The following is a 72,089-nucleotide window of genomic DNA, read 5'->3' on the forward strand; positions in this document are numbered from 1 at the left end:
GAGAGTTTGTACCTTGCCATCTGCAAGTCTTGGGACTTGTCATAATCATTTGAGCCAATTCTTGTGACTTGTCATAATCATATGAGCCAATCACAAATGTTTATTCTCCTACTATTTTTTTTTCTCTTCAGAAACCTAAAACAGTAGGATATTATCTGATGAGGAGATTCTTTTATAAAGAGCTGCTGTAGGTTTTTTCTTAGGAATGATGTTCCCTTCTCTTCAATATGCAAAATATGGTCTCTTTACATACTCCTCACCTTAAGACATCTGATTCAGGAAAGCAATACATAGACAATTGATTGACTGATTGACAGATTTATTGATTCAGGAAACCTCTGTGTTTCTAACTGTATATCACACATACAATAGACCTCACCTACAAAAGCAATTATTCACTTTAAATGCTGTATAATATTGTATTTTGATATCTGCACTCTGGATTTTTTAACCCCTAGTATCTAAGCAATATTTCTCCAGGATTCACACTGTTTTATTTTATCAGTCTCAGCCTGGGCTATGTTCCAACAGTTTTCCTTCAGGGTAGGTCTTTGTCGTTCTGAAAAAGCACATTTGTTTTACTTTCCCTGAAACCTAGGGATGTATGCTGTCATATTTTGTTCTTCACTTTGATCATTGTGTTCTCTGGTACTTTTTTAGAAACATCTGAAGCCTTCACATTTATTATGGCATTTCAGATTGTTCTAGATCTTTTGGAGGGCAAGTTTTTGTCTGTCATTCCTGAGTCTTCTTATCTCTCAGACTTTCTGTTTATTGTTTCTCTCCTTATCTGCTGCTGTGTAGCAGGCAGCCCAAATCTAAAGTCATGGAATGCTTTAGCCACACCAGCTACTCTCAGAAGCTCTTTCGAGATTTAAGAACCTCTCATGTATCTTCAGTGTAAGGATTCTGACTGTGGAAATATACAGGGGAGCATTCCTCTGGTGAGCAAACTCTTGGGGGGTAACTGGCACTCTGTTTCCCACCCTTAGAATGCCCTGCATTTTCTCTTAGGAATGTGTAAGATAACTAATACATGTGCTTTGTCTAGCTGCTGTGGCAATGCCACTAGAGTCTTATCCGCCTCAAACTTGATCTTAGGCACACAGCTCCTGGGAATAAAGGAACTCTCTTGTTAGACACCACAATGTTCCACTAAGCCTAAACCTGTCCACATAACAGAACTTAATACAATGGAATTTTTTGAGAGCTACACAAATCTCCTAACATCTCACATTGCAACTTAGTAATGTAACTGAGGGATCAGCTGCATAATGTTGCTGAGACTGATCCTGCCTAGTAATACAGTGAACAATATGTACTAATGATGCCAATGACCTAAATAGTGATTGATATAAGTAAAGCTTGGCAGCTTGGCCTCTCTGCCATCTTTCCTGCCTCTGCAACTTGTCTCAGTGTCTCCTTTTTATTTTCCTTAGGCTTCGGGGAATGTGTCACCCATTAATTACCTCTTTGTGCTAACTTATTTTGTCTTTTTGGTACTTATTATAGGATCTAGAGAAATTTTTAAAATTGCTATACTCATGACTTTTGTAGCTTAGATTTAATTTTAATCTTAATTTGTAATATTAAAATTATATATCTCTTTATCTCTTCTAAAAATCTAGTTTTTTAAATGTGTGTTTGTAAGAGGAAAAATTCATATTAATGAATTACATCATATAATAGTTGTACATTCTGTGTTATTTAATGCATAATATGCATCATTCATTATATATTTAACATACTACTAGATTAAATAGTCTTCAATAATTTCCAACAAAAATGTATAAAATTTATTTTTACTTTAATGACGTTTTTTAAATTTTCTTATTAGTTATAGATGGAATTTTTTTTTAATGTGGTGCTGAGAATCGAACCTGATGCCTCACACATGGGAGGCAAGCGCCCTATTACTGAGCCACAACCCCAGCCCCTAATGCATATTTAATTAGTTGAATATTCTCCCTCATTAGACCATAAGGCAATTAATTTGAAGTAATATTTAATTTATTTTTATAATACAAGTGACTAAAAATAATAACATATAAATCAGTAAACAAAATATAATTCAAAACAATGTTATAGTTCAAGCATAAAGCATCTACTATTTAAACTTCAGCATTATCAAAAATTAACTGAAGCAAAGGGACTTAGCCATAAAATCTAGAAAGATGAATTGGAAAAAGAGTCAAAATTATAGGTAAAATGAACCATACCATGTTGCTGAGGAATTAATATTCAAAATTTATGTGTAAATCCCACAACTGAAAAATTTTTTTGGTATATCCAGGATGTTTTAATCATTCCTGAACATGCATGAAAGTTTTCTCTATAATTTCTAAAAAATAGCATGTGAGAACAAAATGTTTTAAGTTATTATAAATTTATAGTTGACATGGAAATTTTACTTGGTAAAGCACAATAGCATAACAACTTTAACCTTATTGCTCTCCTCAAAACTTCTCTTTTAAAATATATTGCAGAAGAGTGATGGAAAGTAAATATTTGATTTAGATATTGAAAAATTTTCCATCCTGGTGTCATCTCACACCCAGTGAAACTTACTTAATCATGTGTAGCTTTAAGATAATATTTTTGCAGAAAAAGTAGTGTTGTATTTTATACAAATTTCTATTTTCTTTTTAATTATTATCAATATCTTTTTTTCTGCAATGCAGAAATAAACACAAGCTATTACTAAATGCCCAAAGACAATTTTTAAATCATGTGTGAATGTGTTTTTTTCCATCTTTGAAAGCTCATCTCAGATTTAAATTTCCATATGTATAGTTCCTCTGCCATTCTGTTGCTGTTTCTCTCAATATCTAACCACATTATTCTACTACAGAATGTTTGTGAAAAGCATTTGTAAATAGGAATTTCTTGAAAGATTTTATAATTTTTAGTATAAGCACCTTTGAAGTTTATAAACAAAAAAGACATGGTCTTCCTATTCTTGGAGGACAAACTCTAGCACATTTTAGCAATTTATTTGACTTTCACTGTTCATTTCTTCCAAGAAATCAATGTATCTTTTTCTGTGAAACCTCTGAATAGGACTCCATTGCCAAATGACTGGTGGCAGGGATTTCCCTGGCTAGCTGCCCTTTTGCTCTTTTTCCACTGCTGTCACTGGAGAGAAATGACCCTCCACTTGGGTATTGAAAACATGCTCTGACAAATAGTGCCATCCTTGTTCAAAGATAATTCACATGCATGTGACGTGGTATTCATATGTATTTTCAGGTTTGCATGCATGCCTAAATTTTCCAACATATGGATGTTACCCTCTAATATAGTAGCTATATTATATATATATATATATATATATATATATATATATATATATATATATATATATATATCCATGATTCTATAGCAGATTTTTAATATTGATTTATATGATTTATTTAATATTTTTTATTAATATATATTAATATTTATTTTCTATGATTTATTTAATGGGAAGAAATAGCCTCTGCAATTGTTCATTCAACTTCCTTCTTCCTAATAGAGATTATGGTTGGTACGGTTGCACAATATATGCTAGTATGCATAAAAAATTTGAAAAATAAAGATCTCATAGGCATTGAAATAATTACCATTAGTTACATGAGAAGTTTTGTAGACCAAGTTCCTCTTTCATATTTTACATTCTTTACATTTTTGTAGAATGATTTTTAAGAAAATATTAAAAATCCATATTAGTCTTACACATGAATGTCTAAGTAATACTGATTGTTTTTTCTAACGAGAGAGGAGTATATAGGTGTTCCCTCTCTTAGTGTGAACATAAGGTTCTATATAATATGTACTGGTGTTGCTCTAGTTCAAATATAATTATAAATGATCAATGAATATATATTACTAATTAAGACATAAAGAACAGTGAATATAAAGTGAAATATTTGAAAAACAACATGCTCTTAATTCTTTCAATCCACTGAGAAAATCTGTTAATATAGACAACCCCCTAGAGAAATCAGATTTCTTGCTACTAAGCATTGTCTTTGAGTTAGCCTTTTCAGTAGAGTCTCATGAATTGGTTTTTATATTTGTATCTTCTATTCCTCACTAGTATAAGAAAGAAAATATTTATGTTTAAAGATTGTACTCCTTTCTTTAGTTTAATTCCTCTCAGTTTTCCATTTCTAATATTAAAATGTTTAGATTTTCCCCATGTCATAAAGGGGTTACATGGTTTATATCAATGCTTCTTAAATACACACACATTCACACACAAAAGCATTTGCAATAAATTCCTCTGATATTGTGATTTTATTATTGTACCTACCACTATCAAAAATAAGAAATGTGTATGAATCTATAACATTTAATATATCTTTTCATCTTTTGTATTTGTTTTGTTGCACTTTAGGAGATCATAAAATGCATTGAAACAAGGGTAGAATTTTTTGTTTCCCACTAAGATTGGGTGATTATTGTCAAAACAAACTTTATGTAAAAAATGACCTTGAGAATGGCAAAAACTTAACAAAGTTTATGTTTCTATATTCAGGGTACTCCAGGGTAATCAACTCCTTTCTCAAAGTAATATCACTATTGACTAGCTAACAAATAGGCTGAAACACCCCCAAAGCTCTCCTTGTACATCATTTGGTGGCATTCATTTGAGGGATTCCAAAGTTTGCTTTTATGATATTTTAGTCAAATAGTCTTTTCTTCTTGCTATTAAAAAAGAGTAGAATTAATAGAAGTCCTCCAAGTCCTATAGTGGTAAATTTGGATTTCAAATAACATTGTTTTACTAGTTAAAAAACAAATCTATACTCAATGTCTGTTGACCTAAAAATATCATTTAAGTGACTGTACATAGACATGTAAAAGCACAGTTACCCCAGGAATGTTCTTGGACCAATGTGGCACAGTCCCTGCATGTTTTTTGGTTAGTTTGCCTTGGTTTAAATTTTGGCTTCATTTTTTATTGCATGTCACCTGGGAAAAGTTACATAATTTCCTAAAATATTAGCTTCTTTAAATATAAAAGGAGGTAAAGCTAGTATTCTTATATTTTTGTGAAGGTTCACATGATAAAATGCATAAACCTATTGGATGAATTCTGTGTACATTGACAGCACACAATGTGTGAAAGTCAACTTGTGATCTAGATATGCATTTTCTTCTAGGATCAAGATAATCAAATAATAGCACTTAAAGCTTTAACAAAGATTTCTGAGAGCTCAAAATAAAAAACATATAAGTTGGGCCTTGCAGAAGAGAAAGCAGCAGAATTTTCATTTCACCATTTTGCCATCACTTCTTTGGCACACAAAATTGATTTTTTCCTATCATTCAGCTAACATATCTTGTTTGCCTTTTGAAAATTTATGCTGCTATTAGACATCAAAAAGTGTGTCACATGGAAATGCCCTTCCTGGCAGGTTATGCTGTTACTGTTGAATCGTCTGTTTGTGCTATCATTAAATACAAAAGCTTTGAAGTAAGACCTAAAGCCAAAAATTTTCACAGATGTTGCATGGAAATAAACTTCAAAAAGAATGCACAGTGTTCATGCACAGACAGGTAAACATCTGTGAGTGAGAAAGAAAGGAAAGCAAAAGAGACAGGGAGCAAGTCTCACTCACAGGCTCAGCTTTGAACATGCAGGCCCTAGGCCTTCTCTTTCAAATTGATGACTCTATATGGCTTCCTCCTCTCTGCTGGGAGACTACTGAAGTCTCATTTTTTGGAACTAATTTACATTGGCCACTTCCCAAGCTCCCAATAGTTCCTCCTACAGTGAACTTTGTTTTGTCTAATGAGGCTCAGCAGTGAATAGGGATGACAAAAAGAAATTTCCTATTTACAAGCCCTGTCTGCCTGGGTTGAGATCCCAGAAGAGGCAAGACCAAGTATGAATAGGAGATCTCCTTCAGTCTGTAGGTTTGAAACTGGACATCTTATGAACACAATATATTCAGATAACCAAATATTTTTATGAAAACATATTTTATATCCTTATGCTAAAGTATATGGAAGAACAATACTATCAAGACAAGTTTTGCTCTTGATAACCCTTACACCATGAAATAAATTTTCTCTATTTTGAATAAGTTGACAGGATTCAGATCAAATTTTTACTTTGACATAATTTTTTGTTGTTGTTCTTTTTCTCCGTCCATTTTATGAGCCAGAGCCTTGGAGATACTGATGCCATAACAAAATGAAAAAAAAAAAACAAAAACAAAAACAGAAACTAAAAATTATAGCAGGTTGATCTATCAGCATTGTAGCTTGATATCTCAAAGCCTAAAGCTTATTAAAAAACCCCAAATAATTTCTTCAAACAATGTTATAACTGGAGATAAACATCCCAGTTCCCTTTTAGTTTTCAGGACCATTGTCTTCTATTATTAATTTATCATATGATTTATTTTTCGTAAACACAAGGATCTGTCAAATTCATGGCACTAAGTCTCTTACTGCTTTGATCTTCACTTATGCTTTAAGGCAAAACAGTCCAACTGAAGTTCGGCTTTTGAAATGTAGATTCTTTGCCCTTCATGTACCAGTCAAACTTTCCTCACCTCCAAGCATTCTGGAATTGATCGGTGGATGGCAAGCTCTGCCTCCAAACGCCTTTTCTCTTCTTATCCTCAGTAAGAATTTATCAATAAGTAGAAAGAGAGGATTCTGCTACTGAAGCCTGGGAGCACAGTTTCTCAATTTATCAACTCTGCTGCTGTTACCCCTGGCTCAGAGTTCCCATTATGTCCCTGCCTCTATGGCCTGTGTAGGGATTGTTTTTGACACAAGCCCCAAAGGCTTAAGGCAGAGAGCATGTGCTATTTAAGTCTACATTTGCTGAGTGATCAGTTAAGTGTAGTAGCAACTCTGATAATAACTAGCAACTAGAGAATGCTGCCCTAAATTCTGAGTTAACAAAAAGCTATTAAGGTAAATCACATGACTCTGGGGATAAGAGAAAAAATATGGCATTCTGGTTTATACTGATTGTCTTTATTATGTAATTATTTATTATTAATTTTCTTAAATGCGACGTTTGGTTCAGGAAATGTGGTCAGAGTTCTGACTATAGTATTTATGAGCCTTTGATCAGGGATATTAATGTAACCCTATACCCGTTTTGAAAGTCATCTGTTTATTTCAACTCAGTTATAAATTAATTTGAAAATCATATATGCTACTCAAAGTACTCAAAGTTTTATGAGGTTTAAATCAAATATGTATTTTCATGTTTAGGAAAGACTGGAATAATCACTTAGTGTGGATTGCTTTTTCTCTAAATAAATCCTAAAAAATAAAAAAAGAACCCTAACCATGCTTCCCTTTGATAGGTTAAATATAAGTATTTCAAGAGTAAGGGGTTTCATGAATTCTTTACTCTTTAATGTCTGGTGTTTTGCTTTTGTAAATCATTTCCCCACAAAAGATCTGTTCATGCCATAATGTCCAGAATTCGTCAATGTTACATTTCATGTTAAAAGATGAGACAAAGTTAATTTTGTTAATTTCCAGATGGGTGTAATCCAGCTGAATTAGGTTATCCATGTGGGCTCTCAATACAGTCACATTTATTCTCAGGAGAGAAAAGCAAAAGAAGAATTTTAGGTTGAACCAAAGAACAGAAACACAATCAAGAAAAAAGGAAAGTTATGTGTCTCAGAGAAATTAGAGTGACACAGGCCTCAGAAATAATCAGAGCCTCTAGAAATAGGAAGAAGCAAGAATATTCTCTTCTTCAGCCATGACAGAGTGCATATCCCTAAGAAAACGTTGATTTATATTGGTCTACCTGGTTTTGAGAAAATAAAATTCTCTGGTTTTACGCTACTTAATTTATAGTAATTTTTTGCAATAGGTACATGAAATCAATATATTGACATTTTTGCCAATTGGCATATCCTTTGTGTGTTCTGGCTAACTTAAGATCACAGACTCATAAGATTGAAAGTAGGAACTGCATCTTATTCTTCTTTAGACTCAGTAAGTAGTGCAAATGGCAGTTCAGAAGAAAATTGCCTAATAGAGAGTTGAACACAAATTTAATGAGAAAATTATCCTGGATACAGAACTTATGCAATAATTAAGAATGCATTTATGATTAGGTTAAAATAAACCTCATTATTATATATATAAATTCCAATAACTAATAAAACAATGAGGAAGGATACATTAGTAAAAAAGTAGCAAAATTGACCAACTAAGTACTTATATTTGATTAAAAGAGGATACAATGATATATAGATTTTTTTTACATTGAATCATTTAAAAAGTGACAGATATCTACAATTGAAAAAAATGTGAGTTGAACTGACAACAAAGACATTAATAACGGTTTTATACATTATGTTGACTGTTTTTCTGGTTTATAGTCCAACTCATAAAGAACTAGGATATTGTCACCTTCCTCAGAAGAATTTTTTAAAAAGGTAATCAAACAGAAAATTAGTTAACTCTTCTTATCGTCACTGTGCACTTGAAGCCACAGGACAAATTGCTGCCTCTATAACTACAGAGATATATGTAGGAGAATATAGACTACCACAGCTCCTTAAGAGAAGAAAACCCCAAGCAGAAAGGTTTCAATCCTAGCAGGAACACCTAATTTTAATTGACAACCTGGTAGAGTTCCGCTGGACTAGCTTGACAGTTTACATGTTCTGTGGAAATAGAAACTTCCCACACTGAAATGTATGAAGGGAAAAAGAATGAAAAGTAAAATGGAAAATAGTAACCTAATACTATAGGGGAAAAAATAGGCAGAAGGAGAAGGAAAAGAAAAACTACCAGAAGGAATATTTGGAGTAATAATGGCAGAGAATTCTCCATAACTAATGCCAGACTAGAAACCAAGATCCAATAATCTCAGGGACACCGAGCAATGCAAATAATTTTAAAAATGAAAAAGAAAAAGAAAGAAAATATATAAATAAGAAAAACACCACCTGGGCAGGTAATATTAAAATTGATGAAAACCAAAGACAAAGAGTTGAATAAAGCCAAGAATGGGTAGGAAACAGTTCACTTACAGAAGAAGAAGGATAGAATTACAATAGATATATTTTTTTTTAGAAACTACAAAAGCAAGAATAAAGTGACTTAAAACATTTAAGTTTTGAAAGAAGCTATGAACTCAAACTTCTGTTTCCAGAAAAGTTATACTTCAAAGAGGAAAGAGGAAACAAAATAAAACAAAAAAGACTTTCTCAGATAAACAGATATAGAGGAAATTTGTCACCAATTACATGCCTCACAAGTAGTGTTTAAAGAAGTTCTCTAGAGAGATGGAAAATGATATAGGTGAGAAAATTGAACTTAAATATGAACTGGAATAATAATAGAGCTGGAATAAATGAAAGCAAAACAAAGCATTTTATATTGAATTACAGGACTCTCAATTTTGTGAAAATAAACTGTTAGAATTTGTCAAAAAGTAAAAGGATGTCTCATGTAGCTTATTATTTCAAAATCCAGAAAATTTTATTAATACAAAACTATAACTGTAGAGATCATAAATTTATTTAACTGAACAATTGTTTCTTTTCAAAACAATAAGAAGAGTTTATATCAATAAAAGTTATTGATGAGGTACAAGAAGAGCACAACTAAAAGCACATTAAAGAGAAGACAAAAAGAACAAGAAAATGGCAGCAGACCTCAATGGACCACCAGTGTTTTATTCAGCACCAGAGGGGCACATAATTGGGGGGAAAATGGTGGCAGGCCACCAGGAGGCTCTGGATTTTATAGTGTCTTAGCAGAGCCAGATCACAAGAGGAATTAGTTACTTTTGGCAGGCGTTTTTGGTGGGCAGGGCCAGATCATTGTAGGAATTTTCTTGGTGAGGTTAATTTAGAGTGGGCAGGAGGGCAGGTAGGGGAACAGTAAGGGAAGTTCTCTCCCTGAGACTTATTGTTAATATCCTTCAATAACCAACTGACATGGGATGTTTATATTTCTTCTCACAGGACCCCCAGTAAATGATAATAAATAAATTTATATAGTATTTTCCCAAAAGGTCTGACAATAAAAAAGAAGAAAATAATATATTACATATTTGCACCTGGCTATAATTAAGTCATTATATCAAGTCAGAATCCATGAAAGTTTTGAGTTAAGAACTCAAAAGACAATTATTAATATACATACTCCAGAAAAAATTCCTACATTAATGAGATATAAATGAGCATGGAGAACAAAAAACAAGATGAGGAAATAAACATGGAGATGAGGAAATAAAGATGGAGATGAGGGAGGAGACAGCACAGTGGAGTAAGTCCCATGTTTAGGATGAATGGAAGACCAAAGAAGAAGAGAGAAGGACTAGGAAGCTGGAAGTCCAAATTGGAACTGTGCATTCTTCAAACAACAACAACAACAATAGAAATCAGGGAAAGTTCTGTAGATCTAAAAGAACATTTAAAAAAACTAAAAATAGTTAAGGAACATAAGGCAAAAGACATGCTGAAGCAATTATCATGTCCTGGAAGCCATAGTAGTGTACTGGAAGATATTAGAATGAACATTGGAATGAGAATTGTGAACACAATTGCAAGTTGTATTTCAATCAACAAACAAACTTTGCAAAATGACATAAAATCAGGTCTACATGAACTGAGATATTTAATGAGCTCTTGACAAAGAATGTTCAATAATGTTAATATATTTTTTCTCTCTGAGAATACATAAAATTTAATGAAAATCTCAATGGGTGCTTTCAAGCTTGAGTGAATATTTTAGAAGTAAGTCTGGAAAAGGACTGTAAGGTCATTTTCCATGCTTCTACTTGCTTCCTGAGTCCTGCCATACCTGTCGTTCACTGGGATTTCCAATCCAGTGACATTTCTGTTTATTTTCACTAAGGAAGCTTTTCTTTTTCTCATTTTCTATTGTCTCTTTCAAATTGCTTGGCTGCTGATTTCAATCACTGTCTTGCTAGTGGTTGAAAATATTTTGCTAGGTTCTCTGTCACATCTTGACACAGCTAACCTCACTCCAGTCATATTCTTCAAACACTTAGATGGTTTCAGTGACTGAGTACATGCTTTTTTCCCAGATTTATTTTTGCTCCTAGAATCAAGTCCACACTAAAAAACCAGAGTGGTGATATTTAAAAATTCAATTCTGGTGAGTCTGTTCTTATAATCCTCATCTTTCTTGTTATGGGTACTGACACAATATTAATAAGTCTATAATGTGGAAGAAATACATACTTCCAGCATGGCCTATAAGGGTAAACACAAAACCCCTGCACTTGCACTCTGTTTCTCCTCTCTAACTCTAGTTCATGCTACTTCAATGCTGTTACTTTCTTAATGTCTCAGATTTAATCTTCCTTACTTCAACAGACCTTCTCATATTGTTTTCTGCCTGGTTGAAAGAATTTCTCACTACTATGCACTTGCAGATGTAGGCAGAAGGCTTTTCTTCATTTACTTCTCATTTTAAATATGCTTTGAGGGTCTTTTTTTCTTAACCTCACTTTTGTTAATCATATTATCACAAGTTTCTAGTACATCAAGTGTCTTCCTCAGATTGCTCTGCAGAGGAATATATTATGCAGCCTGATAAGATGGACACATATGCATCATACATTAAGTTTTCCATAAAATATTCTTAATTGATTTTTTAATTAATTTAGAAAACTCTGCATGAAATTTATATACTTGGAAATCAATATATTTTTATTATAAATATTTGTCCTTTAAAAATACAAATACTGCAACCAAAAAATATACCTAGGGTACTCATGCCAACTTCATCAGAGATATCAATAAAAATATTAGGAAGTATACAAAAATACCTCTATATTTAATTTTTGCTAAGGTTAAATTTCAGTTATATATATATATATATATATATATATATATATATATATATATATATATATATATATATTATAAAAGGCAATAAGACTTGATTTATAAGATAAAGTTAATTCCCACCTGACAGCTTATACCAATATAAGCTATTTTAATAATTAAAATTAAAACAAAACTATTTTTAAATATGACTTTTCTAAGTATAAATGTTATTCCATCTACCTCTAATGATAACAACTAGGTTTTATTCCATGTTTTCCAGAAAATAATTTAAAAATATTTATTTATCTATTTGAATTGCATATGAAGAAAGCTTGTATTGAGACAAATAAAATGTTTTAAGATTTAGGGGTAAAAATGAAAGCAAGATATATGACCAAGAGTCAATTTAATACATATAACACTATGAATATTTTTAAAATGGGTAAAATACAAGCAGGTTCAAATGCTAAAAATTATGAAAGTGCTTGTCATAATATCAATACTTGTAGTATAAAAGCAAGAAGAAAGGATAAGAATACATTGGATAAAAATAGGACTGAAAATTATAGCATTTGCTTTACTTCAGCTGAAACCTTCCCTCATTTAACTTATGTTCATTTTAAAAACTGTGCTTGCTTTTTAAAGCAAAATATACACATTTATGATATCCCTGCTTTTGCACAGACAATCCTTTCTAGTTGACTTTTTAGTCCACTCTGACCATCTTTCCTTAAGTTTCAGAGTAAAAAGGCAGAAAAATATATCTCCCACAACCCCACTACTGAATAATTTGCACATTTGGTTTTCACACCTTTGACACACCTTTTTACACTTACTTTTGAGAGATGCTTATCTTCCTATTTAACTATTATTTCATATAGACTTGAGTTTGCATGATTTATTTCTTATGAGCTTTTTATGGCTAAGATCCATGCTTGGCAATAATATTTGCTCTTTTGAACTCCAGGACACTGAAATACTGTTTAACCATCTTACTTTTTTACTTTTTTTATTTTTTTAAGTCATAGGTGGACACAATACTTTTTATTTTATTTATTTATATGTGGTGCTGACAATTGAACCCAGTGCCGCACACATGCCAAGCAAGCACTCGACTGCTGAGCCACAGCCCCCTAACCATCTTCTTTGAGTGAGATATGGGGACCCAAGGAGAGAGAGAGAGAGAAAAAAAAATTTATAGCTTTGGTTTTTTTTTTTTTTTTTTTTTTGAGAGAGAGAGAGAGAGAGAATGTTTTTAATATTTATTTTTTAGTTTTTGGTGTACACAACATTTTTGTTTGTATGTGGTGCTGAGGATTGAACCTGGGCCGCACCGCACGCATGCCAGGCGAGTGCGCTACCGCTTGAGCCACATCCCCAGCCCAAGAAATTTATAGTTTTATAGGATCATAGTTCTCTGGAAGAGAAAGCAGCTCATCATGCAATGCTTGAAGCACCAAGGTTGCTAACAGCATAGACACATAGTAGGGACGATTGGAAGGCACCATCATTATCTTCAGATGAAAGGAATAGAAGAGCCAGGGAAAAAAAGTTTAGGATTGGCACAGTGGAAGAATTTAAGCTGCTTGGGGAATAGGGGTTATTCCTAGGTGAATGGCCTCTGGTCCAGAACAAGTAGGGTAGAGATATCATAACCCAGTGTATGAGAACATAATAAGGGGAGTGTTTGGAGGTATATGGCTTTGATTGACACCTTAAGAAAGGGAACTGACTGGTTTCTAGCTAGGTCATCAAATTTGGCCAAGATGGGTCAACACAATATATTACAATACAATATTACAAATATGTGTGAAAAGTGAGCCATAATAACACTTCTAAACATCCACTGAAATATCTATAAGTAAATTATGTAAAAACATTTTACCATACAGCAAAAACAAGGCTTAAAATGTTCACTATTGGATATGTCAGCCAATTATGATATTCAATATGTAATAATTACCTTATTATTTTAGCACAATATTTTAAGGTATTCAATAGGGAATTATTATCAAATGATACTGCTTAAATAGAAAATTCTAAAGTGAGAACAGCATGTAAAACATAAAGTTACACATCATTATGTTTTGTTTTAGCCATGTAACTCATTATTTATCATCAATAATACTTCAAACTCCTCCTAAATAGGAGATAAAGAACTTGGATTTCTTGCATGGAAATGCAGGCAAGAATAAATGTCATACTCTGAAACAGTTAAAACTAGTTTGGAATTAATTTAAGATTAAGTAACAGTGGACATTCTGCAATATTTTTTTTTTCAATTGTAGCAAAAAAAAAATAAAAGTGTATTTTCTGCAAAGTAACTTGGGAAAGTGATATGCCTTCACCAAAAATTTAATTTAAAAATATCATTAGAATAAGTGGAAGGGCTAGTCCCTATCTTCCTTTCTGAAACCTCTAAACTGTGTTTCAATTATATAATTTTTTTTAAAAAAATGAGAAATGTATAAAGAGAAGTAACTAAACATAATTTTTTAATAATATGACACCTGTGAAGTGAAGGGAATTCTATGAGTTATAAACTCATTATCTTTTACAGGGAATTTTGCCCTTGGGAGATGTCTTCTGGAAAACGCCAAATGACTAAGTAGAAATAGAAAGGGGTGAAGAGAGGAAATACTGTTGAGTGAAGTGGAGCAAATTATATCTCATTCATACAAGATTGTGTCAAAATGAACCCCAATGTTATGCATAAATATAATGCACTAATAAAAACAAAAAATAAAATTAAAAAAATAAACTGAATAATTTCCAAATCATACTTGTTCAAATAATCTGAAGGAAAATTGGACATATCTGAGCTGGTTAAAACTGGACTATATATTTCCTGATTGACATATGAAACAAGAACAAAATGGCTATAAAAATAAACTCTTTGAAATATTATCATAAAAAATGACAAATCCTTGAATAAAGGTCATTTCCTGTAAAGTTAAGTTTTTCACAGAAAGAAAAATATTTGAAAACTTACTTCACATAATAATTGAGCTATGGACTGATGACTGAGGTTATTAAATACAGTTTGATCAAAAAATTAGAATTGTTAGTAACTTTAATTTTGTAAGACTTGATTTTTTGATTTTTGGAAAAATATACCTGTAATTTAGACTTTCTTCAAATTTTGGTGTCCCACAATGTAACACTCTATAATGCTTCTTGTTATTTAACATTCAAAGTTACATCTCTGTCGTTAGTGATGTAGATTTTAGGCTTATAAAAGTGGTAGTGAATGAAAGGAAATCAATGACATACCTCTTTCCAGCTAAGAGCCTTGGTGCCAGTGGAGCTGAACTGCATTCTGGTGCCAGATCTCTAGGGAGCTTCCTCCCAGTATTTCAAACAGCCTATGGGGAAGTACAGAAGAAGATATTGTATTTGGATAAAAGGCAGAGACAACATTAACAGAACAGCACTAGTCCAATGAAAATTTTATTTCTTGTATGTTCTGTTTGTTTTCACTCTCATTTTTCTAATCTTTGGGAGTCCCAAAGTGGCTAAAAGTGTTATTTTTTCTTTGTAATTCTCATTGATAAGTTGATAGATAGTATGATCCTCAGAAATGATATTATGTTTTACTTTAATGTTTATTTTATTGTATGTTTTGGAAACTAACAACATTACAATAAAAGAACCTAGATGTTATATAACATGTCATATATTTAACTATAGCAGCTCAGCTTCTTACATGTTTCTGGTGAAATATTTTTGAAGTAACATCTTTTTATGATCTTACTTCTAAAAGTGTAAATTTATAACTCAGAAAATATTTTTTTCCAATTTAGAGTTTAGATATAAGAAGGTATTCTTACAAAAGTTTAGACATAAAGAGGATTCTTAATTTCAGAATAACTGGGATTGTTATACATGACAATAAAAGGACACAGTATAAGGTATTTTCTTTAGAGAAAATCATAGAGTTAGGAAAGTGAGAACTCCTACAGATTAGTGTTCTCAGTTTTCACTAATGCTCATAATATTTATTAACTAAGCAGGACTACAGTTTATTTTCTTTCCTTTAATTCACCATCAGTACTCATCAGCACTTCACATCTCTTAATGACATCCAGAGGGTATACTGTTTAAAAGTTTAACTAGTACCTAACAATATATTTATTATAGAATTGCACAAAATTTTCATCACTACAATATAAATTGCTTAGTTTGATTTTATGGAACTAATTTTCTGTTCAAAGTTGAAAACACCTCTGCAAACAGAAAACATCTTCATATACATATTAAACACCAAGATTTCTGTAGAATATTTTATGTTGTCTCTTGATTTAAATGTATATGTGTAACCAAATAGAAGTATGCTTTGTTTCAATTTACATAAATATAGCATAATAATAATAAAATATAACCAATTTTTAAAATAAGAATTCATTAATTCATGATGCCAATTTGTGTGCACTTTTCTGTATACTAGAAACCAACTTTATCTGCCTATTACTATGATGTGCAACAAAGAGCTGGTAACCTCTGCTTTTGTATCATGCCAAAAGTGTATAGACAGAATCAAGCATCAGACTACAACAGATAAACCAAATTAAGAGATAATATGAGAAAACAAATATATTTTCAAAAACTCTCTGTTTGATTTGTATAATGGCTAGAAACTGTGTTGTAGTTGTAATGTATCTGTTTATATTTTTCTTTTCTCTAAATTATCTTTCTTGGTTTCAAGGGATTTACCATTTGAATTTTTTGTTAAATAGCTGCTAATACAAGATGATCACTAAGAAGGATTTTGGAACTCAGTTCTTGCATACTTCAATCCATTTGTTTAACTTTCTTTGCAAATTTTGATGATGTTTTTCCTTAAATTTCTATCTTCATTGTTTAAAATCACCACCACTGTATGACTGTATAGATGAGTACCTTCTACTACTATGCAAAATAGTCTCCTTTTCATCCCTTAATTTTTCTGTTATTGAGAGTTAGTGTCTATTTCTATGGAGAGGTATTCTATGAATTAAATACCAACCATAGTTTCTATCTATTTTTCCTCATTAATATAGTTAGATTTTTTCTTTAGTCCCAATAATTTTGAAATAATTTACTCATTTTAATTAGGTATATATGACAGCAAAATGCATTTTGATTCATTGTACACAACTGCAACACAACTTTTCATTTCTCTGTTTGTACATGATATAGTGTAGCACCATATGTACAGTCATAATGTACCTAGAGTAATGATGTCCATCACATTCCACCATCTTTCCTGATCCTATCCCACCCCCACACCTCCCTCCCTTTGCCCAATCAAAGTTCCTTAATTTTCCCTATGCTGCCTTCCCCCCTAAAATTGTGGATCAGTATCCACTTATCAGGGAGAACATTCAGCTTTTCGTTTTGGGGGATTGGGTTAATTCACTTAGCATGATATCCTCCAACTCCATTTATTTACTTGCAAATGTTATCACTTTATTATTTTTTAATATGGATTTAAAATTCCATTGTGTATATATATATATATATATATATATATATATATATATATATATATATATATACATACCACAGTTTCTTTATCCATTCATCTCTTGAAGGACATCTAGGTTGCTTCCATAGTTTAGTTATTGTGAACTGAGCTGCTATAAACATTAATGTGGCTATGTTATTATAGTATGCTGATTTTAAATCCTTTGGATATAGATCGAAGTGTGGGATAGGTGGCTCACATGATGGTTTTATTCCAAGTTTTCTAAGGAATCTCTATACTGTTTTCCATAGTGGCTGCAGCAATTTGCTTTCCTTCCAGCAATGTATGAGTGTGCCTTTTCCCTCACATCCTCACCCACGTTTATTGTTGTCTGTATTGTTGATAACTGACATTCTGACTAGCATGAGATGAAATCTTAGAGTAATTTTAATTTGCAATTCTCTAATTTCTAGAGATGTTGAACATTTTTTCATATATTTATTGAACTAATGTACATCTTCTGAGAAGTGTCTGTTCAGCTCCTTAGCGTATTTATCGATTGGATTGATTATTTGTTTGTTTTTGGTGTTAAGTTTTTAAGTTTCTTTACATATCTGGAGATTAATGTTCTATCTCATGTGTGTGTGCCAAAAATTTGCTCCCTCAGTATAGGCTTTCTCTTAGCCTCACTCTTGTACTGATAAGAAGCTTTTTAGTTTGAGTCCATTCCATTTTTAATTCTTGATTTTATTTCTTGCACTTTAGGAGTCTTGTTAAGGAAGTTGGGGCCTAATCTGAAGTGGTGAAGATTTGGGCCTACTTTTTCCTCTATTAGGCTAAGGGTCTCTGGAATAACTCATAGGTCTTTGATCCACTTAGAGTTGAGTTTTGTGCATGGTGAGAGATAAGGGTTTATTTTCATTTTTCTGCAATTGGATTTCCAGTTTTCTCACTACCATTTGTTGAAGAGGCTATCTTTTCTTCAATGTATGTTTTTGGCACATTTGTCTAATATCAGATAATAGTATTTATGTGGTTTTGTCTCTTTGTCTTCTATTATGTACCATTGGTCTACATATCTATTTTAGTGTAAATACCATGTCATTTTTGTTACTATAGCTTTGTCGTATTGTTTAAGTTCTGGTATTATGATGCCACCTGCTTTACTTTTCTTGCTAAGAGTTGCTTTGTCTATTCTGAGTCTCCTATTTTTCCGAATGAATTTCGTGATTGCTTTTCTATTTCTATAAGGCATGATTATGCTATTTTAATTGAGACTACATTGTATCTGTATAGCACTTTGCATAGTATGACCATTTTGACAATATTAATTTTGCCTATCCAAGAGCAAGGAAGATATTTCCATCTTCTATGGTATCCATCAACTTTTTCTTCAGTGTTCTGTAAATTTCATTGTAGAGGTCTTTCACGTCTTTTGTTGATTCCCAAGTTGATTCCCAAGTATTTAATTAATTAATTTCTTTATTGAGACTATTGTAAATGAGGTAGTTCTCCTATGTTCTCTTTCAGAGGATTCATCACTGATATATAGAAATGCATTTGATTTATGGGTATTGATTTTATATCCTGCTACTTTGCTGAATTCATTTCTTATTTCTAGAACTTTTCTAGTAGAATTTTTGGATCTTCTAAGTATATAATCATGTCATCAGCAAATAATGATAGTTTGAGTTCTTCTTATTCACATCACTTTAATTTCTTTTATCTGTGTAATTGGTCTGGCTAGAGTTTCAAGGACTATGTTGAATAGAAGTGATAAAAGAGGGTATCCCTGTCTTGTTCCAGGTTTTAGAGGGAATGTTTCAATATTTTTCTCCATTTAGAATAATTTTGGCCTTGGGTTTAGCATAGACAGCATTTACAATGTGAAGGTGTGGTTCCTACTATCCCTAGTTTTTCTAGTGTTTTGACCATTAATGACTTTTAAAATAGTATATATCTGGATTTAATGCCTTGTGCCAAACTTCTTACTTATGACATAAAATATTTTAAGTATTCAGACTTAATGTTTTCTTTCATTGCTTTTTTTGTCCTTTTCCTTCTCTCTTTTTACCAAGTTTAATTATGATCATCCTAAGTGGAATATTTTCCATATTACATGGCTTCTGTAGATATCACAGCTGTTAATAGGAAATTGAACTGAAAAGATGCAATTGGTTTTTGCTATAATGCTATGAATTGTTAACTCAAAAGGAAAACTGAACATAAATAAAACATACTCATCTTCTTTATTTTGTCAGTTGTTCCTGAAGCTACCCATAGCACAGATTCCTTTCTTCTTATCAAAATGGACTTATGCACCTGTTGAGAGTAAATATTAGGGTAAATTTGCATCACTTTAACACAAAGAAATCACTTTTTTGAAGTTTCTATATATTTTTAAAAATGCATAATATGAATGTATTGCATAATATATATGACAACTAATAACAATCCATTGTCAGGTACAGTTGCACAGAAGGGTTTCACTGTAAGCAAGTTCATCACAATACCCAGGATTTTTAATTTTTTCGTTTTTATGGAAATATTACTGTGGAAACCTACCAAGATATTGTTGTACCCAGTACTTTCGGTTAAGAAATAACTGAGATCATTCCTTTATTCTCAGATATTTTTTTGTGAAGATTCAATTTTACTTTCCACTTTCATGGTGGCATATTAATTTGCATACTAATTGGCATATTAATAATATAGGTTAAGTTTGTATCCTGTTTCCATCTCCATGAAGCTTTATGTATTATAACATAAGTTTGCTTCTTGCTTTAATTTCAATTATTAAGAAACTGTATTAGTTTATTTGTGTTTCTACATTTTCCACAATGAATGTATATTAACTGAGTAATAAGAAAAAGGCATACCTTTCATTTCATAAAAATATTCTTCAAAATATTTTTAAAACATGGTATCTCTCAAGTCTTTTTCCATGTTGCAGTATGAGAATGGTTTTCATTTGTAAAAGCCTTGGACAAATGTGCTCTCTAGTGTTTCAAGATCTTCACCCTTGGCCACTTTTCTTTGTGGCCATGTTCTTTACATTACTAGTTCCTGTGTTTCTCAACATTTGTAGTATTTGTAAATAAGCAATTATTAATAATCATGTTTAAGGCAATGGATGTTAAAAGAAAATTATCTTTTCAATAATTGTTAATACCACCAATTACACATTCAGTTTATTCTGTGACATCCAGTCTTTTTGAAAAAATAAAATGTCAATAAATACAAAATTTAATATATATGCATAATATGTCAATGTTCTGGAAACTGTGAAGTCTATTTGTTTGCAATTTAATATTAGAGTTATCTAATATTAGATAACTATATCTTTTATAAGAAATTTTAGTTTGGAATCTATCCTTTGAAAAATAAATTCAATAAAAATGCAAGATTTTTGAATGAGTGAAATTAGACAATGGTTACAGATTTCTCATTAATACAGTGTTGGGAAAAACTGCAATTTTAACCAAAAAAAAATTGAAAATCTGAATTTTTGATCTCTAAGATCTAGTAGTTTTATTTACTAAACTACTGATTACGTGTGTGTGCTTTGTGAAACTGATGTTTTGTAATCTAGTGAGGAAGGGAGAGTTATAAAAATGCTTTAACAAAGCCAGAACTTTCATAAAAGCTTTTAAATGCTTTGCAAGGAAAAACTTATTGAACTGAGGAGAACAACAATTGAATTATAATTATGTGCCTTTGCAAGCCAAGATAAATTCACTCTCTGTATAAATGTGGGAATAAAAAGTACAGTTGAGTCTTTTCTTTGATTTTAGAGAATAAGTCCTACAAGTAGAAAGCTAGCTACCAGGTATATTTTACAAATAAAGTAGAAAAATAAGTAAAAATTATTAAAAACAAATTAGAAATTTATATCCATTAATTTAAAAAATCTGAAAGAAAGAAAGACAACTAGAAAAGAAGGCTGAAAGTCAAGGCTAAAGATTTAATTTTATTTGAACTCCATTGTTTCTATCTTCTTCATTAGATTTACTCAAGTTTTTTCAAATTTTCAAATTGTTCATGAGTATCAATCTCTTTAGGAACATTTTAAATTTTCCTCATTTTTCTGCCTCTGGACAAAATATATCATTGTTAACATTATCATTATCACAAATAACACTAATATCACTAATATCATTATCATTAATATCACTAATATTATTTGGATAATAAAAACCCAAAATGTTAAAAATATACTTTAATATATAATCATTATTTTTTCTAAAATACATTCCTCAATAAGGATAGAGTGAAAGATCTATTTATTCACTTGCTTATTTATTTATCTGTATGTTAAACTTTGCACAATCTCTACATTCTTTAACTTGAGTCCTATCTCTGTTTAATGTATTATCTGTTCTATGTGTCTGTGTATCTATTTTATGCTTATTTCTATCTCAACACATAAATTTATTTTAAACTTGCATATGATTATATCAGTACATTTATATAATCTATATCATCTATATTTCAATTAACATAAGAAGAACAAGTTTTATATTGTGGTTTTTCAAATGTTTGCATTTGAATATGTTTGACAATTCTGGCTTCTTTTGTAATTTATTTTTAGAATTCACTTCTTAAATTTTATTCATAGTAATTTACTTTTTCTTTTTTATAAAAATGTGCCTCATAAAAATTTCTTATGGTCATTATTTTCTTTGTATTTGAATATATTTTCTGTCATGTGCTTAATCTTTAAAAATCATTCATCTCATTAAAGAAAATCTGCTTGTCTTTCAATATGTCTTTTTGGTTAAGCGTTGTATAATTCATCCTTACATGAAGAAAACCACATAACTATTTTATATTTGTAATTTAAAGCCTTCTTTTTCACTTTTAAGTCTTTAACTTGTGTGTGTATACAATTGCTTCTTTTAAATATTAAGCCCAACATGTAAAATATAATGAATAATATCAATTCTCCCTGTATATATGTTGGAATAAAGCTACACAAATTATTGCATACATATTGAAAATTGTTTACTCTTTTCTTTTTTCATGGCAGTTTTCATATTTGTCTTTTATCATTTTTTTAAATTACATTGCTAACAAGTATAAACAGATATTTTATGTTTATCTGACTTTAGCCAAACTGAAAATCTCAGTTTGGGTACTTCTTCTAGGATTTACTGTTGACAGCTTTATCATCTATAAAGCACTGAAAGTTTTCATAATTTACCTTCTACTTCTATAGCCTTTTGTTTGTTTTCCTTCTCTTATGGCATTATTTTTTAAAAAAACCTTATTAAATTTAATCATGGCTCCCACTAAAATATGAGAGATAGAGGAATTTGAATATTAGCAGTGTCTCATAAGGTCTTAACTTTCTCCTTCACAGGGCTGTATTTATATTTATGTACAATCATTCTCCTTGCATTTTCTTGTTGGTTGCCCCAGTATGCTATGTGCATTCTGCTCATTGTTATTACAAATCATATGGGTAAATCCCCACATTTTCCTCAATGATTGTCTGTTTATCCTTCAAATCATTTTTTCACCAAAGTCCTATTTTCATCATGTTTTAAGCTTCTGCATTTAGTTATATCTTCTTTGTTTCAAGTCAATATTTACTGACCAAAACAACAAACTTAACAATTTATTTGTTAAGCGTTGCATTATGAATTTTACCTCTTTTTTTCTGTTTGTTATCCTTTAACTAAAAACATCCTTAATCTTTCTCCAAGGCTCAAATTTATGTGTTTCTTAAGAGGAAGTGTGTGTGATTGTATTCATATCACCTGTTGTATACTTCAGAAAAGAAAGATAAGAATGTTCAAGTACACAGAAGTCTTCACTAACTTATCAATATTGAACTTAAGGGCAATCTTTTGCCTAGGGCATTTTATATCTATAATTCTAAGTGGCTAAGCAATTCCCTTTATATAACTTTTAACTGGGATGAAATACTTATACAACATGCAATTTACCAGTCAATAATTTTAAAGGGTACATTAAGTACATTCACATTGCTGCACTGCCACTACCATTATCCAATTCCAGAACTCTGCCTTATGCAAAATTATAGCTGTATTTCTTAAACAACGGCTATGTATTTTTCTCTCTTCCAGCCTCTAGAAACCGCCATTCTATTTTCTCATCCTAAGAGTGTGTTACTACTGTAGGTACTTCATAAGCAGAATAATGAGAGCTTTGTCCTCTTGTGACTGGCTTATTTCACTTAGCATGATGTCCGCAAATTTCATCCACATTGTAATAATATGTGTTAGAATTTCTTTCCCCTTTAAGTCTGAGTAATATGTCCAATATGTGTATGCACCACATTTTATGTGCTCATCTGTTGATAGACACTTTGGTTACTTCCACCATTTCACTCTTGTGAATAATACTGCTATTAACATTAATAAATTTATTTGGAACCTGATTTTAATTATTTTGGATATATTTCCAAATATGGAATTTCTGATAACATAGTAGTGCTATTTTTAACTTTTTAAGGAATTTCCTTTTTCTGTAGTGGCTTTATGATTTTACATTCCCACCAAGAGTCCAGTGGTATTCCAGATTCTCTACATCTTCAACACTTGCTATTTTCAGGGCTTTGTTATTGTTGTTATTTATGTGTTTGTGTTTGTATATGTGTTTTCACAGTAATCATTCTAATGAGTCTTCAGAAATCTCTCTCCATGGTCTTCTTTTGCATTACCTAATGATTAATTATGTTGGACTATTAACCATTGTCTATCTGTGTGTGTGTGTGTGTGTGTGTGTGTGTGTGTGTGTGTGTGTTACTGGGGTTTGAACCCAGGGGTGATGTAGCACTTAGTTATATCCCAGTCCTTACTAAATTGCCTTGGCTGACTTTGAATTTACAATCTCCTGCTCAGCCTTACAAGTTCCTAGGATTATAAACCATTGTAAATCTCTTTATAAAAATCTTGTCAAGTCCTTTCACCATTTATATATCAAAATGCTTGTTTTTCAGGTTTGAGTTGTAAAGGAATCTTGGTTTTCATTTAAGAATAAAAGTGTGTGTTTGTGTAACATGAACACAAATACAATTACATTGATGGCATTTTAACATGGTGATAGAATATAGTAAATTTACAAGTTGTACAAATATGTCATTTAATCCAATGGAATATTAAATTTCCCAAAGAAAATAATAAATATTCACGAGGATGATATATTAAAATTTTTTCTGCATCTCTGATTTACTATTATGTTTTTTTAAAGAAATACCTAACTTATCTGTAATGAAAATAAAAAAGTTAGCCAAAAGAAAAAATCAGAGAGGACCTTTAGGAAATCAAAAATGTTAAATTTTTTTATCTTGTTTTGTCCCTGTAATATAATATGATTATAGAAAACATTGTAAATAAGAACAATAACAAAATATGGCAAATTTGAATGTTAGAGAATGATTCTAAAATAGAGTGGGATGCAAAACATTTATAGAAAGGTAAGATTATTAGTATTTTGAGACTTACTAATAAAATCAAAGTACAAATCTATAAATTTTAAAGAAAAATTGCATCAATCCTCTCACCAAAGATTTGTTTCTTTTCTTATGTCACTATGGAAAACTGAATCTTGAAAAGGCAATAAAATAACTACAAAATAATTCTTTTAAAACGGTTAAGGATGTAAAGGATAAATACATGCACATATGAAATGTAAAATATTACATTTAATTAAATATATTATTTTCTAAAATCTCCAATAGCTTTTTTTCTCAAGAAAATAAACATGTAAATAAATTGAGTGAAGGAAAAAAAAGCATTAATAAAAATCACAGAGAATCATAATTATAAACCCCCCAAAAAAAAAACGATATTAGTCAGGCCTCACAACGATGGTGTCCTCGGAGCGGGCAGAGCGGCTGAGCCAGCCAAGCTCTACTCCAGGAAGTGAATAGGTGGTGCCTTTGATGGCCACAGCAGTGACGTTTCTACAGAATTCCCGGGTTTGCTAGAGTCCACTTGCGACCAGGAAAGCATTCCTTAAGAAGAAAGGGCTGACCTATGAGGAGATTGATCTGGCTTTCCAGCAGTCAGGCACTGCTGCGGATGAGCCCTCGTCCCTGGGCCCAGCCGCACAGGTGGTCCCTGTCCAGCCCCCTCACCTCATTTCGCAGCCTTACATCCCTGTAGGTTCCGGGTGGCGAGATTATGGTGCGTTTGCCATCATCATGGTGGGAATTGGTACATTTATGTACTTGCCAGCAAGTGTACCCCAAGCACATTGTAATTTTTTTTAAAGCTTAGAATAATTAAGCAAGAAAACTATCAGATGTCTTTTATTATTACCATCATCCATCTGTGAGCCCCATCAACATTTATGCTTAATTTGAGGTTATATTTTCTAAATGATTCTCCTAATGTAGTAAATTTTGTATTTCTGACTATGCAAGTATTATCTACAATACGGAAATTTGTATGGTTGAGTAATTAAGAATGTAGGATTCCAACCCAAAATGCCTGATAGATTACTTCTCTGCCAATGATTCTCCTTGTGAATTGAAAACAGTTTCTTAAATTTCTTGATCTGAATATTTTTGCAATCAATAATAATGATAGATCGTATTTATCACTGATGAGAGCAAATGACTGACTTGTTGTCTCACCATCTACCAGTTATTAATTACTAATAGTGCTATTGTCCTATTGATTTATGTACTTATATATTTTAAATATGTGTGTTATTATTTTATTTTCCAAAGATTGTTTCCATGAGGATTTAGTGATTTAATACATATGTCAGATTTTATTTAATGACTATAAAGAAACACAAGTTAAGGCTAGCCACAGGATTTTTTTTAAAATAAATGATAACCATCAAAATAATGTTTTAGCTTTAAACTGTAAAGTACATGATGCACTGTTTTCTTTCAATTACTTTTTTATTTGTGAATGTGTTGCCTCATTATCTTCCTTGTACAAAACTTTCACAGCCCTCTAAACCAAATCCATGCCCTAATCTCTGTGACTTCAAGCTGTATATATGAATGATTATTTGAAGAGTGACTTTGGAGGAAAATCATTTGTTTTTGCTAGTTTGTTTAGTGTAAGAGAGAAGGTGTGTATGTAAAAATATTTACTGTGTACAAATTATGGAAAATATTCACCTAATAATATTTGAGTTCTTTCTGATCTGTCTCATAGTAAATATCATGGTATGATACTCTATTTAAATTGTGACTGTGTATTACTATGTATCTATTCTTATACCAGTATGAAGAAGTATTCTTATGGTATGTCAGTTTGATAGATCATGTACATTACTAAAATTGTTGCTTATTTTATATTCTCTAGTTATTTTGCCAATTCTTCTATTATTTCAAAACACATTAAATATTTAGAAGAGATTTATAGGCAAAGCAATATTTTTGTAAACAGCATTCAAGACTTCTAAAATAATTTGCTCTCTTCTCTAACAACATCTGTCATTTGACAGTATGTTGTTTTATATTAATTTATGTAGAGTAAGAAAAATGCTACATAAAATTAGATACATTTTGACATAATAAATCATAAAACTATGATTTAATTTAACTGAGTAAGCATTTTTAAGGCTCCAAACAAGTTTAGGAAGATAAATGTTATTTTTTAATGAAGTATTTTCTATTTTTATATTTCTATCCAAAAACTATTTTATATTTCTATTTTGTATTTCTATCAGAAAACTAAATTCTACGTGAACATGTTAGAACTTTTCAAAATACCTTTTTTTTTCAGAAAATAAATATAGTAGGAGGAAAAGAAAGACTGAAAAAGAACCATAAAATTTATTATGCAATAATTCAAATAAATTTAAATACACTATTATTCTTAATATGCTTGTTTAACCAAATATTGTCCCAGTATATAGCTGTCCCTTAATTTTCTTATACACATTTATTTTAAAAACTAGTATATGCATTGAAATTTTCATTTGAATTTACAGAGAAATTGAAAATATTTTACATGCTTCACTCAGATTGACAAATTAGCATTTTACCATATTTATTTTGTCTCCATCTTATATGTCTTTATCATCTATCAATTATTTGTCCATCTATCTGAGTTATGAATTATAGAGTTTAGTTGCTGAGTGCGGTGATGTATTCTTGTAATCCTTGCTACTTAGAAAGGTTGAGTCAGTATGGAGATGAAGGTTCTTATTCTAATAAATGTATTATGATAATTATAATTTTATACTATATTTATTTTGATTATAAAATTGGCTGAGATTTGGAGTATAGAGATCTTTCATACCTGTCTTCTCTGTTCCTTTGCTATTTCTCTATCATTTTTTAAAACTTTCATTTCTTTCTTTTTCACAAGATACTCAAGATCCATCTTATATCTGAGCTTTAGTCCAGGAATTACCTGTAAGTCCTTGCCATGTTGGAGCTTTTTGGGATTTTGTTTGTTTGTTTGCTTTTATACTTTGTTTTTATTTTTATGATGGTAATGGTATGTGGAAATCAAGTTCTGAGTTCTAGACATGCCAAGTTACCTTCAGCCCTGTGTTTGTAGGGCCCTCTTCTCTACTTCTATCACCCACCAAATAAATTATCTCTCATATATTATTCATCTTACACTCATATTTTTTTGCCATTTATCAGTCATTATCCAAGTATAATTTATTCATTTGTATCATGAAGCATCTATTATTAGCAAGGGTCTACAGTAAAATTATGAGTACGTTGTAATGATTCCAATTTCATGAAATAATAAATCTCTTCCATGTCCTCTCTCATTTGATTTTTACATCTTCCGTTTTCCAACATTAGGAAATATATTATGCAGTTTCTTCAATATATTTCTCACTTGTACAATCATACAATAAAATAGGAAATGGCCTCAGAATTGGTCATTTCAATCACTGGAAAAAAATTGCATAGAATTCCTTATTTACTTATTTTTTTTCTTTCATCTGAATAAAAATAGAAAAAAATAATTCTATATCAGTGATAGGACAGACATTACCTGAATTTGTTTTCTCTTCAATGTTATTACCTTAATCAAATATAAAAACATTGAATATTATTTCTGGAATTTCAATTCTGTTATCTTGTTGGTACAATATTCTTAATATACTCTTTTTTATTAGCTACACATGAACTTAATGTACTCTTAATTATTATTGTTTTATACTATATATTTTATTCTGATTGTGTAAATTTCATTATTTTACTGATGTTAAGCTTGCCTAACCAGTTTTAGGCAGTTTACATTTGAAAGTAAACTTTAGGATCACCATTCAAATATGGAATTCCAGATAAAACTCCTGAAATTTTTGTGCTTATTTTGGACTTCTGAATTATTTGGTCAGAATGAATATCTTAATATTGAAAGATCTTACAGCCTTCAAACTTTGAACATTTACCCACTTACTTAGGTAAGTAATAACAAAAAAGATAAAATTTTAAATATTGTTTCTTGTTCTTAAATGTATGAATCAAGTGAAGAAATCCGTTAATAGATTTAAATGGCTAAACAAATGAGGAACTAGTATATAATTACTAAATTCCTAGGGCATTAATGCTGAGAGACATATTCTAATAAATAGATTTTTAGAATACTTTTCTTCCTGTAATGTAATGACTTGGATGTGTTTTTCACCATAGCCCTAATTACACAAGGAATGATTTATTATTATTTTTATGCAAGGAATAATTTTCTTCTGAGATTTCATCATAGGTGCAGTATGCTGCTGTAAAGGAATCTCCAATATAGACACACATAGCCACCTGATAGCAAAGGAAAGAATTGATTGGGTGACTTTGGCTTCTCACTGCCAAGTTACAACAACACAGATAAGAGACCATCATGTTGTATTGCTTCACTGTTGTATGGTAAAGCCTTGCCATAAACCACCCAAGAATTCAGTGGTTTGAAACAACAAACAGTTGTTTTTCTCTTTCACATGTCTGTGTCTCAGTAAGATGGCTTTCCTAAAGGCTGTAGGCCAAGTGGGCTTGTCATTCTGTAGTAAGTTTCAGATCCATTTTGTGTCTTCACAGTCTTTTTGATCCACTCCAGTCCAAGAATGCTTTACTCATGGCACATCAAGGAAGCACAAGTAACTGACTGGAAACAAAAATGTTTCTTTAAGCCTTGGCTCAAAACTGGCCTGTTAATAAATTCTATCCAGAGCAATTCATGTGAATACACACAGAGTTGTGAGTGGACTATACAGACCCATGTGTGGCACTAAAAACTGAAAAAGAATATGAATATATAAATCCAGTATGAGAGGAGAGTGAAAAATAATAAGTGAAACCCTCCCCCATGTTTTCTTATTTTGTCCAGATTGAGTTAGTGAAGAGAAAACAACTCAGGAAGACAGGAAGAGACTCCAAAAAAAATAAAAAAGTTGTTGGTCATTGGGGAAAAAAAATTCCGTTAAAAATCTAGTTCAGGGAGCATAGCGGCGGCGGCGGCTACTAGGAGGAGGGGAGAGCGGACCGCACGGCCGCTGCTGCCCGGCGCTGGACTGGGCGGCGCTTTTTTTTTTTTTTTTTTTTTCCCGCAATTTCCACTCGCGGGGAGCAGGAAACCCGGCGCAACCAGGCGCAGCGGGCCGCGATGCAGCAGCAGCAGGAGTCGCCCCGGGGCAGCAGCGGCAGCAGCAGCAGAGGCAGCAGCAGCGGGCGGCGCTGAGCCGCCGCCGCCCCCACTGAGGAAGAAACCAGCCCAGTCGCCGTCGCGTTCCGGCGCCCGCACCCGGATCCAAGCGCCAGGATACCGGCGCCCCGACCCCAGCGCCCGCCTCCGCCAACTTTCACGCTGCCTCGGCGGCCCGGCCCGGCTCGGCGCCAATGGTGGAGGCCATAGTGGAGTTTGATTACCAGGCCCAGCACGATGATGAACTGACGATCAGCGTGGGTGAGGTCATCACCAACATCAGGAAGGAGGATGGAGGCTGGTGGGAGGGACAGATCAACGGCAGGAGAGGTTTGTTCCCTGACAACTTTGTAAGAGAAATAAAGAAAGATATGAAGAAAGACCCTCTCTCCAACAAAGCTCCGGAAAAGCCCGTGCACGATGTGTCCAGTGGAAACTCTTTGCTGTCTTCTGAAACAATTTTAAGAACCAATAAGCGAGGGGAGCGACGGAGGCGCCGATGCCAGGTGGCGTTCAGCTACCTGCCCCAGAATGATGACGAGCTTGAGCTGAAAGTCGGTGACATCATAGAGGTGGTAGGAGAGGTGGAGGAAGGATGGTGGGAAGGTGTTCTCAATGGGAAGACTGGAATGTTTCCTTCCAACTTCATCAAGGAACTGTCAGGGGAATCAGATGAACTCGGCATTTCTCAGGATGAGCAGATGTCCAAGTCAAGCTTAAGGGAAACCACAGGCTCAGAGAGTGATGGGGGTGACTCCAGCAGTACCAAGTCTGAAGGTGCCAACGGGACAATGGTAACTGCGGCCATCCAGCCCAAGAAAGTTAAGGGAGTGGGCTTTGGAGATATTTTCAAAGACAAGCCAATCAAACTAAGACCAAGGTCAATTGAAGTAGAAAACGACTTTCTGCCAGTAGAAAAGACTATTGGGAAGAAATTGCCTCCAGCTACAGTGACTCCAGACCCATCGAAAACAGAAATGGACAGCAGGACAAAGAGCAAAGATTACTGCAAAGTAATATTTCCATATGAGGCACAGAATGACGATGAATTGACAATCAAAGAAGGAGATATAGTAACTCTCATCAATAAGGACTGCATCGATGTTGGCTGGTGGGAAGGAGAGCTCAATGGCAGACGAGGCGTGTTCCCTGATAACTTCGTGAAGTTACTTCCACCGGACTTTGACAAGGAGGGGAATAGACGCAAGAAACCACCACCTCCATCTGCTCCTGTCATCAAACAAGGCGCAGGTACAACAGAGAGAAAACATGAACTTAAAAAGATACCTCCTGAAAGACCAGAAACGCTGCCAAACAGAACAGAAGAAAAAGAAAGACCAGAGAGAGAGCCAAAACTGGACTTACAGAAGCCCTCCGTTCCTGCCATCCCACCAAAAAAGCCTCGGCCACCTAAGACCAATTCTCTCAACCGACCTGGTGCACTGCCCCCAAGAAGGCCAGAGCGACCAGTGGGCCCACTGACTCATTCCAGGGGTGACGGTCCAAAGATTGAATTGACAGGCAGTACGCTAGCCAGCATCCTGGACAAGGATCTCTCGGATCGCAGCAATGACATTGACCTAGAAGGTTTTGACTCCATGGTATCCTCTACTGAGAAACTCAGTCACCCAACCACAAGCAGACCAAAAGCTACAGGGAGGCGGCCCCCATCCCAGTGGCTCACATCTTCCTCCCTTTCAAGCCCCGATATCTTTGACTTCCCAAGTCCCGAAGAAGATAAAGAGGAACACATTTCGCTTGCGCACAGAGGAGTAGACGTGTCAAAGAAGACTTCAAAGACTGTTACCATATCCCAAGTGTCTGACAACAAGGCATCCCTGCCGCCCAAGCCAGGGACCATGGCAGCAGGCGGCGGCGGACCAGCCTCTCTGTCCTCGGTGGCATCCTCCCCACTGTCGTCCTCTTTGGGAACAGCTGGACACAGAGCCAACTCCCCATCTCTGTTCAGCACAGAAGGAAAACCAAAGATGGAGCCTGTAGCCAGCAGCCAGGCGGCTGTGGAGGAGCTAAGGACACAGGTCCGCGAGCTAAGGAGCATCATTGAGACCATGAAGGACCGGCAGAAACGAGAGATTAAGCAGTTACTGTCAGAGTTGGATGAAGAGAAGAAAATCCGGCTTCGGTTGCAGATGGAAGTGAATGACATAAAGAAAGCTCTTCAATCAAAATGAATACTTGATAACTGAGATGTCTCATTATTCATCCTGAGTCCAAGACTCAAATTTTCTGCCCCAGCCAAAATAATCTTGTGCCAAAAGATTAAAGGTTTGCCTCAACATGTCTCTGTTTGAAAGATTAGCACAAAAGTCTTGATAGCACAACACAAATTCCATCCAAGAGGAGAATCTTACCCATGGTGTAGTCCTGCGTCTGGCACTGGTTGTGACTTAGAGCAAATTGTGCTAGAGGCTTTTCTACCTTGAGATCTCTTTCGAAACAAAAACTCAGGCAGTTTAGTCCATAGTGGTACTATTTTGATGATATTTTCCATTAATAAAATGTAACTTCAGATTATTCGTTTACAAGCTTTATAATTTTATGAGTTTTTAATCATGTTTTGTCACTGATGCCCCTAGTGTTTGTACTACACCTAGTCAGAAGCGAGTGTCTTATTCTTTGGCTTCAGGTGAAAGCTGCATCGCTTTGTGTTCCCCTTTAGGATTCTATTACATATGCAATTTTAGATCCAACCCATCCCTTCCCCTGCCAGCAGACCCCGCCACCCTAAGCTTATATATGATGGTATATTTACAAAAAAGAGAGAGAGAGAGAGAGAAAATCTGGTATTTGCAATGATCTGTGCCTTCTTTTTACCACCCTCTCGATTGGAGCTTTTGTGATGCAGCTACCATGATTCAAAAAAAGAAAAAAAAAAAGTAAGAAAGAAAGAAAAATCTGCCACTTATCTAAGTCCACTAGAGGCCACTGTCTTCACAGGTTCTCTCACCCTAGCCAAAGGTCCTAAGAGGAGATAGCTGAGAAGTTGGGCTCTGTGGTACCAGCTGTGACTTTTTCAGTTCCTCCTACTTTTAGGTTGTTCATGAAACTAGAAATGTCATCCCTGCTTGATTTTTCATCAGCCAAGTTAAACCCTTGCTTCCTGTCCTTTGCACCTTTTGCGTGAACAGAATATGCATTATTAAAGCAAAAATAAATAAAAGTAAAATGCAAATGAAAAAAAAATCTAGTTCACAACTATTATGTGGTAAAGATAGCATACAAATCTACATGAGCTTGGGTCTGGGGATGTGGCTCAAACGCTAGCGTGCTTGCCTGGCATGCAGGTAGCCTGGGTTCGATCCCCAGCACCACATATAAACAAAGATGCTATGTCTGCTGAAAACTAAAAAATAAATATTAAAATTCTCTTGCTCTCTCTTTTAAAAATAAAATCAACATAACAACAAATTTGAATTAAAGAGGGTCTTTCTAGTGTGTCATGAAGATTATTTTAATTTAAATGAAATGAGGGAAAGTATTTTAAGTGTTGGGGACCATGCATATTGATTTCTAAAGACCTCATTTCTTGACAGCTGAAAGTAATTTAGAAGATATGGGACACATATGTTTTAGATTCCTGTTGCTCCAATTTGAAGTTCCTATGTCATAAAGATGTTTGCTCCAAAATTGGAACTAAGGACTTTTTTTAAGAATCAGACTTCTGAAAAGGAAATACTGAGTTTCACTTTGTGTGAGAGAATTGCTTTTTTCATTTTGAGAAACTATATAGTGCAGGAATATTTACTTGAAAAATAATGGAATGCATATTGTCAGTTTATGAGCACAAATAACTATTCAAGATGATCATATTGAAAAGCTTAAATGAGATTAAAAAAGAAAAAAATAGAAAAATACAAATATAGAAATGGATTACATTAACTTTTTCCTATACATATTTTTAGATCATATTTAAAAGTAACTCATAGATTGCATAATACTTTAAACATATCTAAATAGGAGCAGAACAAAGAGCTTATTCTTAATTTAGGCTCTTTATTCATTTCTCTGGTTTAAAATTTTTCAAAGTTCCTATGCTTTTGAAAAACTGCATATAACTAATTTACTTTCTACAGAACCATTCCCAAAATCTTTTTTTATATAAAATAGGCAAAAATATGAGATCATAATTGTTTAAAATTTGGCTATAGCAACAAACATATTTTTGTTGCAATTTTATGTAATATTAGAATATAAGGTTTGTTTTTTTTTGTTTTTTAATGAGAAGATACATTTTGGGCTGGGGTTGTGGCTTAGTGATAGAGCACTTGCCTTGCATGTGTGAGGTCCTGGGTCCTGAGTTCCATCCTCAGCACCATATCAAAGCAAATAAATTCATCAGCAACAATATTTTATTTACTATATTAATATTACTCTTACTTCTCATGAAATATTAAGTACTGTTTCAATAAAACATTCATCAAAGCTCTGGATAAAAAGTACTATATGCATCACTAATATAAATGTAATTTTACAGATATGATATATGTGTACTCGCACAAGGATATTTTATTTCATGTAAGTAATAAGTTCTATACCAAAAAGTTGGTATAAATAATAAGTGCATATTTTTGCCTGGATACTGTTTTTAAGTTCATCTGAAAGTACTTAGCAATGTGATTGCTAGATTAGATGGTAAAAGTATGTTCATTTTTATAAGAGACTGCCACATTGTCTCTCACAGAACTGCACCATTTCACCTTCTCAGGAACAATGAGTCAGAGTTCTTGTTACAACACATCCTACCAGCATTTACAGTTGTCACTGCTTCGGATTTTAGCTATTCTAGAAAGGAGGTAGTGATATTTAACTCTTGTTTTAAGTTTCAATTATTTAATGACATATGATGTTGAGGATTTCTCACGTTTATTTTTTCATTTCTATAATTTATTTTGTAAGGTTCCTATTAAGATTTTCCTACTTTGTGATTTTTTTTTCATTTTGGGATTTTAATAACTCTTTTTGTGTTTTGCTTGAAAGTTATTTATCGTGTGTATTTTGCAATTATCTACCAACAAAATGTGTTCTCTATTCTCTATCTTAATGGTGTCTTTCATACAGCATATATTTTTTAATTTTAAGGAATTTTAGTTTTGTTTGTTTGTTTGTTTTAGTACATGGAGATGTCCCATTGGGTTACCATTAGATGAAAATAATATCCTTTTCCCTTGATTTTCTTTGGTTTTTGTTCAAAGATCAGTAGACTATATTTATTTTCTTTGTCTGGGGTTCCTTTTCTCTAGTTCATTGATGTATTTGTATATTTTTCACTGATACCACACAGTTTTTTTTTATTTCTGTAGACTTATACAACTTTATGCCAGATAATATTGGTTCTATGATTTACTTTTTCTTTAAGAATGTGGTGGCCACTTTATTTGCCTTTCCACTTATTCTTTAGAGAACATTTATTTTTGACAAAAAAGAAACCCTTGATGTTCCTATTAGCATGTCATTGAATCTATAGGTATAATTGAAAAGGAATGGAATCTTGATAATAGTGAACCTTCCAATACATAGGCTTAGATTGTCTTTCAGTTCTTTCAGTGTTCTTAGTTTTTTAAATTTTGGGGTCACTTTTCTTCATGTATCTGGTCTGTTAGATTTATCTGTGTGTATTTTTGGCACTAATTTAAATAGTATCATGTACTAAATTTCAAATTCTAAGAGTTTGTTGTTAGTATATAATTTATCAAATCATTTGTTTATTAAACTTGTATACTACAATCTATCTCTAATTTCTTATCAGTTTCAGGAATATATATTGATTCTTTGGAGTTTCTCGTATTGCTAACAGGGCCATCTATGAAGAAAAACAGTTTACTTCTTCCTTCACAATGCATTTTATGCCTGTTTACTTATTGCAAGTCTTTTAGTGCAGTATTGATTAGGAGTGATGAGAATGGACATCCTTTTCTCTTGCCATAGCTTGATTTCTAAATATTCTCCACTAAAAGTAAGCAGGAACCAGTGAAGCTTATTTTTCCTGCTGTGGGCTAAGAAAAATTAAGATTAACTTGGAAGATATCCTTTTTATTAGAATTACTGGGAATGGTCAAAAAGTGGTGGAAATGTAGGAAAAGGACACAAAGACCAACTGAAAGAGGCTTTCATTGGCAACACTTGGGGGAATTTCAGTCTCAAAATAATGGAGAAATTAATTATATGTTCATTAAATAAATAAAGATCCATCCACCACCACTGTTATAAATAAGTGACTAGAAAAATAAAGGGCAGAAAGCAAAGGCAACTCTTTGCAGTAAAGTAATTGTATGTAAATGAAATGATGGAGTGATGAAGTTTACTAATCTCAGCACTTGTTAAAACCATGGAAGGCAGTGTGAAGAGATGTAATACATTTACGCAGTCTTAATGCCCATCTACACAAATTATTTACTAAGGACAATGTTAAAAAAAAACTATATAGGTAGATATGGTAGATTTAACTTAAAACAAGTGACCAAATTTAATGTCACTAAGCCAAATCATGTGGCTTCTGTTGTGATTCACCAAGATGGACACATAATATTTGAAGTAATCTATCTATCTTATCTAATCATGCCTATCCCTGATGAAACATTATATACTGTAAATCCTAATTGAAGGGCATTCTAACAACAACAAAAAATAAGTATCTTTTATTTTTCAGAACTGTCAAGAACAAAACAAGACAAATATTGCTAAAGAAATTGTTCACATTAAAGCAGACTAAATAGATTAAAATAGTAATATAAAAGTTAATGTTTGATAATACATTATATCTTAGAAGGGAAAAATTGTGACTAAATGATATTATTGGTTAACTGTTGAACTCATCTAATATTTGAACTAGATCATATTGTATTGGTGTTACATTTCTAATTTTAATAGTTGTACTGTGGTTATGTAATAGAATACTATTGTTCTTAGGAGATATACCCTAATGATTGAAGACAAAGGGTTCAAATTATATTTGATTTGAGAAGAGTGATGACTCTGGATAAAGAGTGTATGGTATTTTCTTGAACTAATCTTGCAAACTATTTAAAAATAGTTTTAAATAGTTTAAAAATTTTAATTTAAAAATTTTAAATAGTTTAAAAACTCTAATTTAAAAATTTTGAGTGAGGTTTTAACCCCACTTTCAAAAAACAGGTTGAAAATATGATACATCCAGGTATAGCGTCTTTACTCTAAGTGCATGCAGGTGATTCTTTTTGGGGAACAGGGACTAAAGCAATTGTATTGTAACAGAATCTAGGCTGTGAAAATTCTTCATGATTAGAGCAGATAGTGGTCATATTTCAAAGGGCAAAGCCCTGATTCTAGTGGCAGCACACAAATCCCACAGTGTTCTTTTCTGCTACTGCCCTGTATAGCCTGACCCAGGATGGGAAATGAGTGACTGTGCAACTCCTCTGAAGGATAGGAGGATGTCCAATTTTTCAGAGGCTACAACCCAACAAAGAGGAAGATTGCACAATAACTGACAAATGTTAAAACAAAATATCTTCTGTCCATTTTTTTTTGTTAAGAAACGAGAGTAGGTCTTGATCAGAAAATGACATTCTTCACTTTTAAATTCATACTGATAAGATGGAGTTGATGGCTAATCAGAAATAGACCAGGATAAAAATCCAGGTTAATTATAGATCTTTTATTGCTTGAAGAAAAGAACATTAATGATAAGGATTTCAGCTTTAAAACAAATAATGACAGCACTTAATAATTCATTAGAGAAATAAAGACACATCAGCCATTAGTGCTATATATAAATAAATGCATAAAAATAAAGAGAAGAAAAGATGAATCAAATCGTTCTAGTAAAATATTGATAAATGTTAAAGAATTGATGCAGTTGAATAATCATTAATGCTTGTTAAAACTATGGATGGTCGTGTAGAAAAATAAGATATGCACATAAGTCTTGAAGCATTTCTCTACAAGTTTTTCATTCTTTCTTAAAAAGATGTAAGCACTATCTTTTATTTTGATCAGAGGAATAGTAGCAGATTAACTGGTTTTCATGATACAAAATTCCTGTAACATGGTCTGTTGAAAAGTTTGCTCCATTGTGAGAAGACAAACATACAACTGACTGTTAATGACATAACTAGGTCTTATCTAAAAACCTGTAGTATGCTATTTCTCAAGCTGGATTCAATGACAAAGTTTTAATACCATAAGTCGCTTAGTGTTCTAAAATATTGCAATGCTATGATTTGCAGGATTTTGGGCACTATGACTTTTGGAAATATGCATAAACTCTGTTGGAAAAAATGGACATAAAATAATGGGAAGAGTTGTTTAGAACTACAAAGTACTTAATATTAACCTTGGAAATCTCTGGCCTATGTCATTACATGTAATGTGTGAGAAACATTTTCAATTGCTGATCATTATGCATACAGGTTGGAAGAAACAGTCCATGCACAACCACCCATCTTCACTAATCTTCCATGTAAATCTCTTAATAGTAGGCAGAGACAGAAAGATTATTCTGTTTCCTCACAGCAAGAATATTACTTGGTGACTTGGTGAGTGGAGTAGGCAAGGGGGCCCACATTTCAGGATGTGATCTCTGCCCAGAGATGTGGCTATCCTTTGTCAGGCCCTTTCTCATGTCCTTGGTCAGCAATTCCACCTCTTCCAGCTTTGAGTCCTGTGAAGCCAAACATGCAGGTCTGGTGGGGATGTGCTGCAGTTGTGGGGACCCTCTTTTCTGAGGTTGGAGACCAGCTATGTACACATGGTAAGAATATGGCTCAGCCATGCCTCTTGCTTCTTACAGCATTGATTTAGAAAATCTAAGGAAGTTATGATGGTAAAGATAATCTGGCCCCATTGAGAGGAGGGTTGGAAGACATGGGATGAATGAATCAGCATCTTCAACAGTAATTCCAACTTTTTAGCTTCATCCATATCTTGGCAGACAAGAGTGAGAAATCTCACATGTTCATCATACAATCCTATGCTCTTGGTATGTGATTGGCAGTTGCAAACAGTAATTTCCTGTTCGATGGAGTTTCTCACATCCCAGGCATCCTATTACCATTGTCACTGTCTAAACCTTGGTAGAGTCAGGAGTGGTGGTTCACTCCTATAATCGTAGCAGCTTGGGAGGCTGAGGCAGGAGGATGGTGAGTTTAAAGCCAACCTCAGCAATAGTGACGCACTAAAGCAATTCAGTGAGACTCTGTCTCTAAATAAAATACAAAATAGGGCTGGGGTTGTGGCTCACTGGATTAGAACCCCTGAGTTAAATCCCTGGTACCCCCCCTCAAAAAAAAAAAAAAAAAAACCTTGGTAGACCATGTCACAAGATGCAAAAAGAACCCACTTTTTTTTTATCCCTAATAGTATTGGTATTTATTTCACTGCTTGGAACCAAGGTCTACTCTCATGGCATTGTGGGCAGAGTCATACAACAGAACACTGTTGTTCAATGTTTTGAATGTCCTTTTTAGAACTGTGAAGTAAAAACTGAAAATCATGAGGCCATAGTTTTTATAACCTTGTAATTGTGTCCCAGTCTTCCCGAAGGTGGGTTTATGTGCTTTACTCACAGTGGTTTGGACAGAAACTTTTTGGCTGAACTTAAAAGTCTTTGCAGAAGACTTTAACTGCTCCAATGACCTAAGGTCCCAGTCTGTACAACTGCTGTCTTCACCCAGGGCTGGTTCTTCACAGTTGCCTTACAAAATTTAGCCAGGACCTCGAAAGGTAGACGTTCTTCATCTATTTTTTATTTATTTATATTTATATTTATATATTTATTTATTTTTACAGAACTCTGGGCTGCAAACTTCTATATGCTAGAGAGCACACAAGGTTTTCTGCTATCATCTTGGTAGACATCAATTCCCACAGAATTTTCTTCCTGTTATTGTATATCTTGCAGGATTCTATAACACCAAGTATATGATCTAGGATTTCTACCTCCAGAAAGGAAAAATAGGTTGCAAATGTATGGATGGAAGTGACCACAAAGAGGACATGGTGGGAATGCAAGAAGGCCATAGTTAGCAGCAAGAAGGCAATAAGTAGAGAGAAGGGACATAGCAGAGACCAAGTCACTGCTGACAATATTCATGCAACTCCACATAATACTTCCTAACACACTTCACAAAGGGTAAGTTACAATTTGTGAGATTCACAACAAATGCAATGCAGTCACTTTGAGTAAGCACAGAAATTCCTTTTACTTAATGTTTCTGGGATTTTTCAAAGGGAAAATGCATTGCAAGAATCATGTAGCAAACTGTATCTTTATGCTAGAGAATGTAAAATTTCAAAACATAATTTCTTATAAAATTTTCAAGTAGATGTTCATAGCAACATATTTACTGCTTTCTAAGAGTAATTTTTCCAAAAAGCACAGATCTTGTTAATGGATTAAACTTGGATTTGTTAGAATAACCTTTTTTTCATATTCATTTCTTTGGAAGGTGTTATATAATTGATTGCAAAACTATGATATGATAAAAACTCATTATTTTTCGTGTTCTATGCTAGAGATTTGCATACAATTGTTTTTTGATGCTCTCAGACTTGGAAGTTTTATGGTTTCCTTTAAAACAGACCAGAATTGGTGCACATATTCAAAACCATCTACTAGCTACATTACTGTAATTCTAGTGTAATATACCTTAGTTTCCTAAAATAAACATTTTTGAATAGAATTATGATGATGTATGCTAAATTATTTAAATATGCATGTGTCAATGGAGGTAATTTTCATCAACATAAATTCATTGAACATCTATAATGACTATGGAATTTTACTAGCATTAGATATACAAAGAACAACTATGTATATATAATAAAAAATGGAAATGGTGGGTACTTTGCATAAACTTTAAAAAAATAAGTTTTTTTTAATTTGCTAAAAAAACCTCAATAACATAAAAAGTATTTTTCACATAGTAACAAGATAGTATTCATTTAGAATATCAATATGCATCATTTAAAGATATATTCCACATCTGATAAGTTTCAGAAGCACTGTTAAAACTCATACAGAAATTGTCAAAATACTTAATTGTATGTTACTTAAAAGTTAACACTGTATGCAGTGTACCTAAAAGTTTTTAAAAAGCATCAAAAAGAAACTGCATCATGAATTATAGATTGTAATAATGAGGTGTAATTGTAGGTTCATTGATTGTAACAAAGGCACCATTTAGGGAGAGCATTTGATATGCTCTGCATGTGTTGGAGCAGGATTTATAGAAAATCTCTGTATTGTCTTCTACATTTTGTGGTGAACCTGAATCTGTTCCAAAAATAAAATATTTAAAGGAAATTTAAACTGGTTTAGAATTACTGCTTCTTTTTTCACATTTTTAAATCTCCACAGCAAAATATCTAACAAAATTAGAATTCAACAAAGTAGATGTATTCGCAGTTAAAGAGATGCCAGAATGATGTGAGGAGTTTGAAGAAAGTGAGAAAAATGTAAATTTTATCCTCTTGGAGGGAAATGCATTGGAATTTCAGGTATTTTGAGGAGTTTAAAGCAATGTTGTTTGATGAGGGAGAAGGCTATCATTTCTTAAGTCACTGAGGTTTGTCAGTAGACAGTAAGGAAATAAAATGTTGCATATTGATTACTAGTAAAAGTCTGTAGTTATGAACTCTCAAAGAGCAGCAGAATATTCTAATAAAATATTTTAGATGTTAACTGAGTTATCTCTGAGTAGCAGGATTTTGATTGACTTTATTTCTTCATGCTGATTTCTATTTTCTACTTTTTCTGCATTACTGTATTACCTTGAATTAAGAAAACAAACCGAAGTTGTTATTGTTTAGAACGTATTCTATTTCTTAACAATTTTCAAGGAGTTGGAGAAACATAGAATGCCATGTAACAGAGAGAAGAAATAATTTCTGGAGCAAGCACCCGGTTCACAAGCAGGATGTTTGTCTTATGGAAAGGTCAAGGAACCTGCTGTCCCAAAGCCTGAAAAGAATCTAGTGATCTAGTGATCAGAAATTCTCACACATGACCCTTTGCTCAGTAATAGTCACTGTCACATAGGAGCTTTGGAATACAAATTCTTATATCCTACCCAAGTCATTCTACATAATTTTCAAGTCCCAAAGTCAAATGAAAGTGTAAAAGCCTTTGCTCAAAAAGCAAGAAGAAAATCCCTTTAATGGTGCTGAAGCATTTAACACATTTTTCATTCTTCTGGCGTCTCTCCCTAGTCCTGTCATGGCAGGAAGTCTCTTTTTTATTGTTGTCACTTTGTTTTGTTTTGTTTTAGGCTATTTAATGTCACATTCTGCACAGCGTGGGAATATGTCTTGGGCAGTTGCAAAACCACACAGGGGATTACCACTTGGCACTCAGGAGGCCCATTTGCTCCTCAGTTCCCCTCTTATTATGTGACACCAGTGAATCATAGTCTGGAAAGGAATTGGGAAAATGTCTTTTCCAGTCTCTATTCCAATCTATGGCAGAAAAGCAACCTCTAAGAAATGGCAAACTCTGAGCAGGTGTGTGATAAGTACCTGAAATGTGGATGACTGCTAAATGCAGGTTACAATGGCACTTCCATATAGGAGTTGAGACATCCACCATTATACCCCACATTGCGGTGAGACTCCCTTGAGGAGCATGGCCTTGGTGGCTGGGTAAGGACATGAAAAATAGGCCAGGGGTGTGCACAAGCAGATAGCCATGAGAATATATCCAGGGAGCGGGCAGAGTGTGCCTAAGATAGGGCTCCAAGCACAGGTTTCACTTTCTCCTTTGATTTCACCTTCAAAAAGATTCAAAAATAAAATTATTAATTAATTAATTAATTAATTATTGACATTGACTCCAAAATATCTCAAGTATCAGGCCCTTCTCAGGGCACAAAGACCTTCCAAATCTTTGTGATTTTACCCCTTCGACCCTCTTTCTTCTTATTTGCTGTTTTATTCAACCTCTCAGTACACTCATACACTACACTTCCAAACTCCTTAGTAACATCATAATTTTCTCCTCATATAAATATATTTTTCAGGATGAAATTATCCTGACCCCGGCCCAGAACTCATAAAATCAGTCAGTCTGGTGGTAAGGAACAGAGAGGATCTGGCAATCTGTGTCGTTAATAAGCACTCAGATGTGGATATTCTATCTGTATAAGAACTAGTGCATTTGATCTTAATTCTGAGGAAAAAATTGAAAATATCATGTCTTTGAAGAATTGGATCTGATAAGCTCAAAAACTAAAATGCATAAAGCTTTAATCCTTTAAGGAAAAATTAGAACACTAGATGAGAACAAGGAAGAGTGAGAATAATGAATTTCTCTGACATGCAATACAAGTACTACAAGACATAATTAAGAGGATACAGGTGACTCAAGAGGAACATGAAGAATTTGATTTACTTATTCTATTTTTCCAATAACATTCTAGAGCTTAATAATGAATGGTGAAAGCAGACAGAAAGGGTGCCCTCAAATCAGGTGTGTTTTTGAGAGGCTGTGTGAGTTTTCAAGAGACTTATTCTTATTTCTATTTTTTAGAAATAAGAATGGTCAGGGTTTCTTTTAAGAACCATCTCCAGGTTGTGAAGCCCTGTGTGGTATCATAGCATGAGTGAGTAATTCCACTGGGCTGGGCTGACTGTCACTGAAATCAATCAATTTTAAAAAGCTAATTAGACCTGGGTGAAAAAATAGGTCATTTGTATAGAGTTTGATGTTTTCAAGAATGTTAGCTGCAGGAGAGAGGAAAAATATATTTATACAAGAAGGAAATGTTGAATTTACTAAGGAGTTTGGAAGTGCAGTGTATGAGTGTACTGAGAGGTCAAATAAAACAACAAATAAGAGGAAAGAAATCAGTGACAGATTAAAAGGGGTAAAATCAGAAAGATTTTAAAGTAGCCTTCAGAATTTGGGAATATGCTGATCTCATCTTTTATCCCAGAAGATTGAATGAATAAAAATTCATCTTGCTGTCTCAAAAGCATTGATTAGATGCATATCACAGTCAGATAAAGGCTGATCTTTATCACAAGTATATGCAGAGCGTTCATTTGGATAAAGCAAAATACAGCAGAAGGACAGAGTGTTCAAAGTACAACAAGACACAGTGGAATGCCAATATCCAAAGAGGAATGTAGGGTACAGCTTGAAGAGTTCATTTTCAGGAAGAGGGCATTTTAGAGCTTATTGTTCATCCAAAGTCGAAATCCCCATTGTGATATTCTGACAGAATATGGTTACAGAGTTTAATAGGTTGTAAGTGAGTCTCTTCCCTTGCTGGGCAGCTGCGATTGCTAGATATTTACTCAATATATTGAGATTAGGTTACTTTTGTTGAAGTTTTACTCATTGATTCTATTATTGCCTTCTAAAACAACATGAAATAATTATCATATTTTGTTTTTCTATGACACTGTCAAACAATGAATTATAGCTATCATGTTTCCTGCTAAGACTTTTCTTCTTCAATATAAACATCTTCAATTCCTTTATTGATTTAAGCTGTGTTTATTCTGTTTCCCTGTTCATCAGGTCACTGTTTAATTTTATTTAAATGAGAAAGATATCTTTATTTACCTGAGAAGGAATGCACTATTGATAGACACTAACATCTGATACCACTTCACACTGAAATATTCCATTTGAGTTCAGAAAGAAACCTCAGTTCAAAAATCCGCTATCTAAGTCAGTGTTTTAGGTCTCAAGTATCATTGAATATTTTTAATCACAGAATAGCTGTACATTAAAAGAGAAAATAACAAGTACAATCAAAATAATTCCAAGACATTATTTTTTCTTTTGTATGAAGAGCATATTTTTTGTTTTTGAAAACATAATTGCATTTCCTCACATCAGCTGATTATCTTTGAATGATTCTATAGCAAAACATATACACTTTTAAGAAGTCATGTTATTCATTTTTTTTAACCAGAAATGCACTTTTTTATATTCTCAGTTCTTATAAAAGCACTTAAAATTTTGGATTAGTTTAATATCAGTTGCTTCCAGTTCAATGATGAAAACAATCGTTTCTAATGATCTGCCTATCACCTCTTAAAATTGATAAGTTTTAAATGTTTTTAATTAGGCTGTTTATTTATATTATAATTTGAGAAAGTAAAAGAATAAATATAATATGTAATGACAAATCTTCCAAAAAACAAGTACCCAGAAAATATCTTTAGTGAAAGAATGATGTTTGTCTCGTCAAAAAATTCTATAAAAATTCTCCTGAATTTTAATGACTAATGCATGAGACATAATTTCCTATGTCATTTTCCCCGTTCCTTATTTGATATTATAGTTTGCTTTTTTACATAAGGGTCTCTATGTTAGCATCACTTTGCTTCACTCTTGTTTTTATTGTGGGAAAAGATGTTAAATCCTGTTCATTCTATATAGCCAACTCTACATTTAAATATAGATATATTTTAATCACCATCACTATCTATTTGTGGGTTTTCTATCGTCCCCATCATGAAGTGATGGAAGTAGTCATACAAATTTCCAGTTCTTCCTTACACATTCATAGGTGGAAATAGCTGAAATTACAACAATCTATCTCCTAACAAAAAAATTTATCTGGTCAGGTGTGCTGATGCATGCTTGTAATCCCAGTAGTTCAAAAGACTGAGACAGTAGGATTGCAAGTTCAAAACCACTCATAGCAACTTAGTGACATCCTAAGCAACTTAGCAAGACTCTCTATTAAACTTAAAAATGCAAATGGCTCAGAGTGTGCCTCAGTGGTTAAATGTACCAGGGTTCAATTCTCAGTACTAAAAAAAAATTTGTCTCTCTTCCACCCTCCCTCCCTCCCTCCTTCTCTGTGTGTGTGTGTGTGTGCGTGCACACATATATAAATCACAAATATATAAACATATACACACACAAGCACATATATTTTTTATATATTACAAAACATGGCCAAGCTTATTGCCACCAATCAGGTGGCATACACATTTCCACTGAGCCAGCCTCTTTTCTACGCCATCCACTCTCTGTTCTAGCCATGTGAAGGGTGAATGACATTTTGTAGTGGTAAGTTAGCAATATATGCTGGGTAGACCCTAAAAATATAAGAATGTTCTTAATTGTAATTTTATAACTTAATATACAATGAGTGGAGGCTATGAAGTAGAGATGCACATTCCATGATCAAAACAGAAAATTGATTTTACAAAAAAAAAATTACAAATAACCATTGCCCAGAGTGTATTATAATAGTGTTAAAGTTTACTACAACATGTAAATACTAAGTGTAAATAGAAATTTACTGTCATCATCATAATTATCAGCTTCACACTGCCAAAACAACAATGCCAATGAGAATACACTATCATGTTTATAGCCTTGGTTTAGTCAATTATAATAGGAATAGGTGGTTATTCTTCAACATTTCTCAAGTTCTCCATGTGTTTAGCTGTCACATAATAGGCTGTTACATTTTGAATCAGTCTGTGACAATTAGCCTCTGTAAGAACTATTGCATTTTTTCCATTCAAATTCAAAAAGATGTAGTGACACTTTGACTAATCAGATGTTACCCTACTTGTGTGTTTCTGGAAGTCATTTCCAGCAGCTATATGTCTTCCTACTAATTCCAAGAAAAGTGGCATCACTGTATTCTTACTTCTTTATATCTTTCAATGTTCTGTGCATAAATAGGTTCTGGTGCAGAATCAACTCATTAGAGATTGACTGAATGAATTAATGGCAACAAAGTCCTGTATCACTGTAAGGACACAATAAGGAATAGCTGAAAGGATGAATGCATGAGTATATGCAAGAAAGTAGTGAGGGCTGGGTCCACAGTTGACATTACTGAATGTCTTAAGCTTTAGGTAATATAATCCTCCTCAAAGAAAGAAATAACAACTAATAAACATATGATCTATTTTTTTTACTTGCTTTAAACATGGCTAAACTTTAAAGTTTTTCTAGTATTTTTTTAAATCAACAAATCATAATCATATACATTTATGTGTACAATACGATATTTTTATATATACTTACAATGCACAATGTCAAAATCAAGCTAATTAGGGTATACATCATCTCATTTATTCATTTATTTTATGATGAGACATTTTAAATATTTTGTCTTAGTTATTTTTAATACTTACTGCATGATGGACCTTTGTCTTAGCAAACATTTTTCTCTTCTGAAGCATGATATCAAATGATAGAGATTTACATGAACTGATAGGTATTGAAATTATTTTGAAAAAGTAACCAAAGAAAATAATTCCATACATTTGAAAGCATTTTTCTCCAATGTGTGTATATGTGTATGTTTACACATATACATATCTATTTTCTCCCACAGTGGGAAGCATGACTGGCATAAATATAGTTTATAATCAATGACCTTTACCAGTATAAAATACAAAAGAAGTCTGCAGCAGTAATAACATATGCACCTTTATTACTGTGTGTGTATGAGTGTGCACACACATCTGTGTCCTCCAACTCTAACCACAATTTTTTTATAGACAAAAAATAACATTTGGAATACAAAGCACTGAGGAACACAAATTCTTTGTAACTGTATTTACATTCAGAAGGAGAGGTTCTCAACCTTTAGGGAATGGGCTTTTATTGAAGACCAATTATCTTTTCCTCTGTGACTAAGTGATAAGAGAAAGAGTGTTCAGCCCTCCACTTTTTCCTCTGTACAAGCCTACCACTGGAAGGTGTCTACCAAATACACTACTTTCAATCAAATCTCCATTCCTAAGGGAAAATGACCTACAGCAATTGGTAAAGGAAGTTGTCCTAGTGAGCAATTTCTAAAGTAAAATTTAGGAGCTAGGTCATCTTTAAGTTGGGTGGTATTTAGGTGGTAGTTGAAATATGTTTGTTCCATCTTAAGTGACAAAATATTAATAGCATCAATAATATTCCCATTTAATTCACAAATCTGGCCTCTAGAAAATGACAATACTAAAATGAGTGTGTGTGTACCACAAACTGAACCAGGTAGTAGTAGCCTCTTTTGTAGATGCCATGGGAGATGTGCTTTCTATGTTAGACATGTTAACATGGTCTCAGCTCTAAAATACATGAATATTGATGAGATGGATTGATTACCCCAAGCCTTTTAAACTTCTGTCCTAATGTTATCTAAGGAAAGTAGAATTTCAGAATACTCTGCTAATAGCCACACTGGTAGTAATTGGTAAATGTTGGGGGGGAAATCACCAAAATTGACACAAGTTGGCATGTAATTCTGCGTATATTTATCATATACTTATGCATGTCAAAAAGTCTCAATGGTCTCAGTGATGCTCAATGGTCATCAGATATTTGTTGCCTCCTGGAATCAATTATAAGCACAGGAGATGATGCCCTTGGTTAAGGGCAATTCCTGAGGAGGCATCAGTTGTGAGTGTTGTCAGATAATATTGTCATCAATGAGAGGTAAAAGTTCTCAGCATTTACAGGTGGAAATGGTCCATATGGGTATGTCTAATGTGCACCTGTGTCAAGTCTCCATTGCTGTGCACATTTCTGACTGTGAGTGTGCCAGATTATAATTGCACAACCTCCTGTTTAGCACTTGTTATTTTCATTTTTATATATGTGAATGTGTCAGGAAACTTGTCATTGGCATCTTTGATGACAATTGCAATTGAATATGTTTTTTGATGTGTCAGTTTGGGGCCATCCATTTTCAAAAATAAATATATGACTAGTGAATTTCTCACAGAAAACCCCAGATCTTAATTGGCTAAAAAGAATTATATTTATAATTGATGATATAAAAGTTCTTATACTTTTATTCTTAACTGGCTAAAAATTATTATATTTGAATGGCTGAAAGAAGTCTTCTCCCTTTTCACAGGGTGACACATTGAAAATTCATTCATAATATTTCCAAACCCAAATAAAATTGTCGGGTTAATTTCTATAATTATTGAAATGGCATTTTCTCCTGTTGATCAAACAAGTTGGGAATACTTTTTTCAACTTGAGTATTTTTTATTGGTGCATTATAATTATACATAAAAGTGGAATTAACCATGCCAAACTTGTACATGCACAAACAAAATTTCATCAATCTCATTCCCCTCTTTCCTCCATCTGATCTCCTTGTTCTACTCTACTCGTCTTCTTTCTATTATCAAAATTTTTAATTAGTACATTATAATTATATATTAAAGGTAGGATTCATTATAGTCTACTCATACACAACTTAGTGTAAATTGGTGGATTTTAAAAGAATAATAGAATACTCACTCTTTCATGGCTTTTACCCAGAGTTAAGTTTTATCATCAATTTTACTTAATATTAACCTCTTATTTCTATTTTTAATTCCTGTAATAATTTTGTTGTTATTCAATCTACCTGTTCCTTTGTGATTGTTGTTAAATGACTTTTTAAAATTTTAGTGGCTTCTTTCTCCCACACTAAAGATAAATTAATATAAAATTAATTTTTCAAATCACTTCTCTATGCTAAGTAAATTTAATATTTCTTCAAAGATATCAAATCATGAAATCAAATATTCTGCAGAATCTAGATGAGCCTTTGCCTATGACTTTTGTTCTTGATTGTTCACATGACCACATTTCTTAACAATTCCATGCACTTGTTTTCTACTTATTCTAAAATCCACTTTCATCCAAGCTTGTTCTGTCACAGAATTATCTTTACTCATTTTTCCTTTAAACATGCTCCCTTCCAAGGAAAAAAAATCCTATTTTTCTCTTCAATTGGATGTTCTTTTTTCTTTCATATCTGACAGCATTTTCAACAATTTTATATTTATTACCACATTCTAATTTTATAACAGTTTTAAATGTGTGCCTTTTCTTTTTTCAAAATTTAACTTTTTTGAAGACAGAAATAAATCAATTCCTATTTACACATCTCAAAATATTTACCATTATTGATTGGACATGCTTCTTCATCTTAATAGTGTTTATTGAGGGAACACGTTGGGAAATATTTCAGAAGGTGGCATTACTGAAAAAAATAAACAAAAAGTGTTTGATTTTTAACCCTTAGATGTGTGGAATACTGATCTTTTTCACAGCCTCATAAATAGGCATTATATTCTCCATGGAAAAAACTTATTCTTAGATAAAATTACACCAGAATTCTATAATTAGAGAGAGATGACATAAGATATGAGAAGATTAGGATGGTTCCAAATTTCTAATGCATGTGTTTGAATATCATCACTGTGGTAAAAACTTCCTGTATAATAAAACAGTGAATCACAAAAGACAGTTGAGTGTGAAATAATAAGAGCTCTACACTGTAAATGGAGAAAGTTATCAGGTCTGTAACGAGAGAGCAACCTACACTTTCTCCCTGGGGTCCACCCTCTACTTCAAGTCAGTTCTCAAGAGAATTGTACTCTCATAGTGATATTTTCTAGATATTATTTTCTAAAACTCCCATTGTAGATGATTTGTGTAATGTACATTGAGATGCATTCAATATGAAAAAGTATAATGTTTATAATACAGCTTATAATCTTTACTTATTGTCAATCAAATACAATATTGGGATATTAAAGTTTCTTAAAGAAGGATTTTTCTGGCATTAATAGATGACAACATAATACTGATGTTCATGCTTTTTAAACAGAACATTTTCAGCAAACATTACACATGTCCTTTCTGCGAAAATGAAGATGGATATATGGTTGACAATATATTAGTAAGAAGATGTAGATAGATGTCTTTGGTTTCAACTTGAGGGTCTTCCTGTAGCGTTATGAAGTCGGGCTAGTGGCAGTCAATTCTCTTCATTTTTATTTTTCTGAGATTATTTTTAATCTCTCTTAAATTTCTAAGAACACACTTTCCCAGATAGAGTATTATGGTTAACAGTTGTAATCTTCAAGTTCTTTGAATATATCATCTCTCACTCTCCTTGTTTGCAAAGTTTGTTGAAAATTCATGGATAACTTCAGAGTTTTCCTGGGTAGTAACAGGTCAATCTTCTCTCACTACTTTCTGAATTTTATTCTTATGGTGTTCTTTTGCCAATCTGATTATTACCTGCATCAGGGTACTCTTGTTTGGGTTGCTCTTGCTTGAGAATTTTTGAGCATTATGAATTTAAATGCTGACATCTCTCCAAAGATTTTGGACATTTCCAGCCTATATTTCTTTCAACATTTTTTTCTGTCATTTTCTCTTAATCTTCTATAATTTTCATAATGTGTATAGTAGTTCTCCTCATTTGTATGATCTATGTAAAATTATATATAGGATCCATATTAAGTAGGTATCTTGTAATTTCTTCACAACTTTTCAGTGTTTTTAATTTTGCTCGTCTGTCTCATAACAAATAATCTTTCATTTTACTGATCACTGCTATATGATCAGATCTTTTACTGAAGATCTTTATTGATATTTTCACTGTTGTCATATTCTTCAGTTTCTAGAATTCTGTTTTTTTTCCTATGAATATTTTTTTTATTCTAATTTGTTATATATGACAGCAGGATGCATTAAAATTCATATTTTACATATAAAACACAAATTTTCATATCTCTGGTTGTATACAAAGTGTATTCACATCATTTATATCCTCCTACATGTACTTAGGATAATGATGACATCTCATTCCATCATCTTTCCTACCCCCTTGTGCCCTCCCTTCCACTGCCACCCCTTTGCCCTATCTAGAGTTTGCCTATTCCACCCATGCTCTCCATCCCAACCCCACTATGAATCAGCCACCTGATTCAGAGAAAACATTTGGCATTTGCTTTTTTGGGGTTGACTAACTTCACTTAGTATTATATTCTCCAACTGCATCCATTTACCTGCAAAGGCTATGATTTTATTCTCTTCCATTGCTGAGTAATATTCCATAGTGTATATATGCCACATTCTCTTTATTCATTCATCTATTGAAGGGCATCTAGGTTGGTTCCTCAGTTTAGGTATTATGAATTGTGTTGCAATGAACATTGATGTGGCTGTGTCACTGTGGTATGCTGTTTTTATGTCCTTTGGGTATCCCACACCATGGAGTGGGATAGCTGGGTCAAATGGTGGTTTCATTCCCAGTTTTCCAAGGAATCTTCATACTGCTTTCCATGTTGGCTATACCATTTTGCAGTCCCACCAGCAAGATATGAATGTGCCTTTTTCCCCACATCCTTGGCAATATTTATTGTTGTTTATATTCTTAATAGCTGCCAATCTGACTGTAGTGAGATGATATCTTAGAGTAGTTTTGATTTGCATTTCTCTAATTGCTAGAGATGATGAACATTTTTTCATATATTTATTGATTAATTGTATATCACCTTCTGAGAAGGTGCTGTTCAGTTCCTTCACCCATTTATTGATTGGGTTACTTTTTTTTTGGTGTTTAGTTTTTTGAGTTTTTTATATACCCTAGAGATTAGTGTTCTATCTGATGTGCAAGTGGTAAAAATTTACTCCCAAGATGCAGGTTTTCTACTCACCTCACTGATCAGATATTTTCCTCTAGGGGCTTGTAAAGGTGTGTTTCCCTGTGAGTCCCTTGGTGTACAAGACAGTTCCTTGATTATTTCTTTTGCTCAGAATAAGTTTTTAGTTTGAATCCATACCATTTACTAATTCTTGATTTTAATTCTTGTGCTATAGGAATCTTATTAAGGAAGTTGGAACTCATCTGATATGATGGAGATTTGGGCCTACTTTGTTTTTTCTATAAGACACAGGGTTTCTGGTCTAATTCCTAGTTCTTTGATCCATTTTGAGAATGTGGCTGTGTTTTGTGCATGGTGAGAGACAGGGGTTTAATTTCATTTGGTCCATATGGATTTCCAGTTTTCCCAGCACCATTTGTTAAAAAGGCAATTTTTCCTCCAATGTATGTTTTTGCTGCCTTTGTTTAATATAAGATAACTGTAATTATGTGGGTTAGTCTCTGTGTCTATTCTGTACCATTGTTCTACCAGTCTATTTTGGTGCCAATACCATGCTGTTTTTGTTACTATTGCTCTTTAGTATAGTTCAAGGTCTGGTATAGTGATGCCACCTATTTCACTCTTCTTGCTGAGGATTGCTGGAGATATTCTGGGTCTCTTATTTTTCCAGGTGAATTTAATGACTTTTTTTTGTTGCTATTTCTGTAAGGAATGTCATTGGGAATTTGAATGGAATCATTAAATCTGCGTAATGCTTTTGGTAGTATGGTCATTTTCACAATATTAATTCTGCCTATCCAAGAACAAGGAAAATCTTTCCATCTTCTAAGGTTTTCTTTTATTCTTTTGTTAAACTTCTTATTTAATTGTGGCACTGTTTTCCTAGTATTGGTTAATTGTAATTCTACTTTCTTACTGAATGTTCTTAGGAAGTTATTGATATTTATTATTAGGTAATTCTTATATGTGCATTTCTTTGGGGTCCATTACTAGAGCTTTATAGAGTTTTGTTTGGTTATTTTGGTTTGTTTTGGTTTTAGTGAAGCCATGTTTGTCTAATATATTTGATCTACATAACTTCAAGTTGTTGTCTATGCACTTGAAAGAATAAATACCTTTTCCAGTCTTTGTAGACTGCTTTCAACATGGATAAGTGTTTCACCCTCCACCCCTGGCCTGTGGGATTATGTCCAGAAATGTAATTAGACAGAATTGGAAACATCTCATGTGGCTACAGTTTGGTTCACAATTGGATCTGAATTTGGCAGGCTAACCAAATTACCAGTGGCTCAGCAGGTGTGAACCCCACATAATACCTGAGTGAATGGGCCTGTCTCCAGGGTATTAGACAGTAGGACTTGCCTCAGGCTGTTCAGGGATTATTGTCACTGGTGCAGATGAGTATGGTTTCCTACTAAATTTCTGTGAGAGCTCCCTGCTTGTTGTGAGTGTGCCCAGGACAGACAGGACTGATCATATGCTAAAATGTGCTGAAATCAATTAATTGACTGAAGAACCTTACTCAATTGTGACATATAAAAGTGTCTCCTACCAGTTCTCTGGAACAAAAAAGTGACTCCAAGATCATGACAGGTAAGAGATTGGAGGGTTATTAAGCCTCTTTGAGTAGAATTGAGACATGCAGACATGCTTTCAGAAGTACAGATGACATGTCCTCTGAGAAGTCCATAGGAAAATAAGACTGCTTCCTCATCCAGCCTGGAAGGAATTGGGGTCAAGTGACAAAGTTATTGTAAGATTTGTAGTCAGATATTTTCCTCTAGGGGCTTGGAAGGGTGTGTTTCCCTATGAGTTTGTTGGTGTACAAGACAGTTCCTTGAATGTAGCTGAGAGACATGAGAGCCAGTTTAGAGGGCCTCTTGTAATCCATGGGAAGACTGAAATCAGCATTTTTGCCTGTGTGGGCACAGATGAATGAGTCCCTAAGTGGGCCTGTAGTTAGGCAGGACTTCTTCTGTACTGTGACTGGAAGAGACAAGAGATAGACTATAGGGTCACTTCAAGATCATGGGCAGACCAAGGCTGAGGGGACTACTCTCAAAAGTATTGACAGGTCTGACTACTTTTATGTCTCTTATATGATGTTGGTTGCAGGACTAATATCAGATGCAATGTTAGCAGAATCTGTAAGGAGATGACGCTGTTTGGGGGTTTGTAGCTGGGATCAAAATTAGTGAGCCTGCTATCTGGGTGAAGACCTGTCCTCCTTAAATGGACTTCCATGGTCTTGGGATCCATTGAGATTTCTTAAACTCCCACAAAGATACTAAATTCAATCTCCTCTTAATAATCAAGTTCCCACAAGGTCACTGTATTGCTGTCAAATTATTCTGCAATGAGGAGCCGTGAGCTGGTGCCTGCCTATTGCACCATCTTTCCTATGTCCTGTATGGTATTACTTTAAACCTATATCTTCCTTATATGTGATATGAATTCAAGATATTTATGCCTAATTTCTTCATTTGGTCTCCATCTTAACTGAAATATAGATCACATTTTTAATGTATTTTTAGGGTTGATTTATGCTTACACTTGCTTATTGTCCTATATTTTTCTTTTTTTTCCTTTTGAATTGTTTTATGGGCAAGTAATTCTGCACAGTAATTCTGAATTATTCTACTATTTACTTTGTAATTCCTTGATTATATGGTTAGTAGTTTCTCTTAGTCTCATTTTTTTAATTTTTCAAAATCAGTGTTTTTAGTTTATTCAATTACCTTTTAAAGAAATAAAAAATAGGAAAATATATTTCATATCTCTGTAAATATAACATATATACAGTTTCATTTCTAATGCCCTTCACTTTTTAATGAAAATATAAATTTTATATGAGATTTTTTCCTTCTTTTAAAAATTTTTTTTTAGTGTTTGAACATACACACACTCACAGACCTATGTGCCAGTAGTGATTAATTATCTCAAATTTATGAATCTAAAATAAACTTTATTTCAGTTTTATTTGAGTAATATTTTTGCTAAATTCTGAATTCTAATTTTTTTTCATTCAGCTATATATAGAGAGTGTGTGTTTCTTTCCCTCAGCACATGTTTTTTTATGAAAAGTTTGTTATCATTTTCTTTGCTCCCCATCTGTATTGTTATTCTTTTTCTGGCTGCCTTTATAAAATTTTCTTTATAACTTGATTTCAGTTACTTATGTTTTGCCCTGGAAATATTTTCCTTATGTTTCTTTTGTTTAGCTTCATTGAGTTTCTTGAACTGTGTGGCTTATAAATTTTATTAAATTTAGAAAAAAAAATATGCTGTCTTCCAATATTTTCTGTCTTCCCATCTGTTATTGTTGTTGTTGTTATTATTATTATATTATTATTATTTTGAGTATAGTTCACACTAAGATATTTTCATTTATTTCATCTTTTTTTCTAATTGTGATTATTCCCTTCTCTCTTTTATCTGCAACTTATAACCTGTTTCTATCTCATCTTTTTATTCTATCAGTTTTTATCTTTTTTTAATTTCAGATATCAAATTGTTAATCTCTAGAGTTTCTACTTAGTTTATTTTCATAACTCAGTGTTATGTTTTGGGTATGAGGCATCTCCCAAAATTTCATGTGTGAGACAATGCACAAATGCTCAAAGGCACAATGATTAGATTAGAAAAGCTAACCTAATCAACGAATTGATCCATTTGATGACTGAATGATTTGAATGGATTACTGGGTAGTAACTATAGGCAAGTAGGGCATGGCTGGAGGAAGTAGGTCACTGGGGCATGGCCCTGAAGATTACATATTCTCCAGTTCCTTGCAGTCAGGCTCTCTGTCTTCTTCCTAGGTGTAATGACACAGCATCTTTCCTTCTCCACACACTCCCTCCTTGATCTTCTGCCTCACCTCAGGAACACAGGGGTGAAGTTTACTGAGCCTCTGAAATGATGAGCCTAAATACACATTTCTTCCTCTAGTTGTTCTTGTCACAAGTGTTGGTCACAGCAACAAACATCTGACTAACACTTGGATTTCTTTCTTATGTTTATCATGTTCTTTGCATATTGAACATATATAAAATATCTGTATTTTAAGGTCTGCTTCTATCCTAATTTCATAGTTTCTCTCATTTCCATCTCTTTTCACTGATTATCTTAATTCTCTTGCTTACGAGTCTTATTTGTTGTTTCTTTGCATGCTGAGTAATTTATTTTTTTTGCCTGAATTCTAGATGTTTTGAATTCCATATATTTCTGGGGGGACGGTGCAAAAATTATGCTTTATTTCTTCAAATGGTACTGGATTTTCGTTGCCTGATATTTTATTTCCAAAACTTTGTGTTTTGAGTTAAAGCCTTATATTGGAAGGCTCATGTCAGTTTTTATTCTCAAGTCAACTTTGCAATGTATTATATAAGTGATTCTGTATTCTACCTGATTATATTATAACTTCAAACTTGGCTCATTGAAAATTATAGCTGTATAAAAGCTTTGGTGAATTTTGATCATTGTTTAACCAAAAACTGTTCCTTGCAGTTCTTTCCTCAGGGAAGAATCTTGGAAGTTTTCTCCCACAGAGGTGTAATCCTTTCTTTCTGCCTTTCTGCCCTTATCTCAGGAAATTATGAGATATTTTCTCAACTCACTGAGAATGTGTGGTCTATTCTGTGTCCTGAGGTGTGGCCTGTAAACTGCCTTCAGACACTACATCAGGACAAATTATTGGGTTCACCTCATTAGTCCTTCCCTGAGGGGTCACAATCTTGTGCTACCTGTTGTCCCTTAGTACCAGAGTTGTTATTTTATATGTCTTGTCAATAAGTGGTTTAGCACAGGAGGGCATTTCCAAGAAAGTTCACACTTTTTTAAAAACATTTATTTTCCTCTTGGCTTATCAATGAATGTCAGCACATGCAATATGTTGTTAATACCTAAAACCCTAGTGATCAGTTTGAGTCTTTTATTTCAATGTACCTCCAGTTTTATATTATTCCTAGTGCTTTCTAACAGCTTCCAAACTGGTTTTTATCTTCCACATTTTTCCTGAAAATCATTTTTCTACTGTTTTCAAAGCATCCCTGTAGATCTTGAATGAAATAAGATTTGTCTCTATAAATTTTACATGATTTGGGCTGGGGATATGGTGCAATTGGTAGCGCACTCAACTGGCATGCACATGGCACTGGGTTCGATCCTCAGCACCACCTACAAATAAAGATGGGTCAGCTGAAAATTTAAAAAAATGAATATTATAAAAATTCTCTCTCTCTCTCTCAAAAAAAAATTACATGATTTGACTCAGCTCTGTATCTGCCAATTCCTTTCCTATTCTGTAATCTCTACCTGTCCCTGGAGTTTTCTGTCTGGAATGGTATTCCATGTGATAAATTAATGTCATACCTGTTAGTTGTGAGGTGTTTCCCAAAAGCTCATGTATGAGTCAATGCAAGAAGGTTCAGAGGTGAAATGTTTGGTGATAAAAGCCTTAACATAATCTGTGCATTAATCTCCTGATAGAGATTAAGTGAGTGGTAACTGAATGCAGGTAGGTTGTGGCTGGAGGAGGTGGATCATTGGATGCATGCCTTTGGGGTTTATAACCCTCTCTCTTTATGCTACCTGGGTTTTCATCTGCTTCCCTACACCACACATTTCCACCATGATATTTTGCCTCACCTCCCACCCCAAAGAATGGAGCTGTCTATGGACTGAGACTTCTGAAACCTGAGCCCCCAAATAAACTTTTCCTCCTTAAATTGTTATTGTCAAATCTTTCTGTCCCAGCAACTAAAAAAGCAGACTCAAATAGTAACCTGTAATCATTTTGCACTATTTTTAACACCCCCTCCTCAAAGAGATCTTCTCAACAACTTTATAAGAACTCTTCTTCTGGATCTTCCTTGATTCTCTGTCGTCTTTTCAATTGTTCTGTTTTTCTTATTTTTAAAAAATGATTATTCAAATTTTATTTTGTATAATTTTCTTGCTACTATTTGCTTTTCTTACTACAAGTAAATTTAATTAGAAAAGTGACATACTTACCTTGCACACTGTTGTATGCATACTAACTAGTACCTAGTATAAAGATCACTCATGTTTATCCTAAAATTTTGAAAAATAAAGTGCCCTACTGATATACATTTTTATTAATTTTTATTTTTATATGATAGTGGAATGCATTGCAATTCTTATTGCACATATAGAGCACAATTTTTAATATATCTCTGGTTGTATACAAAGTCTATTCAAACCAATTCATGCCTTTATACATGCACTTTGGATAATAATATCTATCACATTTCACCATCAGTTCTAACCCCATACCCCTTTCCTTCCCTACCACCCCTCTTCCCTATCTAGAGTTCGTCTATTCCTCCCATGCTCCCCCTCCCTATCACCCTATGAGTTAGCCTCCTTATATCAGAGAAAACATTAGGCATTTGACATTTGGTTTTTGGAGATTGTATAACTTCCCTTAGTGTTATCTTCTCATATTCTATCTGTTTACCTGCAAATGTCATGATTGTATTCTCTTTTACTGCTGAGTAATATTCCATTGTGTATATATGCCACATTTTTAATTCATTCATCTATTGAAGGGCATCTAGGTTGGTTCCACAGTTTAGCTATTGTGAATTGTGCTGCTGTAACATTGATGTGGCTGTGTTCCTGTAATATGCTGTTTTTAAGTCCTTTGTGTGTAGATGAAGGAGAGGGATAGCTGGGTCAAACGGTGCTGCCATTCCCAATTTTCCAGAAATCTCCATAGTGCTTTCCATATACATTGAAGAAAAAAACACTTTGATGTTTTTTATTACATTGAGAGAGATTTTCTGCCAGAGCAACCATGGGACAACTCACTGAAGAACGCAAAGATGGACTGCTGTATTGGATGAGGAGGGTAGCTTTTAATGAATAGTGAAGTAATGGAATAATGCTTTTATGTGATTCAAAGAAAATCAGAGCTCAAAGTCAGATCTTTATCCAAAAGTGAACTCAAATCTCATTTCCTTGGGAAAAACAATATCCAGATTGATTTTGGATTCTGAATATAAAAATCCCTTACCTAAAGATCTATTTTCATATTGGAAATCAAGACACAGCCACATTAATTTTTATGGCAGCACAATTCACAATAGCTGAACTATGGAGCCAACCTAGATGCCCTTCAACAGATAAATGGATACAAAATGTGGCATATATGCATAATGGAATATTAATCAGCAATAAAAGAGAATAAAATCATGGCATTTGCAGGTAAATGGTTGGAGTTGGAGAAGATAATGTTAAATGAAGTTAGCCAATCCCCCCCAAAAAACAAAAGCAGAATGTTTTCTCTGATATAAGGAGGCTGATTCATAGTGGGGTAGAGAGGGGAATCATTGGAAGAATAGATGAACTCTAGATAGGGCAGAGAGTTGTAGGGGAAGGGAAAGGGCATGGGGTTAGAAATCATGGTGGAATGTGATTGACATTATTATTTAAAATACATGTATGAAGACACAAATTGGTGTGAATATAATTTGTATACAACCAGAAATATGAAAAATTTTGCTTTATGTGTGCAATAAGAATTATAATGCATTCTGCTGTCATAAATAAATTTAAAAACTCATTGGGAAAAAAAAGAAAACTTCAAAGATACTTAGTTCTTTGATTAAAGAGTAAGATGTTGCTGACTGTTGTGACTTGCACCTTTAATCCCAAATATTTGGGAGGCTCAGACAGAAGGACTGGGAATTTGACACCAGCCTGGCAGCTGGTAGCATAACAAGACCTACAGTCAAAAACAGCCACAAAGGAAGATGTCTCATTCTCTCTTTCTTGCAGACATAATTTAAAATTTAAGGTATGATTTCTTAAGATATTAGGAAACAAAATTTCTCAGTGAGTTAGAAAGCAGTAATGTGAACCAAAGAGAGAGAGAGAGAGAAAGAAAGAAAGAGAGTGAGGAAAAAAAAGAATGATATTATAGTAGTTTGCGATGTAGCATCTCTGGAAGAAGTGTTTCCTAATAAGATGTCATTTTGCTTATGTGTCTGTTATCCCATCCTTATGAATATCTGAGGCTGAACATATTTCCTGACTGAGTTCATTCCTATCTTCTGAGTTTGTATGAATGAAAGGATGAATACTACAATCCACAAATGAAATATCAAACATTGTAGACCAGTGCTGAACAGAATAATAATAACTTACAACCAAATACTAATTGCATAATTCTAGTGACTGTAAATCAAAATATCAGATAGTATATTATGACTGAAAATACAAATAAACTAGAATTCTTTCTAATCAAACAATATTACATAAATTATTTAAGTGTGAATATATAAGCTAATTTTATTAGTACTAATCCTATAATTCTTGGAAAACTTACAACACATGGAGAAGGATTTTATACACAAAAGCACTTAATACTGTTTACCAGACTTAGTTTTTTTTTCTTCTCTTGCACATATATTTACATATGTGTGCATATATACCTATTGCTATGTCATGGAAGAAAAGAATGAAAAATCCAGCATGAAAAATTACATGCAAAAAAGTCTACTTTTTTCTTTTTACCCTGTTTAATTCATCTGTTTTGTTATGCTTATGATACATTTAAAATAATAAGAAAAGGAAAAAGAACTAGAGAAATTAAAAAAAAAATTAAAATGGCCAAAAGCAAAAGGAAATTAAATTTATGTGCTATAAGAAAACATTGCTTATGTTTCCTTTGAAATATAAAGCAATTTTTTAAATTAATTTTTATTGTAGGTTGTTCAAAACATTACATAGTTCTTGATATATCATATTTCACACTTTGATTCAAGTGGGATATGAACTCCCATTTAATATAAAGCAGTTTTGTTATTTATATTTGCTTTCATATGTAAATAAAGGAGCCACATTATGGGTGATTCTTTGGATTGTTCCTAACTTCTCTGTAGAGTAGAAATCTTGAGCTTATTTTCTAAATAGTTTTTAAATTAATATGGGTAATAAAATGAGTATCCTTATTTAAAATGTGTAAAACTGCAAGTGTTTCAGATTTCAGATTTTTTCTGATTTTCTAATATTTATATCCATATAATGAGATATCTTGGGGATGGAACCTAAGTCTAAACACAAAATTAATTTGTTTCATATACACCTTCTACACATAGCCTGAAGGCAATTTTATACGATATATTTAGTATGCCAACATTTTCACTGCAATGTATTACATGAGATGGGGTGTGGAATTCTTCCATTCATGGCTTCATATCAGTGACCCAAAAGGTCTAAATTTTGGATTATTTTGAATTTCATATGTATGAACTAGGAATGCTTAATCTGCATTATTTAATTGAAGAGCCCAAATAAATTGCAAATTATTTATCCATTTAATTATGTTTTATTTATTATTAGTTTATTAAGGCAACAAATAAATAATGATTAAAATAACACACAAACAATAATTATCTGTGGACTTCAAAACACATGAACTTTATATACATTATAGAAATTCCTGATGATGACAGCAAGAAGTAATGCAATTGGTATATAATGCTAAAAGATATATACATAAAGTGTCTCTGGAATCACATAGTTAAAAAGTAGAAGAAAATAAACTTTTTATTTAAATTAGCTTTGTCAATTAATTTAAGAGTATGAGTAAATTAAGTCAATTGTCAATGAATGATTTCCACTGAACTTTTCAGTATTACCATTAAATACGAGCCACCAATTTCAAATATCTTTCTGTACATGTTATTGTGCAAGAAAGGTGGAAATATTTTTATGTTGATATTATTTTATAAATAACCTTTTTTTTCTGGAAAATTGCAACTAATTTACAAAGGATATTTTGAAACAATCAAAAAATAACAAGGAGAAATACCAAATATTTCCAATTTAATATTGTATATTTCATAAAGTCTATCTCTTTTTTCCAATATAAATTAGAAAAACAAGAGTCAAAAATCATACACAAATATAAATATAGCAGCTTTATCACTGGTAGAACAGAGTCTCAGGAGACAGATGTGGAATAATTGTGAACCTAAAAAAGAACCCTAAAATGGAACATCTGCCACAGGCAGTAATGAACACCCACAAGTCTCCCTCAGGGGAGAGAAATCATACTGGAGAACATCTGCAGAACAGTTTCTGTGAGAAGTTTGGGTTGATAATAGGGAGTTGCTAGTTTTCATTTCTTTCTTTATTTCTTTTTTTTTCTTTGTTTTTGTTTCTGTTTTTTTTTTATTATTTTTAAGCAAAATCAAGGGTTCAAGGGTTTCATTAATCAATCCTTTCTCACAGGATAGAAAATCATGAAGCCCCAGGATCTTTTCTCATCAGGGCCAGAAGAAATCCTAATTCCATCTCAGCTTTGTTTTATTACCAAGCTAAGCTGGACCTGTGTGGTTCAATGTCAGATTGTAAGAGCCAAGAAAGGTGGATCCTGGTACTTCACTGAGAACATTACAACCCATGTAAGATACACCGCTGCATCTTTTATTAAGCAACTATTCTCAGGATTCTTACTCTATTTAACAAATGAAATTCTGAAATCACTCCCTTTAAAGAATAGCTTCCTTACTACCTCAGTTTAGAATAAGCTGAAAAATAGGCAAACAAGTCAGTGAGCAGAAGCCAACATATCTGTTTGACTCGTAGAAGATCTGTGGGAGAATACCACTTAGGTATGAAAGAAGAACAGGTTTTTTAGTTGGAATCCCCAGTTTAGAGGAATATTGGAATGTTTGTCTTCTAGAGGATAAAGATATGGCCTTGCCCATCAAGATTAGAACATGCTTATGCTTATACTCTCTGCATCCAGATTAATTAATTAAATAAAAGGAGGGTGAAACTCAGAGCACCTAATCTAAAGTTTACTGAAGAGATAAAAATCTTTTTCCCCCCAAGGTATACTGGTTAAAATAATATTAAGAGTGCAAAAAGGAAAAAAAAAAACAGATCAAGCACATTCTTATCCCTTAAGTATGTGAGAGGTTTAATTCTCTTTATTAAACAAATAAAAATCCTGTTTTGACCTTCCACTTGAAGTAACACATCTTAAAGTGCATCATAATTATGCATTTATTATTGATAAAAAGTGAAGTATGGAAGTAAATATGGCACTTATTATCAGTTTCTATAAAAAGCTTCTAAACCTCTCCAGACACATTTCATATTGAAAGTCGTCAGCAGTGCTGTCTTTTGTAATATGACGCATACTCCAAGAAAATGAAAAGCTGTTGGAAACAGCAAGGGTCAAAAACAGTAAGTCACCAGTTATTAAAAATTATTTACCACGTGAACTTTAAGGATGAAAATTCCATTTTCTTTGTAGATATAAGTATTTTCACTACAAAACTAATGTCCCAAGGATTAATTTGATTTACGATAAAATCCTGAGAGACTGGGTGCATTTTAATCATTTTTAAATGAGAGTAAACTATATTGGATTTTTCCTTTGGATAAAATATGAACATATGCATATTTTTGGACATGTGTCACCTTTAGCTAGTAAGTTATAAGCTATATTTTTGCCAAATTATATAAAGTTTTAAAAAATGTTAGAAATTGTGATTAGTATTGATTATGTTTGTGTGTGTGTAAACTCACATTTGATTTTCATCTCTCTTCGCATATTCAGTAATCTCCTTTAATAATGTCATATTAGTTACTTTTCATTTTTTTTACTTTATTTATATTTCATAAATATTCCATATGAATCTGTAAAATTAGATATGGTCAGTATGTTCTATTTAACTCACATTCTTTGCACTATTCTATTACTGAGTAACAGCTATAAACATTGTACCCTAAAACTATACTGTTTCTGTTTGTAAAAGTCTAGGGAGGAGGAGACCTGAAGGTGGTGAGCAGAGAGCTAGGAGGTGACCTGGAATCCCTGCACAGCAAAGAAAGGACGCAGTAAAGGAAGAGCTGACTGGAGAGGTGACAGGATACATGCTTTATGACCCAATATTAGATATTCTGAGACTTTTGTTAACCCCCAACCCAGACCAGGGTGGAGTGAGGGGAAAGAGACAACAGAGAGAGGGGGGTGGGGCAGGGGGCATTGGGGCAGGGGAAGAGAAAAGCACATAAGCTCACTTCCTTAACAACAGCTAGAAAGAAAAGCAGATTAAATTAAAATGTGATGGGAACAGCAGTCAGTGAAGGTTCCCAAGCAGCATTAACCCAGGCAGAGGACTCAAAGCTCTGCTGGACACCACAGCCATCTTTGTGAAGCCCACAGCTGGCCAGCTTTCCTAGGAGAAATTAAATCAACATAGCATCTCTCCATCTTCAGCAAGAAATAAATCAGAGGGAGTGCCCCTGTAGAGGAATGTCAGTAATTTTTCTAGAAGGAACTTGTAGAGGGATTGCTAGTAGCTGAAAGTTGCAGAAACTCCCTTCCTCTAACTGTGGACAAGGGGCAGAGTTCTTGGGGTGGAGCAGACCTAAGAGTTGCTCACTCCTGGGAAGTGCTGGCCTGACCCAGTGCTCTCACAGTCTCCAGAGGAGCTCAGACAGAGGAGGAGATGATACCTACAATTCACAGTTGCCACAGCTGCAGGAGTCATCACTCAGGGGTGCAGGCAGGGCAGCTGCCTCTCTTCCAGACACCGGAGGGACTGGTGCCCACCTCAGGCAGTGGGAGCTTAAACCCAGATGAATTGGCTGATTCTCTTCCCTGATCAGGAACAATGCCCCAGCCACCTGTGTGGGTCACAGGAGATGCTTATGTTTCCACAGACCATTGGCAGAGAACCCACAACCACAATTATGTAAAGACATTCAGAGAAAGTGAAAAAAAATAGGAAAAGATACAGCATGGAAATTAAGCTGTATAATGCTGGGGTAGCTACTCCCATATTAAGCAAAGTAGACTTCAAGCCAAAATTAAATCAGAAAAGACAAAGAAGTTCACTTCATACTGATTAAGAGAATCTTCCAACACCATGTTATAATTATTCCAAATATTTATGCTCCCCAAAATTGTGTACTTGCATACATAAAACAAACCCTTCTCAGTATAAGGAATCAAAAAGACCACAATGTATTAATGTTGGGTGATTTCAGCACATCTCTTGTGGTGAGCCGCTTCTGCAGATTATGGTTGCCATTACAAGATGGTGCTGGCTCTGCTGTGGTCTGTGACAAACAACTCCTTATTTGGGAGAGTTGGCGCATGGTTTTTCAACACCCTATGAGAAAGTTCCACGTGGCAGCTTCGTATTGGGGCTTGAGATGCTTTATTAAGGCTGGGAGGGGCATCCGAGGAAATTAGAAGAAATATCAAGGGCCTGAATAAACTGCTGACAGAAGATTCCTGAGTTGTGTCTTCCTTGCAGGCAAGGGGTTGCGACAAGTGGTGCCGAAACCCGGGAACCAGAACTTTCAGTAGTCAGGGGTGGTGCACCGGTTAGTCCCAGGTAAGTGGGATCCACAATCAAAGCGGGGATTAGTCCCAGGTAAGTGGGATCCACGATCAAAGTGGGGCAGCTCCTCCGTAAAGCAAGAGAGAGCATTACATTTTATTGCAGCTGCACTGTGTACTTTCACTTTTGGTTTTTTTTTTTTTTTTTGTGCGTCTTTTGTTGTGTCATGGGTGCCGCATCTTTAAGTCTGCTTTTCCTGGCCCTAGATGGCCTGTTATGTTCCAAGGGCCTAGAAGTGAAACGTTACGTTCCAAGGGCCTAGAAGTGAAACGTAGTACTTTACAGAGATTTTTACAGAAGACAGATATTGCTGCACCGTGGTTTGGTTTTCGGGCAGCCTTACTATACCTAGCTGGGATAAGTTAGGCAAGGATCTTGATTTTGCTTCTGAGCAGGGCATATTAGAGGGTGGGGTGATACCCCTTTGGAAGATGGTTCGTAGTTGCCTCACAAATGGCAGATGTCAGGAAGCACTTACTAAAGGACAGGAAGTTCTAGAGCAATTACATGAGGAAAAATCGGAGAATGCAGGAAGTGAGGTATTTCAGGAAGATGGGAGTGTGCGGAGCGTGAAACAGGGGAGGAGACGATTGTATCCAGATCTCAGTACACTGCGCACACCCCCATACGAAAGTGGGTCAGAGGAAGAGGAGGATGAGGAGGAAGAGCTCGGGAGGCTGTCTCGTCAGCTAGGGAGTTTAGCTATAGGAAAAGGGAACAAAAATAAACAGGGGCTTAAGAAAAATGATCCTCTGGATCCACCGCCGTACGGTGGGGGTGTTTCGGGGAGAGCTTTCCATGGCCAAACATGGAGGGCTGTTAACGCTGAGATGGGTCTTGCTTATCCAGTTTTCCAGGATGACAATAGGGGAAGATTCCATGAGCCCTTAGATTTCAAAATTGTGAAGACCCTGGCGGAGTCTGTGCGCACTTATGGGGTGGATGCCGCCTTCACACTAACTCAGGTGGAGAGTCTGTCTAGATACTGTATGACTCCCTCTGATTGGGCTAGCCTTGTTCGGGCTTGTGTTTCTCCAGGTAAATATTTGGACTGGAGAGCCTTTGTGCTAGAGGGCGCGGTAGAGCAGGCCGCCCAAAACCATGCGGTGGGACACCCCCATTGGGACAAGGATATGCTTTTGGGACAAGGTAGATTTGCTAATCAACAGACAGGATTCCCTCTTGAGGCATATGACCAAATTAACAACATTTGCATTCGGGCATGGAAATCACTTCCAAATAGAGGAGAGGTGTCTGGTAATTTGACCAAGATTCTACAAGGCCCTACAGAACCCTTTTCAGATTTTGTAGCAAGGATGGTGGATGCCGATGGAAAGATTTTTGGGGATCCTGATAGAGCCATGCCCCTTATCAAGCAAATGGTCTTTGAGCAATGCACCAAGGAATGTAAAGCAGCAATCACTCCTTATAAAAACAAGGGCATAGAAGCATGGATGAAAGTGTGTAGAGAGATTGGAGGACCTTTAACTAATGCAGGTCTTGCAGCTGCTGTCCTTCGGATTGCAAAAGGGGGCAGTCCTGGTGCCGGAACATGCATCCATTGTGGTCAATCCGGCCATTTCAAACGTGACTGTCCCAAAAAAGACAATTTTACTGGACCTCCTCACGGTGGCCCTTCCAATGGCCCTCGTCAACCGGGGCTGTGTCCAAAATGCAAAAAGGGGAAACATTGGGCAAAAGAGTGTAGATCAGTGAGGGACATCCATGGACAGCCTATTTCAGCTGGGCCAAAAAACGGCCGAAGGGGCCCCCTACCCCAGGGCCCACAAATATATGGGGCAGTGGAGAATGTCAAACCCGAACCCGAGACATGGCCTTCTCTGCGCCATCCCACGAGACGCGGAGAGCCACTACAGGTGCCGCAGGATTGGACCTCTGTTCCACCTCCAGACTTGTATTAACACCTAAGATGGGAGTCCAATTGGTGGAAACTGAGTTCAAAGGGCCTTTACCACCTGGCACTGTAGGTTTGCTAATTGGACGTGCATCCTCTATCCTACAAGGTCTTCATGTTTTCCCCGGAGTCATAAGCCCTGATACTGTAGGGGCAGTAAAGGTTATGGTGGAAGCTCCAAGGGGCATTGTGCCTATCTCCCCAGGGGATCGGATTGCTCAATTGCTAATTTTGCCTAGCTTGCATAACTACTTCCCTGCTGACTCAAGGTCATGGACGGGAAATGAGATTGGTACCACCGGAGGGAATTATGCCTATTTGTCACTGGATATGAGCAATCGCCCCACTTTGGAATTAAGCATAGAGGGTAAATCTATTGTGGGATTGTTGGATACAGGAGCAGATCGTAGTATCATAACCCTTAAGGACTGGTCTAAGGGATGGCCAGTGCAGACTTCTGATCAATCCCTAAGAGGACTTGTATATGCCCAAGCCCCTCAAATCAGCTGTAGACATCTATTTTGGAAGGACCCGGAAGGACACAATGGTACCTTTCAGCCTTATGTACTTGATTTACCTATTTCTTTATGGGGCCGTGATCTGATGAAAGACATGGGGTTCACTCTTAGTAATGACTATTCCCCAGTGTCTCAACAAATCATGCAAGATATGGGGGATAGGCCAGGTCTAGGACTAGGAAAACACTTACAGGGGCATAGGCATCCTGTGCAAGGTCATCAAAAGCTTAACAGGTTTGGTCTGGGTTTTTCCTAGGGGCCACTGGGGCTCAAATACCCATAACATGGCTCACCGAGGAGCCTGTTTGGGTGCCTCAGTGGCCTCTTCCCTCGGCTAAATTGGCAGCAGCCCATGATCTAGTCAAAGAACAACTTGACTTGGGTCACATCCAACCTTCTACTTCTCCATGGAATACTCCCATATTTGTCATTAAGAAAAAATCAGGGAAATGGCGCCTACTGCATGATCTACGAGCAGTTAATGCTCAAATGCAACTTAGGGGCCCATTCAAAGAGGGCTGCCTCTGCTCTCCTCTGTTCCTCAAGGCTGGCATATTATTGTTATTGACATTAAAGACTGTTACTTTTCTATTCCTTTGCATCCTAAAGATTCACAACGTTTTGCCTTTACCCTTCCCTCGTGTAACCACGAGGAACCAGATCAAAGGTTTGAGTGGGTAGTGTTGCCGCAGGGAATGGCTAATAGTCCCATGATGTGCCAGATGTATGTGGGGAAGGCACTCGCACCTCTCAGACATAAGTATTCCTCCACCAAGATCATTCATTATATGGATGATGTGTTATTGGCCGCAAAATTAGAACAGACAGTTAATGAGGCTTATAAAGAACTAGTGAGGCTGTTAGCTCAATATGGACTGCACATCGCACCTGAAAAGGTTCAAACGGGGGATTCTATTAAGTATTTGGGAGCGACAATTGGGTATGAAAAACTAACACCGCAAAAAATCACCATCAGGACTCAAGATCTCCAAACTCTAAATGATTTTCAGAAACTGCTGGGAGATATTAATTGGATAAGAGGATATTTACATATTCCTAACATTGTGCTACAGCCTTTGTATGCTACTCTTAAGGGTGATCCAGCTCTTGTTTCCCCTCGTAGCCTCACCAAAGAGGCTAGAGCGGCCCTTATAAAAGTAGAAGAAGCTATACAGCATGCTACTCTATGCAGGCTCCAGAGTGATAAACCTTTCCAGTTATGTGTGCTTGCCACTATGCGGCAGCCTACTGGAGTACTGTGGCAAGATGGGCCTTAACTATGGATCCACCCAAATGTATCCCCAGGAAAATCCTTAGAATATTATCCTGATGCTGTTGCAGCGTTGGCACTTAAAGGGATTCAACAAAGCATTCAATTTTTCGGACAATCACCTTCTTCTCTTATCATACCCTACACTAAAGCTCAACTTAATGTTTTATGTGCTACTCTAGACAACTGGGCTATTCTGTGTTGCTCGTTTCAAGGAGGTATTGATAATCACTACCCTTCTCATCCATTACTCCATTTTGTTAAAGAACATCCCATCATTTTCCCTAAGGTAACTTCATCCAGTCCAATTCCGGGGGCTGTTAACATTTTTACTGATGGTTCCAAGTCTGGAATGGAAGCCTATGTAATTAATGGCTCTCCCCCTATCCAGCATCAATTTGCTCCTGGAAATCCACAATGGGTAGAATTACAAATTGTTATTGAAGTCTTTAAACAGTGTTCTTTTCCTTTTAATCTCATTTCGGACTCCATCTATGTGGTACAAGCACTAAAAGTCCTGGAGGCCGTGGGAGCTATTAGTGATGCCCATAATGTATCTGCTTACTTTAATCAGCTTCAACAGCTTATCTGTAGCTGCACTGCTTCTTTTTATCCAATGCACATCCGGGCTCACACCTCTCTTCCTGGTCCGTTATCCCAGGGTAATGCCTGTGCGGACTCAGCCACTAGAGGTCAGTTGATATGCTTGGCTTCCTCCTTAGAGGGGGCTAAGTTGTTTCACCAAAACTTCCATGTTAATGCATTAACGCTGCGCAGGCGTTTTTCCATTTCAAGAGCGGATGCTCGGCAGATAGTATTGCAATGTCCCCATTGTGTCACATTTCTTCATTCCCCTAATTATGGAGTAAACCCACGGGGATTGAAGCCATTGGTTGTCTGGCAAATGGATGTGACACACATACCTGACTTTGGTAACCTCAAATATGTGCATGTTTCCATTGATACATGCTCTGGAATTATCCATGCTTCTGCTTTATCGGGAGAAAAGGCACGTAATGTCATTACTCACTGCTTAGAGGCATGGGCAGCATGGGGTGCACCTGCATCCCTTAAGACTGATAATGGACCTGCTTATACTGGCAGACAATTTACATCTTTTTGTACTACTATGGGAGTGCAACTTACTCATGGTCTGCCTTACAATCCTCAAGGACAAGGCATTGTTGAGCGTGCTCATCGCACCTTAAAGGAAACTTTACAGAAACAAAAAGGGGGAATAGGAGCTGAACACACTCCTAAAGAACGCCTGTCCTTAGCTCTCTTTACCATTAATTTTTTGAATTTGGATACTCATGGTCACTCTGCGGCTGATAGACATGTGTCCTTTCAGCCCTCTGTGATTGGCTATGTAAAGTGGAAGGATGTTCTTACGGGCCAATGGAATGGCCCCGACCCCGTGCTGACATGGGCGCGAGGATCTGTATGTGTTTTTCCCCAGGATCGCATGGAACCGTTGTGGGTCCCTGAACACCTGACAAGAAGAGTCTTGACATCAACTGACCAGCAACAAGAGATACCACAGCAATCCTGTGATGAGGATCTTCATTCTGCTAAGTGCTCTGGCTCTGGTGCTGGTGCCGATGGTACAGGCAACACCAATGCAGTGGTGGGCAGTGGCACGGGCATGGCCAATGCCGATGCCGGTTCATGGTAATTCTAGTGTCCTCCCCACTCTTTTTTCTACCTCATGTGAGATGTCTGCTCCCTGTGCCTCTCCTAGAGGGGACATGGAGAGCATTTTTAATCAATCTCAAGTTAATCTCACAGGAGTTTTTTGTTTCAGCCTTAGAAACGCTAATTGCATTAGCCTTAAGACCAAAACTTTGACTAACAGGGAGGACCCATTGCGGTCCAGTCAAGTCTCAGGGAGCATTATCAGTGCTGTTTTGAGCAAGATAGTTTTGGGGAAGCAATCAGGCTCAGGGACCCCCGCAAACAGCAGCTCTGCTCTTAACATAACTACCTTGGCTATTATCTCTGAGGTACTAATCCCAGCGCCTCCTTCTTCTAGTAGTATTTATAATGCCACTCATTTCAAGGCCTCTCCTTACTGTTCCCCTAATCTTGGTTTCCCCCCAACATTTATGCCTTGTCAAGATCATTCTTGGGAGAAACATCAAGTTGCTAAAGGTTTCTCCCTTTCTCCCTCTCTTAAGAGGTATGTTTATAACTTTAACAACAGTGCCAACTCCTCTACAGGAGTAGGTTGGTCCTGGTTTCAATGGCTGATTTCCAATGAAAAGGGGGCTTCAGCCGATATTTGTGCACTGGCTCAGTTGCTAGGAGCCAAAAGTTGGCTGGCTAATGTTTCTGGTACTGTTAGGGAAAGTGAACGAGGTAATAGACTTACATCTGTTTCATTCAACTCTCTGTTGTATAATGCCACATTGCCTCCTGCAATGGTCTGTGTCCAATCCCCGTTCTTATTCCTTTTGGCTAATGCCACCTCGTCGGGGATGCTGGATTGTTCTCATACTACCTGTCTCTTATCTGAGTGTTGGAATGGTTCCTGGACTGTAGCAGTGGTTATGAAAATTCCAACTTTTGTCCCAATCCCGGTCACTGCGGATCCTGATAAATTCCCTATTGTTGAGCTACTTAGAGTCCGCAGAGATTTTGGAATCACAGCGGCTATAGTGACAGCCGTGGCGGTATCTGCTGCTGCAGCGGTTACGGTCGGAGTGGCTATGGCCAATCAGTACAAACTGCTGCCACCATTAATCAAGTTGTCCAACAAACTTCCACTATACTTGATTCCCA

General features: G+C 34.5%; 1 protein-coding gene across 1 annotated transcript; it reads left to right on the forward strand.

Annotated features, from left to right (window-relative positions):
- The first annotated feature begins 29,871 nt into the window (after window positions 1-29,871).
- LOC143389556 (SH3 domain-containing kinase-binding protein 1) lies at window positions 29,872-32,220 on the forward strand. The gene has a single exon (XM_076842539.2). The coding sequence runs from the start codon at window positions 30,029-30,031 to the stop codon at window positions 32,024-32,026; it is 1,998 nt and encodes a 665-aa protein (XP_076698654.1). The 5' UTR covers window positions 29,872-30,028; the 3' UTR covers window positions 32,027-32,220.
- The last annotated feature ends 39,869 nt before the right edge of the window (window positions 32,221-72,089 follow it).

Source organism: Callospermophilus lateralis, unplaced genomic scaffold, assembly GCF_048772815.1.
Source record: "Callospermophilus lateralis isolate mCalLat2 unplaced genomic scaffold, mCalLat2.hap1 Scaffold_63, whole genome shotgun sequence".
In the NCBI taxonomy this organism is placed as follows: domain Eukaryota; kingdom Metazoa; phylum Chordata; class Mammalia; order Rodentia; family Sciuridae; genus Callospermophilus; species Callospermophilus lateralis.

What these genes read in the sequence shown, in the direction of transcription:
- LOC143389556 (XM_076842539.2), top strand. Translation starts at nt 30,029, where the DNA reads ATGGTGGAGGCCATAGTGGAGTTTGATTACCAGGCCCAGCACGATGAT.